Below are 72,089 nucleotides of genomic sequence, written 5' to 3'. Positions count from 1 at the left end.
GCTAGGAGGAAATGGTCTTTTACTTGTCCACATCTGAGGGACCGAGGGCTGGCTATTGTGCTTAGACGGGGTTGATAAGGGTGTCCCCGGCAAACTGCCGGTCTGTGAGGAAGATGCAGGTGGACATGTTAGGTTGCCTTGATCCAAAGGTGGTGCTATCGATGTCGGACAGCGCTCAACACCAGCTGGTGTTACCACCTCCAAAGAAAATGATGACCTGCCAATCACGCTGGCTGTTGCGGGTAAAGAGGTGGCAGGTCTGCGCCCCAAAACAGGTGTGACTGCTGTCCCCCCAGTCACAGAGGATGAAGAGGCCGCGGATGCACAAGATATGGCAGACGGTGATTGGCCCGGCCGGCTAGGCCGCATTGTAGCACACTGAGCTTCCCACTGCAACTTATGCTTCATGTCCATGTGCCGGTTCATGCATGAAGTACTCAAACTATGTATTTTTTGGCCTCTACTTAGCTTTTGCTGACAAATGTTACAGATAACACGAGTTGGGTCATCTTTATCGATCTGAAAAAATGCCCAGGCTATGCAAGGCTTAGCACCCATGCGACCTGAAGAGCCACCACGACTTGTGGTGAGAGGCAGAGTTGTGTTTGAGGATGCAGTTGTTGACGTGCTTCCAGTACTACGTCTCTGTCCAGGAAGGCGCAACCTGACCTCGTCGTCACTAGCATCTTCCTCCACCTCCTCTGCTGACCTCATCTCTTGGCTGACTGTGGGTTGACAGTAAGTGGGATCTCCGACCTCATCATCATCACCCTGTGCGTTATCACACCCGTCGTCCTCAGAGCCAACCTGTTCCTGCCCTGACAAAAAACTAAAGTTGTCGCTCCAATCAGGTATTTGAGTCTTATCATCGTCTTCCTCATTGTCTCCACCAACAGGAGTTACAGTTTGGGAATGAGGGTCTACATTATGGTCAGAACCTTCTGCGTCTGGTCCTGGATCCGACTCATAAAGATTCTGGGCATCAGTGCAGATCATTTCCTCGTCTGGATTCACAGAAGCGCTGGAGTCGACCTCTGATTCCCAGGCTATAGTATGAGTAAACAGCTCTGCAGACTCAACCATCTGTTCTACCTCATACTCAGACGGGCAGCTGGAGATTTGGGAGCTGTGAGGAAGCAAGTGCGATTTGGGTGACACCTTTGAGGACTGGAGTATTTGTGATGTTGAAGTTGATGTGGAGGAGAGCCCACTTAAAGGAGCACTTGATATCCGTTGAAGCACCTGCTGTTTTTGTGCCTCATCTGGAATTTGTAGCGATTGGCGTGGCCGTAAGAAAGGGATCTTATCACATTGTCCGCTAAAAGAAGTAGACATTTTAGTTTGGCTGGAAGATGGTCTTTCTTCTGCAGATGTTACTGTTGCTTTAACACCTACCCCACGGACACAACCTTTTTTCCCCTTCCCAACACGCCTATTCCCCTTTCCACCAGCAGCAGGCCTTTTTCCACTCATTTTGGTGGTTAACTAATTCACAACTCTGGAGTTGTTTGCACAAAAAAACAATGGATGGTAACCGAGCAGAGCTGAGTGGCCAAACTGTGGTATTAGGCCAAAACTATTGGCTGGGTTAGATGCAGAAAAAAATTATTTTGAATTTGCAACCTGATGGAGGTCAGTATAGATGGACTAATAGACCAAGTCCCACACACCGCTAGAAGCCCAACTATTTTTTCAGAGCTAGATGCAGAAAAAAATTATATTCAATTTGCAACCTGCTGGAGGTCAGTATAGAAGGACTAATAGAACAAGTCCCACACACTGCTAGAAGCCCAAATATTTTTTCAGAGCTAAATGAAGAAAAAAATTATTTTTAATTTGCAACCTGATGGAGGTTAGTATAGATGGACTAATAGACCAAGTCCCACACACTGCTAGAAGCCCAAATATTTTTTCAGAGCTAGATGCAGAAAAAAATTATTTTTAATTTGCAACCTGATGGAGGTCAGTATAGATGGACTAATAGACCAAGTCCCACACACTGCTAGAAGCCCAAATATTTTTTCAGAGCTAAATGCAGAAAAAAATTATTTTTAATTTGCAACCTGATGGAGGTCAGTATAGATGGACTAATAGACCAAGTCCCACACACTGCTAGAAGCCCAAATATTTTTTCAGAGCTAGATGCAGAAAAAAATTATTTTTAATTTGCAACCTGATGGAGGTCAGTATAGATGGACTAATAGACCAAGTCCCACACACCGCTAGAAGCCCAACTATTTTTTCAGAGCTAGATGCAGAAAAAAATTATATTCAGTTTGCAACCTGATGGAGGTCAGTATAGATGGACTAATAGAATGATGCTATGCCCAAAAGATTTTACTTCACTAGGTGCAGTAAAAAAATTGGTATTCTATACACAGGTGTTATATCTTGCAACACAGATAGGCTACTCCACTGACTAACACACTCTGCAATAGGCCAAAAAGGATTAGCTTTGCTAGATTCAGCCAAATGCTGTGAAAAAAACTTGCACAGCACTGGCACAGACCTGCCTGGCAAAAACTGATAGGAACTGATGTAACCTAGTCCTGAAAAGGACTCCAATTACAATTAGTCTTTACTCCCACAACCTATCTATTTAAGAGCACAGACCTCCCTGATAAAAGTCGTAGGAAATGCTGTAACCTAGTCCTTAAAAGGACTGCAATCACAACTATTCCCTACTCCCAAGCTATCTGTATATTTGTGCGAAAATGGGCTTGAAATTAACAAGGTATAGCGCACACAGCAACAGCGGTGCCGTCTAACACGCAGCTGCAGCAGTGAGAAAATGGTGGCGACGGGGAAAATGGCTTGGTCTTATAGGGCAAGGACATGTGACATACACTGCCAATCACACATGCCCTTGCTTGTGTGAAAAAAAGCACTTCGCTCCGTGTGTGCGCTGCTGATAGGCTGACAGATTGCACCTCCCCACTGCAAATGCGGGAAAGAGAAAAAAAAATGGAGAGCTTCATTGTTCCTGCAGAGATCCATCCCCTGCCCCTCCCCCCGCCCCGCTGTACACTCAAACTGCGTATTAACATTAATTTTCATCATTACTGAGAAAAAATCCAGTTATGATTTTGGTGCACGAACAGTTATCGAACATAACCTCGAACAGCCAAATTTTTCTCAAATTGTTCGTGTTCGCCGAACGGCTCGAACACCGCCCAAAACAGCTCGAATTTGAGATTGGCGAACAGTTCGAGTAGAACAACGCTCATCTCTATTAATAAGTCCACAACTAGTGTTAATGCTGGGATGAGCCGGTCTATAATCTATTGTGAATGTTGTGGTCAGTTAGACCACAGACTAGTGCAAATGATATAGACAGTCAGTCCACAGTATGGTATTATTACTGTGCTCGGTCGGTCCCCACCTAGTGTAAATACAATGGTCAGTCGGTGCACAGTCTGTTGTAAATGTTGTGGTATGATAATATGTTCCTGCTACATGCTATACACACCAATAACACACTAGGGCCAAAATTACTTATCTCAGGGATAATGACTGTGGTTAGTCTTTCCACAGTTTATTGTAAAAGCTGTAGTCAGTCAGTCCACAGTCTACTGTAAATGTTGTGGTTAATCAATCCACAGTGTAGTGTAAATATTAGAATCAATCGGTCCTTAGTTCAACAAAAATACTGGGGTTAATAAGTCCACAACTAGTGTTAATGCTGGGATGAGCCGGTCTATAATCTATTGTGAATGTTGTGGTCAGTTAGACCACAGACTAGTGCAAATGCTTTTCTTCAGAGCACCCGAATAGACCAGTGAGCGACTCCTCTCTTTTTTCTATTAATCATTTTTGGGATCCCGCTCCTGGAGCATTGCAGCAGGTACGTGTTCACACTATTAGAAGTTTGACAGCCTTTTTTCTGACCATGTGTCCCTCCCATTCAGTCACAGGTGGTTTTAACTAGCTCTACCAGCCCATACATTGTAGGTTAAAAGCCCAAGCAAAGACATATTGTCCATACAGGCTTACAGCCCAAGAGTGGCATATCCAGTGGTAGCGTAGCGTAGTTTCCCATCATACGAAGGTGACCTTGTCGTGGTTGATGGGCACACATAAATTGGCCAAATTATGCGCAAAAAACCTTCATTTTTCAAAGTGACATTAGTCTAGATACAATATTTCTTATATTTTCATGTATGGAGTGCCGAAGTTCTTTTTGCAATTGAGATTACTCTTTTCTTCAGAGCACCCGAATAGACCAGTGAGCGACCCCTCTCTTTTTTCTATTAATCATTTTTGGGATCCCGCTCCTGGAGCATTGCAGCAGGTACGTGTTCACACTATTAGAAGTTTGACAGCCTTTTTTCTGACCATGTGTCCCTCCCATTCAGTCACAGGTGGTTTTAACTAGCTCTACCAGCCCATACATTGTAGGTTAAAAGCCCAAGCATAGACATATTGTCCATACAGGCTTACAGCCCAAGAGTGGCATATCCAGTGGTAGCGTAGCGTAGTTTCCCATCATACGAAGGTGACCTTGTCGTGGTTGATGGGCACACATAAATTGGCCAAATTATGCGCAAAAAACCTTCATTTTTCAAAGTGACATTAGTCTAGATACAATATTTCTTATATTTTCATGTATGGAGTGCCGAAGTTCTTTTTGCAATTGAGATTACTCTTTTCTTCAGAGCACCCGAATAGACCAGTGAGCGACCCCTCTCTTTTTTCTATTAATCATTTTTGGGATCCCGCTCCTGGAGCATTGCAGCAGGTACGTGTTCACACTATTAGAAGTTTGACAGCCTTTTTTCTGACCATGTGTCCCTCCCATTCAGTCACAGGTGGTTTTAACTAGCTCTACCAGCCCATACATTGTAGGTTAAAAGCCCAAGCATAGACATATTGTCCATACAGGCTTACAGCCCAAGAGTGGCATATCCAGTGGTAGCGTAGCGTAGTTTCCCATCATACGAAGGTGACCTTGTCGTGGTTGATGGGCACACATAAATTGGCCAAATTATGCGCAAAAAACCTTCATTTTTCAAAGTGACATTAGTCTAGATACAATATTTCTTATATTTTCATGTATGGAGTGCCGAAGTTCTTTTTGCAATTGATATTACTCTTTTCTTCAGAGCACCCGAATAGACCAGTGAGCGACCCCTCTCTTTTTTCTATTAATCATTTTTGGGATCCCGCTCCTGGAGCATTGCAGCAGGTACGTGTTCACACTATTAGAAGTTTGACAGCCTTTTATCTGACCATGTGTCCCTCCCATTCAGTCACAGGTGGTTTTAACTAGCTCTACCAGCCCATACATTGTAGGTTAAAAGCCCAAGCATAGACATATTGTCCATACAGGCTTACAGCCCAAGAGTGGCATATCCAGTGGTAGCATAGCGTAGTTTCCCATCATACGAAGGTGACCTTGTCGTGGTTGATGGGCACACATAAATTGGCCAAATTATGCGCAAAAAACCTTCATTTTTCAAAGTGACATTAGTCTAGATACAATATTTCTTATATTTTCATGTATGGAGTGCTGAAGTTCTTTTTGCAATTGAGATTACTCTTTTCTTCAGAGCACCCGAATAGACCAGTGAGCGACCCGTCTCTTTTTTCTATTAATCATTTTTGGGATCCCGCTCCTGGAGCATTGCAGCAGGTACGTGTTCACACTATTAGAAGTTTGACAGCCTTTTTTCTGACCATGTGTCCCTCCCATTCAGTCACAGGTGGTTTTAACTAGCTCTACCAGCCATACATTGTAGGTTAAAAGCCCAAGCATAGACATATTGTCCATACAGGCTTACAGCCCAAGAGTGGCATATCCAGTGGTAGCGTAGCGTAGTTTCCCATCATACGAAGGTGACCTTGTCGTGGTTGATGGGCACACATAAATTGGCCAAATTATGCGCAAAAAACCTTCATTTTTCAAAGTGACATTAGTCTAGATACAATATTTCTTATATTTTCATGTATGGAGTGCCGAAGTTCTTTTTGCAATTGAGATTACTCTTTTCTTCAGAGCACCCGAATAGACCAGTGAGCGACCCCTCTCTTTTTTCTATTAATCATCTTTGGGATCCCGCTCCTGGAGCATTGCAGCAGGTACGTGTTCACACTATTAGAAGTTTGACAGCCTTTTTTCTGACCATGTGTCCCTCCCATTCAGTCACAGGTGGTTTTAACTAGCTCTACCAGCCCATACATTGTAGGTTAAAAGCCCAAGCATAGACATATTGTCCATACAGGCTTACAGCCCAAGAGTGGCATATCCAGTGGTAGCATGGCGTAGTTTCCCATCATACGAAGGTGACCTTGTCATGGTTGATGGGCACACATAAATTGGCCAAATTATGCGCAAAAAACCTTCATTTTTCAAAGTGACATTAGTCTAGATACAATATTTCTTATATTTTCATGTATGGAGTGCCGAAGTTCTTTTTGCAATTGAGATTACTCTTTTCTTCAGAGCACCCGAATAGACCAGTGAGCGACCCCTCTCTTTTTTCTAGTGCAAATGATATAGACAGTCAGTCCACAGTATGGTATTATTACTGTGCTCGGTCGGTCCCCACCTATTATAAATACAATGGTCAGTCGGTGCACAGTCTATTGTAAATGTTGTGGTCAGTCATTCCAGAGTATTGTATAACTACTGTGCTCAGTCAATGCACACCTAGTGTAAATGCTGTGTTCTGTCAGTCCCTGGTCTAGGGTGAATGCTGTGGTGAGTGTCGCGTAATCATGGTATTGATTGTGTCACCGCTCAGATCAGGTGGGTTATGAAATAAAAGACAGAGGATAATGAGAAGAAATGATCCTTATCTCTGTACCTGAGATATGGTGGTGTTATACTAGGAGTTGTGTATAGAAGATGTACATTTGAAAAAACACATACAGTATATTGTCATGTATCAGGAAGGTGGGTGTTATTACACCTCCGCCAGTCTAGAACTTAAGCCTAGACCAACGATTATCAGTAATTAATACGAGAATTAATTACCTGTTATGTGATTCCTCTGATTCTCTTCTTGGAGTCCACAAACAAAAACTTCACATTGTAATATCTCATTTGGATTCAGTCACCTGTAAAAAGACAACCTATATGATAATATGTTCCTGCTACATGCTATACACACCAATAACACACTAGGGCCAAAATGACTTATCTCAGGGATAATGACTGTGGTTAGTCTTTCCACAGTTTATTGTAAAAGCTGTAGTCAGTCAGTCCACAGTCTACTGTAAATGTTGTGGTTAATCAATCCACAGTGTAGTGTAAATATTAGAATCAATCGGTCCTTAGTTCAACAAAAATACTGGGGTTAATAAGTCCACAACTAGTGTTAATGCTGGGATGAGCCGGTCTATAATCTATTGTGAATGTTGTGGTCAGTTAGACCACAGACTAGTGCAAATGATATAGACAATCAGTCCACAGTATGGTATTATTAATGTGCTCGGTCGGTCCCCACCTAGTGTAAATACAATGGTCAGTCGGTGCACAGTCTATTGTAAATGTTGTGGTCAGTCATTCCAGAGTATTGTATAACTACTGTGCTCAGTCAATGCACACCTAGTGTAAATGCTGTGTTCTGTCAGTCCCTGGTCTAGGGTGAATGCTGTGGTGAGTGTCGCGTAATCATGGTATTGATTGTGTCACCGCTCAGATCAGGTGGGTTATGAAATAAAAGACAGAGGATAATGAGAAGAAATGATCCTTATCTCTGTACCTGAGATATGGTGGTGTTATACTAGGAGTTGTGTATAGAAGATGTACATTTGAAAAAACACATACAGTATATTGTCATGTATCAGGAAGGTGGGTGTTATTACACCTCCGCCAGTCTAGAACTTAAGCCTAGACCAACGATTATCAGTAATTAATACGAGAATTAATTACCTGTTATGTGATTCCTCTGATTCTCTTCTTGGAGTCCACAAACAAAAATGTCACATTCTAATATCTCATTGGGATTCAGTCACCTGTAAAAAGACAACCTATATGATAATATGTTCCTGCTACATGCTATACACACCAATAACACACTAGGGCCAAAATTACTTATCTCAGGGATAATGACTGTGGTTAGTGTTTCCACAGTTTATTGTAAAAGCTGTAGTCAGTCAGTCCACAGTCTACTGTAAATGTTGTGGTTAATCAATCCACAGTGTAGTGTAAATATTAGCATCAATCGGTCCTTAGTTCAACAAAAATACTGGGGTTAATAAGTCCACAACTAGTGTTAATGCTGGGATGAGCCGGTCTATAATCTATTGTGAATGTTGTGGTCAGTTAGACCACAGACTAGTGCAAATGATATAGACAGTCAGTCCACAGTATGGTATTATTACTGTGCTCGGTCGGTCCCCACCTAGTGTAAATACTGTGGTCAGTCGGTCCCCACCTAGTGTAAATACAATGGTCAGTCGGTGCACAGTCTATTGTAAATGTTGTGGTCAGTCATTCCAGAGTATTGTATAACTACTGTGCTCAGTCAATGCACACCTAGTGGAAATGCTGTGTTCTGTCAGTCCCTGGTCTAGGGTGAATGCTGTGGTGAGTGTCGCGTAATCATGGTATTGATTGTGTCACCGCTCAGATCAGGTGGGTTATGAAATAAAAGACAGAGGATAATGAGAAGAAATGATCCTTATCTCTGTACCTGAGATATGGTGGTGTTATACTAGGAGTTGTGTATAGAAGATGTACATTTGAAAAAACACATACAGTATATTGTCATGTATCAGGAAGGTGGGTGTTATTACACCTCCGCCAGTCTAGAACTTAAGCCTAGACCAACGATTATCAGTAATTAATACGAGAATTAATTACCTGTTATGTGATTCCTCTGATTCTCTTCTTGGAGTCCACAAACAAAAATTTCACATTCTAATATCTCATTGGGATTCAGTCACCTGTAAAAAGACAACCTATATGATAATATGTTCCTGCTACATGCTATACACATCAATAACACACTAGGGCCAAAATTACTTATCTCAGGGATAATGACTGTGGTTAGTCTTGCCACAGTTTATTGTAAAAGCTGTAGTCAGTCAGTCCACAGTCTACTGTAAATGTTGTGGTCAATCAATCCACAGTGTAGTGTAAATATTAGAATCAATCGGTCCTTAGTTCAACAAAAATACTGAGGTTAATAAGTCCACAACTGGTGTTAATGCTGGGATGAGCCGGTCTATAATCTATTGTGAATGTTGTGGTCAGTTAGACCACAGACTAGTGCAAATGATATAGACAGTCAGTCCACAGTATGGTATTATTACTGTGCTCGGTCGGTCCCCACCTAGTGTAAATACAATGGTCAGTCGGTGCACAGTCTATTGTAAATGTTGTGGTCAGTCATTCCAGAGTATTGTATAACTACTGTGCTCAGTCAATGCACACTTAGTGTAAATGCTGTGTTCTGTCAGTCCCTGGTCTAGGGTGAATGCTGTGGTGAGTGTCGCGTAATCATGGTATTGATTGTGTCACCGCTCAGATCAGGTGGGTTATGAATAGAGATGAGCGGTGTTCGACTAGAACTGTTCGCCAATCTCAAATTCGAGCTGTTTTGGGCGGTGTTCGAGTTGTTCGACGAACCCGAACGATTTGCAAAAAATTCGGCTGTTCGAGGTTATGTTCGATAACTGTTCGTGCACCAAAAGCGTGTCCTGCATGTCTGGCGCTATTTAGAGCACCAATCATGCAGGGATTGTCTGCCACTCACTGTAATGCCACAGCCATGGTGGTTGTGGCATTACAGTGATTGCCCAAATCGATGGGAACAGTGCCAACAGTGAAACATGAAAAGCCGGCAATTCAGCAGCGGCATACACCTGTACCCGACAATTTAGAACCGAAAGAATAGAGCTTCACACATAGATTAGATAGATAGAAACATGTCAGCCACATATATACGAAGTACAGTGACAGTGCTGCTTACTGTACTTGTCATTTAGTGTAAAGGATTTATCAAAAAAAATAATAGTGTTTTCATGCACCGTCTCTTTAAAAAAGCCGGCCGGCAATTCAGCAGCGGTACCCGACAATTTAGAATAGAAAGAATAGAGAATCACACATAGATTAGATAGATAGAAACATGTCAGTCACATATATACGAAGTACAGTGACAGTGCTGCTTACTGTACTTGTCATTTAGCGTAAAGGATTTATCAAAAAAAATAATAGTGTTTTCATGCACCGTCTCTTTAAAAAAGCCGGCCGGCAATTCAGCAGCGGTACCCGACAATTTATAACAGACAGAATAGAGCTTCACACATAGATTAGATAGATAGAAACATGTCAGTCACATATATATGAAGTACAGTGATAGTGTTGGTTACTGTACTTGTCATTTAGTATTAAAACAAAGGATTTATTATTAAAAAAATTGGCGTGGGGTTCCCCTTAATTTTAGGCTCTAGCGGAGGTTAAGCAGACGGCTGGGGCAGATGTTTGAAGCCTGGGAAGGGGGTAATACCCACGGAGCTTCCCAGGCTACTAATATCAGCCCCCAGCTGAATACATAGCCTTTACTAGCTATTAAAATGGGGGACCCCCCAAAAAAAATGACGTGGGGTCCCCCCTAATTTAATAGCTAGCAAAGGCTAGGCAGACAGCTGGGGGCTGATATTAATAGCCCAGGAAGGGAGCCATGAATATTGGCCCCCTCCCAGGCTAGAAACACCAGCCGTCAGCCGCCCCAGAAATGGCGCATTCATAGGATGCGCCAACTCTGGCACTTAGCCTCGCTCTTCCACGCTGCCCTGGTGCGGTGGCAGGGGGTAATAGGGTTGGGGTTGATGTCAGCTTATAATGCCAGCTGACATCAAGCCCAGGTTAGTAATGGAGAGGCGTCTATAAGACACCCCCATTACTAACCCCATAGTCAAAGTTAAAAAAAACACAAACACCCAGAATAAAGTCCTTTAATTGAAATAAAGACACAATCCTTTATTGTTCTAAATTAAACCATACTTACCGTCACGCCCATTCCAGCTGAAGCCAACGATCTCCTGCAATAAAAGAAAAATAATAAAGCAACCTCATCCTTACCTTTCCATGGTTCCCACGACAGCTTCAGCTCTGCTACATCGAGATGACAGGCTGGACCGCAGCAGAACGCTGCCATCCAGCCTCTCATCCCGCAGACACTGAGAAGCGCAGGCTTGCTTGCGCTGCTCAGCGTCTCTCTGTGACGACATCCAGATGAGCCGAGTTCATGTCCAATGAACTCGGCTCACCTCATGCACGTCACTGACAGCGTGGGAAAATTCTCACGCTGAAGCGGTGAGTGCAGGAGAATTCTCCCACGCTGTCAGTGACGTGCATAAGGTGAGCTCATGTCCAATGAACTCAGCTCACCTCCTGCACGTCACTGACAGCGTGGGAGAATTCTCCTGCACTCAGCGCTTCAGTGTGAGAATTCTCCCACGCTGAAGCGCTGAGTGCAGGAGAATTTTCCCACGCTGTCAGTGACGTGCATGAGGTGAGCCGAGTTCATTGGACATTAACTCGGCTCATCTGGATGCCCTCACAGAGAGACACTGTGGAGCGCAAGCAAGCCTGCGCTTCTCAGTGTCTGCGGGATGACAGGCTGGATGGCAGCGTTCTGCTGCGGTCCAGCCTGTCATCTCGATGTAGCAGAGCTGAAGCTGTCATGGGAACCATGGAAAGGTAAGGATGATGTTGCTTTATTATTTTTCTTTTATTTCAGGAGATCGTTGGCTTCAGCTGGAATGGGCGTGATGGTAAGTATGGTTTAATTTAGAACAATAAAGAATTGTGTGTTTATTTCAATTAAAGGACTTTTTTCTGGGTGTTGTGTTTTTTTTAAATACTTTACTAGAAATTCATGGTGGTCATGTCTAATATTGGCGTGACCCCATGAATTTCGGGCTTAGGGCCAGCTGATAATGCCAAGCTGGCCTTAACCCCTTTATTACCCAGTGAGCCACCGCATCAGGGCCCTGGATGAGTTGGGTACAGCGCCAGAAGATGGCGCTTCTATGAACGCGCCATTTTCCGGGGTGGCTGCGGACTGCAATTTGCAGCGGGGGTGGCCCAGAAAGCTTGGGCCTCCCTGCGCTGCGGATTCCAGCCCCCAGCTGCCTAGTTGTACCTGGCTGGACACAAAAACAGGGCGAAGCCCCACGTCAATTTTCTTTAAATTATTTCATGAAATAATTAAGAAAAAAAGGGCTTCCCTATATTGTTGTGTCCGGCCAGGTACAAATAGGCAGCTGGTGGTTGGGGGCAGCCCGTTCCTGCCTGCTGTACCTGGCTGGACACAAATATAGCGCGAAGCCCCACGTCAATTTTTTTTAAATTATTTCATGAATTTCCTGAAATAATTTAAAAAAATTGAAGTGGGGCTTCGCACTATATTTGTGTCCAGCCAGGTACAGCAGGCAGGAACGGGCTGCCCCCAACCACCAGCTGCCTATTTGTACCTGGCCGGACACAACAATATAGGGAAGGCCTTTTTTTCTTAATCATTTCATGAATTTCATGAAATAATTAAAAAAAAAGTACGTGGGGCTTCGCCCTATTTTTGTGTCCAGCCAGGTACAACTAGGCAGCTGGGGGCTGGAATCTGCAGCGCAGGGAGGCCCAAGCTTTCTGGGCCCCCCCCCCCGCTACAAATTGCAGTCCGCAGCCACCCCGGAAAATGGCGCGTTCATAGAAGCGCCATCTTCTGGCGCTGTACCCAACTCATCCAGGGCCCTGGTGCGGTGGCTCACTGGGTAATAAAGGGGTTAGGGCCAGCTTGGTATTATCAGCTGGCCCCAAGCCCAAAATTCATGGGGTCACGCCAGTATTAGACATGACCGCCATGAATTTCTAGTAAAGTATTTAAAAAAAACACAACACCCAGAATAAAGTCCTTTAATTGAAATAAAGACACAATTCTTTATTGTTCTAAATTAAACCATACTTACCATCACACCCATTCCAGCTGAAGCCAACGATCTCCTGCAATAAAAGAAAAATAATAAACCAACCTCATCCTTACCTTTCCATGGTTCCCACGACAGCTTCAGCTCTGCTACATCGAGATGACAGGCTGGACCGCAGCAGAACGCTGCCATCCAGTCTGTCATCCCGCAGACACTGAGAAGCGCAGGCATGCTTGCGCTCCTCACTGTCTCGCTGTGACGGCATCCAGATGAGCCGAGGTCATGTCCAATGAACTCGGCTCACCTCATACACGTCACTGACAGCGTGGGAAAATTCTCACGCTGAAGTGCTGAGTGCAGGAGAATTCTCATACGCTGTCAGTGATGTGCATGAGGTGAGCTCATGTCCAATGAACTCAGCTCACCTCCTGCACGTCACTGACAGCGTGGTAAAATTCTCCTGCAATCAGCGCTTCAGCGTGAGAATTTTCCCACGCTGTCAGTGACGTGCATGAGGTGAGCCGAGTTCATTGGACATGAACTCGGCTCATCTGGATGTCGTCACAGAGAGACGCTGAGCAGCGCAAGCAAGCCTGCGCTTCTCAGTGTCTGCGGGATGACAGGCTGGATGGCAGCGTTCTGCTGCGGTCCAGCCTGTCATCTCGATGTAGCAGAGCTGAAGCTGTCATGGGAACCATGGAAAGGTAAGGATGAGGTTGCTTTATTATTTTTCTTTTATTGCAGGAGAAAGTTGGCTTCAGCTGGAATGGGCGTGACGGTAAGTATGGTTTAATTTAGAACAATAAAGGATTGTGTCTTTATTTCAATTAAAGGACTTTATTCTGGGTGTTTGTGTTTTTTTTTAACTTTGACTATGGGGTTAGTAATGGGGGTGTCTTATAGACGCCTCTCCATTACTAACCTGGGCTTGATGTCAGCTGGCATTATAAGCTGACATCAACCCCAACCCTATTACCCCCTGCCACCGCACCAGGGCAGCGTGGAAGAGCGAGGCTAAGTGCCAGAATTGGCGCATCCTATGAATGCGCCATTTCTGGGGCGGCTGACGGCTGGTGTTTCTAGCCTGGGAGGGGGCCAATATTCATGGCTCCCTTCCTGGGCTATTAATATCAGCCCCCAGCTGTCTGCCTAGCCTTTGCTAGCTATTAAATTAGGGGGGACCCCACGTCATTTTTTTGGGGGGGTCCCCCATTTTAATAGCTAGTAAAGGCTATGTATTCAGCTGGGGGCTGATATTAGTAGCCTGGGAAGCTCCGTGGGTATTACCCCCTTCCCAGGCTTCAAACATCTGCCCCAGCCGTCTGCTTAACCTCCACTAGAGCCTAAAATTAAGGGGAACCCCACGCCAATTTTTTTAATAATAAATCCTTTATTTTAATACTAAATGACAAGTACAGTAACCAACACTATCACTGTACTTCATATATATGTGACTGACATGTTTCTATCTATCTAATCTATGTGTGTTGCTCTATCTTTCTGTTCTAAATTGTCGGGTACCGCTGCTGAATTGCCGGCCGGCTTTTTTAAAGAGACAGTGCATGAAAACACTATTATTTTTTTAAATAAATCCTTTACACTAAATGACAAGTACAGTAAGCAACACTATCACTGTACTTATTATATATGTGACTGACATGTTTCTATCTATCTAATCTATGTGTGAAGCTCTATTCTTTCTGTTCTAAATTGTCGGGTACAGATGCTGAATTGCCGGCCGGCTTTTTTAAAGAGACGGTGCATGAAAACACTAATATTTTTTTTAATAAATCCTTTACACTAAATGACAAGTGCAGTAACCAACACTGTCACTGTGCTTCTTATATGTGTGACTGACATGTTTCTATCTATCTAATCTATGTGTGATGCTCTATTCCTTCTTGTCTAAATTGTCGGGTACCGGTGTATGCCGCTGCTGAATTTGCCGGCCGGCTTTTTTAAAGAGAGTGTCTTCTGAGCAGTTTGTCAGCTTTTGGACACCTTTGCAGGTGTTTTCTATGTGTTTCTATGTGTTTTTGTTTGCCTGCCATTGGTTTTAACGGTGTTCGACGGTGTTCTAAGGTGTTCGACGAACAGTTCGACGAACAGTTCCTCGAACATCCCGGTGTTCGACGAACCGAACCGAACCCGAACACTACGGGGGTGGCTCAACACTAGTTATGAAATAAAAGACAGAGGATAATGAGAAGAAATGATCCTTATCTCTGTACCTGAGATATGGTGGTGTTATACTAGGAGTTGTGTATAGAAGATGTACATTTGAAAAAACACATACAGTATATTGTCATGTATCAGGAAGGTGGGTGTTATTACACCTCCGCCAGTCTAGAACTTAAGCCTAGACCAACGATTATCAGTAATTAATACGAGAATTAATTACCTGTTATGTGATTCCTCTGATTCTCTTCTTGGAGTCCACAAACAAAAATTTCACATTCTAATATCTCATTGGGATTCAGTCACCTGTAAAAAGACAAACTATATGATAATATGTTCCTGCTACATGCTATACACACCAATAACACACTAGGGCCAAAATTACTTATCTCAGGGATAATGACTGTGGTTAGTCTTTCCACAGTTTATTGTAAAAGCTGTAGTCAGTCAGTCCACAGTCTACTGTAAATGTTGTGGTCAATCAATCCACAGTGTAGTGTAAATATTAGAATCAATCGGTCCTTAGTTCAACAAAAATACTGGGGTTAATAAGTCCACAACTAGTGTTAATGCTGGGATGAGCCGGTCTATAATCTATTGTGAATGTTGTGGTCAGTTAGACCACAGACTAGTGCAAATGATATAGACAGTCAGTCCACAGTATGGTATTATTACTGTGCTCGGTCGGTCCCCACCTAGTGTAAATACAATGGTCAGTCGGTGCACAGTCTATTGTAAATGTTGTGGTCAGTAATTCCAGAGTATTGTATAACTACTGTGCTCAGTCAATGCACACCTAGTGTAAATGCGGTGTTCTGTCAGTCCCTGGTCTAGGGTGAATGCTGTGGTGAGTGTCGCGTAATCATGGTATTGATTGTGTCACCGCTCAGATCAGGTGGGTTATGAAATAAAAGACAGAGGATAATGAGAAGAAATGATCCTTATATCTGTACCTGAGATATGGTGGTGTTATACTAGGAGTTGTGTATAGAAGATGTACATTTGAAAAAACACATACAGTATATTGTCATGTAGCAGGAAGGTGGGTGTTATTACACCTCCGCCAGTCTAGAACTTAAGCCTAGACCAACGATTATCAGTAATTAATACGAGAATTAATTACCTGTTATGTGATTCCTCTGATTCTCTTCTTGGAGTCCACAAACAAAAATTTCACATTCTAATATCTCATTGGGATTCAGTCACCTGTAAAAAGACAACCTATATGATAATATGTTCCTGCTACATGCTATACACACCAATAACACACTAGGGCCAAAATTACTTATCTCAGGGATAATGACTGTGGTTAGTCTTTCCACAGTTTATTGTAAAAGCTGTAGTCACTCAGTCCACAGTCTACTGTAAATGTTGTGGTCAATCAATCCACAGTGTAGTGTAAATATTAGAATCAATCGGTCCTTAGTTCAACAAAAATACTGGGGTTAATAAGTCCACAACTAGTGTTAATGCTGGGATGAGCAGGTCTATAATCTATTGTGAATGTTGTGGTCAGTTAGACCACAGACTAGTGCAAATGATATAGACAGTCAGTCCACAGTATGGTATTATTACTGTGCTCGGTCGGTCCCCACCTAGTGTAAATACAATGGTCAGTCGGTGCACAGTCTATTGTAAATGTTGAGGTCAGTCATTCCAGAGTATTGTATAACTACTGTGCTCAGTCAATGCACACCTAGTGTAAATGCTGTGTTCTGTCAGTCCCTGGTCTAGGGTGAATGCTGTGGTGAGTGTCGCTTAATCATGGTATTGATTGTGTCACCGCTCAGATCAGGTGGGTTATGAAATAAGACAGAGGATAAAGAGAAGAAATGATCCTTATCTCTGTACCTGAGATATGGTGGTGTTATACTAGGAGTTGTGTATAGAACATGTACATTTGAAAAAACACATACAGTATATTGTCATGTGTCAGGAATGTGGGTGTTATTACACCTCCGCCAGTCTAGAACTTAAGCCTAGACCAACGATTATCAGGAATTAATACGAGAATTAATTACCTGTTATGTGATTCCTCTGATTCTCTTCTTGGAGTCCACAAACAAAAAATTCACATTCTAATATCTCATTGGGATTCAGTCACCTCTAAAAAGACAAACTATATGATAATATGCTCCTGCTACATGCTATACACACCAATAACACACTAGGGCCAAAATTACTTATCTCAGGGATAATGACTGTGGTTAGTCTTTCCACAGTTTATTGTAAAAGCTGTAGTCAGTCAGTCCACAGTCTCCTGTAAATGTTGTGGTCAGTCAGTCCACAGTGTAGTGTAAATATTAGAATCAATCGGTCATTAGATCAGCATAAATACTGTGGTTAATAAGTCCACAACTAGTGTTAATGCTGGGATGAGCCGGTCTATAATCTATTTTAAATGTTGTGGTCAATTAGTCCACAGACTAATGCAAATCATATAGACAGTCAGTCCACAGTATGGTATTATTACTGTGCTCGGTCAGTTCCCACCTAGTGTAAATACTATGGTCAGTCGGTGCACAGTCTATTGTAAATGTTGTGGTCAGTCATTCCAGAGTATTGTATTACTACTGTGCTCAGTCAATGCACACCTTGTGTAAATGCTGTGTTCTATCATTCCCTGGTCTAGGGTGAATGCTGTGGTCAGTCTCGCGTAATCATGGTATTGTTTGTGTCACCGCTCAGATCAGGTGGGTTATGAAATAAAAGACAGAAGATAATGAGAAGAAATGATCCTTATCTCTGTACCTGAGTTATGGTGGTGTTATACTAGGAGTTGTGTATAGAAGATGTACATTTGAAAAAACACATACAGTATATTGTCATGTATCAGGAAGATGGGTGTTATTACACCTCCGCCAGTCTAGAACTTAAGCCTAGACCAACGATTATCAGTAATTAATACGAGAATTAATTACCTGTTATGTGATTTCTAGGATTCTCTTCTTGGAGTCCACAAACAAAAATTTCACATTCTAATATCTCATTGGGATTCAGTCACCTGTAAAAAGACAACCTATATGATAATATGTTCCTGCTACATGCTATACACACCAATAACACACTAGGGCCAAAATTACTTATCTCAGGGATAATGACTGTGGTTAGTCTTTCCACAGCTTATTGTAAAAGCTGTAGTCAGTCAGTCCACAGTCTACTGTAAATGTTGTGGTCAATCAATCCACAGTGTAGTGTAAATATTAGAATCAATCGGTCCTTAGTTCAACAAAAATACTGGGGTTAATAAGTCCACAACTAGTGTTAATGCTGGGATGAGCCGGTCTATAATCTATTGTGAATGTTGTGGTCAGTTAGACCACAGACTAGTGCAAATGATATAGACAGTCAGTCCACAGTATGGTATTATTACTGTGCTCGGTCGGTCCCCACCTAGTGTAAATACAATGGTCAGTCGGTGCACAGTCTATTGTAAATGTTGTGGTCAGTGATTCCAGAGTATTGTATAACTACTGTGCTCAGTCAATGCACACCTAGTGTAAATGCTGTGTTCTGTCAGTCCCTGGTCTAGGGTGAATGCTGTGGTCACTCTCGTGTAATCATGGTATTGATTGTGTCACCGCTCAGATCAGGTGGGTTATGAAATAAAAGACAGAGGATAATGAGAAGAAATGATCCTTATCTCTGTACCTGAGATATGGTGGTGTTATACTAGGAGTTGTGTATAGAAGATGTACATTTGAAAAAACACATACAGTATATTGTCATGTATCAGGAAGGTGGGTGTTATTACACCTCCGCCAGTCTAGAACTTAAGCCTAGACCAACGATTATCAGTAATTAATACGAGAATTAATTACCTGTTATGTGATTCCTCTGATTCTCTGTTTGGAGTCCACAAACAAAAATTTAACATTCTAATATCTTTGGGATTCAGTCACCTGTAAAAAGACAACCTATATGATAATATGTTCCTGCTACATGCTATACACACCAATAACACACTAGGGCCAAAATTACTTATCTCAGGGATAATGACTGTGGTTAGTCTTTCCACAGTTTATTGTAAAAGCTGTAATCAGTCAGTCCACAGTCTACTGTAAATGTTGTGGTCAATCAATCCACAGTGTAGTGGAAATATTAGAATCAATCGGTCCTTAGTTCAACAAAAATACTGGGGTTAATAAGTCCACAACTAGTGTTAATACTGGGATGAGCCGGACTATAATCTATTGTGAATGTTGTGGTCAGTTAGACCACAGACTAGTGCAAATGATATAGACAGTCAGTCCACAGTATGGTATTATTACTGTGCTCGGTCGGTCCCCACCTAGTGTAAATACAATGGTCAGTCGGTGCACAGTCTATTGTAAATGTTGTGGTCAGTGATTCCAGAGTATTGTATAACTTCTGTGCCCAGTCTATGTTATGTTCTGCTACCAGAGCTAAGGAAAGAGAGGAGATCTGTCCCTACGATAGAACTCAGCTTTATCCCTACGATGTAACAGGGGACCTGATCCTGCGATCAGACCTGCTAAAGTCCTAAGCTAGTCTGTACGGAGACCTATAGATGTGGGGAAGGAATCCCTACAAGTACTAAGGACTGGGAGGAAAATGGGACACCTCCTAACAGAAATAGTAGCAGACAGACAAACAAACAAAATATATAGAACACTGAGGTCCGTAGACCAAGCAAACTAACAGAGTTAGATACAGAGCACAGGCTAGCTAGAAAGTAGTTATACAATGAAGTCCAGCAAAGCCAGAAGGGCGGAGCAGGATTAAATAGGCCAACAAGGTCATGTGACCAGCAAAGGAAAAAACCTAAGAGCAAGGTTCTAACAGTACCCCCCCTTCTAAGAGGATCCTCCGGATCCCCTAGGACCAGGCTTATCAGGAAATCTCCTGTGAAACGCTCTGATAAGTCTGGACGCGGAAACATCATCTGACCTCACCCAAGAGTTATCCTCGGGTCCGAAACCTTTCCAGGCCACAAGATACTGCAAACTACCTCTATACCGTCTAGAGTTAAGGATGCGAGAAATTTCATATTCCCCGTCCTCCACCACCGGAGGAACAGAGGCAGAGGCGTCACCATCCGACACAACAGCTTTTTTTAACAGAGAGACATGAAATACCGGATTAATTCTCCAGGAGGTAGGAACCTCCAACCTAACAGCAGATTGGTTGACAACCTGAAGCACCTTAAAGGGCCCTACAAACTTGGGACCCAATTTCTTAGAGGGAATCCTCAACCGCAGATTCCTAGAGGACAACCAAACCATGTCACCAACAGCGAACAAAACCTCCTGTCGTTTCCTATCAAAGTAGTCTTTAGATTTTCTGTTGGCCTCCTGAAGATTACCACGCACATCCGTCCAAACTCTCTCCAAATCACCGGAAAAATTCTCCTCCTCAGGCACGGCAGATCCCAACTTGGAGAACGACCCAAACGACGGATGTCTCCCAGAACAACAAAAAAAAGGCGAACAACCAGCAGAAGAAGATGTATGATTGTTCAGAGCAAATTCAGCAAGTGGCAGAAACTCAGACCACCCCTCTTGATTGTCTGCCACAAAACAACGCAAGAACTGCTCAACATCCTGGTTTTTCCTTTCTGTCTGGCCATTAGATTCAGGATGATATCCGGACGAGAACGATAAATGAACTCCCAACCTGTCACAAAAGGCACGCCAAAAACGAGCCACGAACTGAGGACCCCTATCAGAAACAATGTCAGTAGGAACGCCATGAAGTCTGACAATTTCCTTGACAAAGGCCTTAGCGAGAGTTTTAGCGCAGGGCAGTTTGACGAAGGGAACCAAGTGACACATCTTGCTAAAACGGTCCACGACCACCCAGATGACAGTAAAACCCTCAGAGGGGGGAAGGTCAGTTATAAAGTCCATAGCCAAATGTGTCCAAGGAGCACTGGGAACCTCCAAAGGACAAAGCAACCCCGCAGCAGGAGTATGTGAGGACTTAGATCTAGCACATATAGTACATTGACGCACCCACTTAATGACTTCCTTCTGCCATCCAGGCCACCAAAAACTGCGACCCACCAGTCTCTTGGTCTCAGAGATTCCGGGATGACCTGCCAACCGAGATTCGTGACACTCAACAAACAAATCTCTCCTAAAGGTCCCAGGCACAAACAACCTCCCATGAGGAGTGTTAGATGGGGCATTCTCCTGTGCTTTAAGAATCTCATCTTCCAAAACGGAGTCCAAAGCAGCTATCACAACACCTTCTTGTAAAATGTTCTCCTCTTTCTCAGCACCGACTATGGGAGAAAAACTGCGAGACAAGGCATCCGGCTTAACATTCTTAGTACCAGGGATGTAAGTAACGGAGAAATTAAACCGCGAGAAAAACAGTGCCCACCTAGCCTGACGGGCATTCAGGCGCTTGGCAGCATCAAGATATATCAGATTTTTATGATCCGTAAGAACCTGAACGGGAAATTCCGCACCTTCCAAGAAGTGGCGCCAGTGTTCAAATGCGAGTTTAATAGCCAATAATTCCCGATTACCAATATCGTAATTCAGTTCAGTCTCCGAAAATTTTTTTGAAAAAAAGGCACAGGGATGTAATCCATCCCCGTTATCCTGAGACAATACTGCGCCAACCCCCACAGAGGAAGCATCAACCTCAACCAAAAACGGCTTAGTCACATCAGGCTGCATAAGGATGGGAGCAGAGGTGAACCTCTCCTTGACATACACAAAAGCTTCAATAGCCTCAGAAGACCACTGAACCGCGTCAGCACCTTTCCTGGTGAGATCGGTCAGAGGTTTGACAATACTAGAAAAATTTTTTATGAATTTTCTGTAATAATTGGCAAAACCTAAAAACCTCTGTATCGATTTCAAACCAATAGGCCTAGGCCATTCCTGTACAGCTTGAACTTTAACCGGGTCCATCTCAAAACCTTCGCTGGAGATAATGTAACCCAAAAAACTAATTCTCTGTACAGCGAACTCACATTTCTCCAGCTTAGCAAAAAGCGAATTGTCCATTAACAACTGTAATACCTCACGTACGCTCCGCCAATGAGACTCCAGATCCGGCGAATAAATCAAAATGTCATCCAAATACACAACCACATTTTTGCCGATCAAAGGTCTAAGGATGTCATTAATAAGATTCTGAAAAAATGCAGGAGCATTAGTAAGACCAAAAGGCATAACCAGATTCTCAAAATGACCCACAGGAGTGTTAAAAGCAGTCTTCCATTCGTCACCCTCCTTCATGCGCAACAGATTGTATGCCCCCTTAAGGTCAATTTTAGAGAACCACTTGGCCCCCATTAACTGGTTAAATAAATCAGGAATCAATGGCAGTGGATAAGGATTGCGTACAGTAATTTTGTTAATCTCACGAAAATCCAGACAAGGACGTAAACCGCCGTCCTTTTTTTTTACAAAAAAAAATCCAACCGCCACAGGAGACTTAGAAGGCCTAATGTGACCGGAGGCCAAACTTGTCTGTATGTATTCCTCCAAAGCCTTCCTCTCAGGAATAGTAACGTTAAATAAACGACTTTTAGGAAGAGTCGCTCCAGGGACAAATTCAATAGAACAATCATAGTCTCTATGGGGAGGCAAAACCTGCGATTCCTTCTCAGAAAAAACTCTCCAAATATCCTGAATAGGAACAGGCAATTCTCCCCTATCCAAAGCTGCAATACGCCCGTTACAACACTTGTCATAACATTTATGGCTCCAGGATTTAATTTCACTGGTAGACCAATCCAGTACAGGATTGTGAAATTTTAACCAGGGCAATCCCAATATTACTGGAGAAGGCAAGTTATTCAAAACTACCAAATCCAATTTCTCATGGTGAACACCATTAATAGTGAGAGGAAATTCACAGACCTTGAGAGTAATATTCTTCAAAGGGGAACCATCCACAGAAACCACAGCAATGGGGGATGATAAAGGTTCGGGTTTTAAATTGAGTCTTTCCAAGAATCCCCCATCAATTACATTCAGAGTAGACCCACAATCGACAAACACCCGAAATTCCATTAATTTTTCCTGAGCAATCGTGGAAGCAGCTAAAAATACACCCTTGGAATTTAAACAGGCAATACGGGCATGACTGACCATTTTTTTTTCTTTCTTCATACGAAGCTCACAGCCTTTAATCAAATGACCAGATTTTCCGCAATAGAAACACAAACCTTCAAAAAATCTACGGTCTTTTACTTGAGAGCGAGGTGCCACCGATCCAATCTCCATCGGTTCACCACTGTTAGTACACACATTGTCATAACCAGAAACTGACATAGCAGAGGATTTGCTCTCATTAACCCTTGCACGCAGTCTCTTATCCACCCGTATAGCTAATTGCATAGCCTGTTGCAAATCTTCAGGTGTAGGATAAGCAATTAGCAGGTCTTTAACCCTTTCATTGAGCCCAGCAAGAAATAGACTTTTCAGAGCAGAATCGTTCCACCCTGTTTGAGTAGACCATCGACGGAAATGAGTACAATATTTTTCCACATTACCTGATCCCTGTCTCAAACGTCTTAACTTAGTCTCAGCTGATGCGACACGGTCAGAATCATCATATAATAGCCCCAAAGCAGAAAAAAAACTATCCACTGATCTGAAGCATGTATCACTAGGTTGCAAAGAAAAGGCCCACTCCTGAGGCTCTTTGCGCAAAAGTGACATTATGAACCCTATGCGCTGGGATTCATCCCCAGAGGACTTGGGTCTCAAACGAAAATACAATAAGCAAGCATTTTTAAATGAAAAAAATTCTCGGTGTTCACCAAAAAATAAATCCGGCAAACATACCTTAGGCTCCAAGAAATGTGCTCCAGGACAGTTACTCACGTGCTGACGGAGCTCGGCCACCTCCAGAGAGAGTCCCTGCAGGCGATGAGCCAAATCCTGAACCGACACCATGATGGAACAGAAAAATCTTTCCTTAGAGAATTTGCAGGCTGGACTTACTGTTATGTTCTGCTACCAGAGCTAAGGAAAGAGAGGAGATCTGTCCCTACGATAGAACTCAGCTTTATCCCTACGATGTAACAGGGGACCTGATCCTGCGATCAGACCTGCTAAAGTCCTAAGCTAGTCTGTACGGAGACCTATAGATGTGGGGAAGGAATCCCTACAAGTACTAAGGACTGGGAGGAAAATGGGACACCTCCTAACAGAAATAGTAGCAGACAGACAAACAAACAAAATATATAGAACACTGAGGTCCGTAGACCAAGCAAACTAACAGAGTTAGATACAGAGCACAGGCTAGCTAGAAAGTAGTTATACAATGAAGTCCAGCAAAGCCAGAAGGGCGGAGCAGGATTAAATAGGCCAACAAGGTCATGTGACCAGCAAAGGAAAAAACCTAAGAGCAAGGTTCTAACAGTCTATGCACACCTAGTGTAAATGCTGTGTTCTGTCAGTCCCTGGTCTAGGGTGAATGCTGTGGTCACTCTCGCGTAATCATGGTATTGATTGTGTCACCACTCAGATCAGGGGTGTTATGAAATAAAAGACAGAGGATAATGAGAAGAACTGTTCCTTATCTCTGTACCTGAGATATGGTGGTGTTATACTAGGAGTTGTGTATAGAAGATATACATTTGAAAAACACATACAGTATATTGTCATGTATCAGGAAGGTGGGTGTTATTACACCTCCGCCAGTCTAGAACTTAAGCCTAGACCAACGATTATCAGTAATTAATACGAGAATTAATTACCTGTTATGTGATTCCTCTGATTCTCTTCTTGGAGTCCACAAACAAAAATTTCACATTCTAATATCTCATTGGGATTCAGTCACCTGTAAAAAGACAACCTATATGATAATATGTTCCTGCTACATGCTATACACACCAATAACACACTAGGGCCAAAATTACTTATCTCAGGGATAATGACTGTGCTTAGTCTTTCCACAGTTTATTGTAAAAGCTGTAGTCAGTCAGTCCACAGTCTACTGTAAATGTTGTGGTCAATCAATCCACAGTGTAGTGGAAATATTAGAATCAATCGGTCCTTAGTTCAACAAAAATACTGGGGTTAATAAGTCCACAACTAGTGTTAATGCTGGGATGAGCCGGTCTATAATCTATTGTGAATGTTGTGGTCAGTTAGACCACAGACTAGTGCAAATGATATAGACAGTCAGTCCACAGTATGGTATTATTACTGTGCTCGGTCGGTCCCGACCTAGTGTAAATACAATGGTCAGTCGGTGCACAGTCTATTGTAAATGTTGTGGTCAGTCATTCCAGAGTATTGTATAACTACTGTGCTCAGTCAATGCACACCTAGAGTAAATGCTGTGTTCTGTCAGTCCCTGGTCTAGGGTGAATGCTGTGGTGAGTGTCGCGTAATCATGGTATTGATTGTGTCACCGCTCAGATCAGGTGGGTTATGAAATAAAAGACAGAGGATAATGAGAAGAAATGATCCTTATCTCTGTACCTGAGATATGGTGGTGTTATACTAGGAGTTGTGTATAGAAGATGTACATTTGAAAAAACACATACAGTATATTGTCATGTATCAGGAAGGTGGGTGTTATTACACCTCCGCCAGTCTAGAACTTAAGCCTAGACCAACGATTATCAGTAATTAATACGAGAATTAATTACCTGTTATGTGATTCCTCTGATTCTCTTCTTGGAGTCCACAAACAAAAATTTCACATTCTAATATCTCATTGGGATTCAGTCACCTGTAAAAAGACAACTTATATGATAATATGTTCCTGCTACATGCTATACACACCAATAACACTAGGGCCAAAATTACTTATCTCAGGGATAATGACTGTGGTTAGTCTTTCCACAGTTTATTGTAAAAGCTGTAGTCAGTCAGTCCACAGTCTACTGTAAATATTATGGTCAATCGATCCACAGTGTAGTGGAAATATTAGAATCAATCGGTCCTTAGATCAGCATAAATACTGGGGTTAATAAGTCCACAACTAGTGTTAATGCTGGGATGAGCCGGTTTATAATCTATTTTAAATGTTGTGGTCAATTAGTCCACAGACTAGTGCAAATGATATAGACATTCAGTCCACAGTATGGTATTATTACTGTGCTCGGTCGGTCCCCACCTAGTGTAAATACAATGGTCAGTCGGTGCACAGTCTATTGTAAATGTTGTGGTCAGTCATTCCAGAGTATTGTATAACTACTGTGCTCAGTCAATGCACACCTAGTGTAAATGCTGTGTTCTGTCAGTCCCTGGTCTAGGGTGAATGCTGTGGTCAGTCGCGCGTAATCATGGTATTGTGTCACCGCTCAGATCAGGTGGGTTATGAAATAAAAGACAGAGGATAATGAGAAGAAATGATCCTTATATCTGTACCTGAGATATGGTGGTGTTATACTAGGAGTTGTGTATAGAAGATGTACATTTGAAAAAACACATACAGTATATTGTCATGTATCAGGAAGGTGGGTGTTATTACACCTCCGCCAGTCTAGAACTTAAGCCTAGACCAACGATTATCAGTAATTAATACGAGAATTAATTACCTGTTATGTGATTCCTCTGATTCTCTTCTTGGAGTCCACAAACAAAAATTTCACATTCTAATATCTCATTGGGATTCAGTCAACTGTAAAAAGACAACCTATATGATAATATGTTCCTGTTACATGCTATACACATCAATAACACACTAGGGCCAAAATTACTTATCTCAGGGATAATGACTGTGGTTAGTCTTTCCACAGTTTATTGTAAAAGCTGTAGTCAGTCAGTCCACAGTCTACTGTAAATGTTGTGGTCAATCAATCCACAGTGTAGTGTAAATATTAGAATCAATCGGTCCTTAGTTCAACAAAAATACTGGGGTTAATAAGTCCACAACTAGTGTTAATGCTGGGATGAGCCGGTCTATAATCTATTGTGAATGTTGTGGTCAGTTAGACCACAGACTAGTGCAAATGCTTTTCTTCAGAGCACCCGAATAGACCAGTGAGCGACCCCTCTCTCTTTTCTATTAATCATTTTTGGGATCCCGCTCCTGGAGCATTGCAGCAGGTACGTGTTCACACTATTAGAAGTTTGACAGCCTTTATTCTGACCATGTGTCCCTCCCATTCAGTCACAGGTGGTTTTAACTAGCTCTACCAGCCATACATTGTAGGTTAAAAGCCCAAGCATAGACATATTGTCCATACAGGCTTACAGCCCAAGAGTGGCATATCCAGTGGTAGCATAGCGTAGTTTCCCATCATACGAAGGTGACCTTGTCGTGGTTGATGGGCACACATAAATTGGCCAAATTATGCGCAAAAAACCTTCATTTTCAAAGTGACATTAGTCTAGATACAATATTTCTTATATTTTCATGTATGGAGTGCCGAAGTTCTTTTTGCAATTGAGATTACTCTTTTCTTCAGAGCACCCGAATAGACCAGTGAGCGACCCCTCTCTTTTTTCTATTATTCATTTTTGGGATCCCGCTCCTGGAGCATTGCAGCAGGTACGTGTTCACACTATTAGAAGTTTGACAGCCTTTTTTCTGACCATGTGTCCCTCCCATTCAGTCACAGGTGGTTTTAACTAGCTCTACCAGCCCATACATTGTAGGTTAAAAGCCCAAGCATAGACATATTGTCCATACAGGCTTACAGCCCAAGAGTGGCATATCCAGTGGTAGCATAGCGTAGTTTCCCATCATACGAAGGTGACCTTGTCGTGGTTGATGGGCACACATAAATTGGCCAAATTATGCGCAAAAAACCTTCATTTTTCAAAGTGACATTAGTCTAGATACAATATTTCTTATATTTTCATGTATGGAGTGCCGAAGTTCTTTTTGCAATTGAGATTACTCTTTTCTTCAGAGCACCCGAATAGACCAGTGAGCGACCCCTCTCTTTTTTCTATTAATCATTTTTGGGATCCCGCTCCTGGAGCATTGCAGCAGGTACGTGTTCACACTATTAGAAGTTTGACAGCCTTTTTTCTGACCATGTGTCCTTCCCATTCAGTCACAGGTGGTTTTAACTAGCTCTACCAGCCCATACATTGTAGGTTAAAAGCCCAAGCATAGACATATTGTCCATACAGGCTTACAGCCCAAGAGTGGCATATCCAGTGGTAGCGTAGCGTAGTTTCCCATCATACGAAGGTGACCTTGTCGTGGTTGATGGGCACACATAAATTGGCCAAATTATGCGCAAAAAACCTTCATTTTTCAAAGTGACATTAGTCTAGATACAATATTTCTTATATTTTCATGTATGGAGTGCCGAAGTTCCTTTTGCAATTGAGATTACTCTTTTCTTCAGAGCACCCGAATAGACCAGTGAGCGACCCCTCTCTTTTTTCTATTAATCATTTTTGGGATCCCGCTCCTGGAGCATTGCAGCAGGTACGTGTTCACACTATTAGAAGTTTGACAGCCTTTTTTCTGACCATGTGTCCCTCCCATTCAGTCACAGGTGGTTTTAACTAGCTCTACCAGCCCATACATTATAGGTTAAAAGCCCAAGCATAGACATATTGTCCATACAGGCTTACAGCCCAAGAGTGGCATATCCAGTGGTAGCGTAGCGTAGTTTCCCATCATACGAAGGTGACCTTGTCGTGGTTGATGGGCACACATAAATTGGCCAAATTATGCGCAAAAAACCTTCATTTTTCAAAGTGACATTAGTCTAGATACAATATTTCTTATATTTTCATGTATGGAGTGCCGAAGTTCTTTTTGCAATTGAGATTACTCTTTTCTTCAGAGCACCCGAATAGACCAGTGAGCGACCCCTCTCTTTTTTCTAGTGCAAATGATATAGACAGTCAGTCCACAGTATGGTATTATTACTGTGCTCGGTCGGTCCCCACCTAGTGTAAATACAATGGTCAGTCGGTGCACAGTCTATTGTAAATGTTGTGGTCAGTCATTCCAGAGTATTGTATAACTACTGTGCTCAGTCAATGCACACCTAGTGTAAATGCTGTGTTCTGTCAGTCCCAGGTCTAGGGTGAATGCTGTGGTGAGTGTCGTGTAATCATGGTATTGATTGTGTCACCACTCAGATCAGGTGGGTTATGAAATAAAAGACAGAGGATAATGAGAAGAAATGTTCGTTATCTCTGTACCTGAGATATGGTGGTGTTATACTAGGAGTTGTGTATAGAAGATATACATTTGAAAAACACATACAGTATATTGTCATGTATCAGGAAGGTGGGTGTTATTACCCCTCCGCCAGTATAGAACTTAAGCCTAGACCAACGATTATCAGTAATTAATACGAGAATTAATTACCTGTTAAGTGATTCCTCTGATTCTCTTCTTGGAGTCCACAAACAAAAATGTCACATTCTAATATCTCATTGGGATTCAGTCACCTGTAAAAAGACAACCTATATGATAATATGTTCCTGCTACATGCTATACACACCAATAACACACTAGGACCAAAATCATGTATCTCAGGGATAATGACTGTGGTTAGTCTTTCCACAGTTTATTGTAAAAGCTGTAGTCAGTCAGTCCACAGTCCACTGTAAATGTTGTGGTCAATCAATCCACAGTGTAGTGTAAATATTAGAATCAATCGGTCCTTAGTTCAACAAAAATACTGGGGTTAATAAGTCCACAACTAGTGTTAATGCTGGGATGAGCCGGTCTATAATCTATTGTGAATGTTGTGGTCAGTTAGACCTCAGACTAGTGCAAATGATATATACAATCAGTCCACAGTATGGTATTATTACTGTGCTCGGTCGGTCCCCACCTAGTGTAAATACAATGGTCAGTCGGTGCACAGTCTATTGTAAATGTTGTGGTCAGTCATTCCAGAGTATTGTATAACTACTGTGCTCAGTCAATGCACACCTAGTGTAAATGCTGCGTTCTGTCAGTCCCTGGTCTAGGGTGAATGCTGTGGTGAGTGTCACGTAATGATGGCATTGATTGTGTCACCGCTCAGATCAGGTGAGTTATGAAATAAAAGACAGAGGATAATGAGAAGAAATGATCCTTATCTCTGTACCTGAGATATGGTGGTGTTATACTAGGAGTTGTGTATAGAAGATGTACATTTGAAAAAACACATACAGTATATTGTCATGTATCAGGAAGGTGGGTGTTATTACACCTCCGCCAGTCTAGAAATTAAGCCTAGACCAACGATTATCAGTGATTAATACGAGAATTAATTACCTATTATGTGATTCCTCTGATTCTCTTCTTGGAGTCCACAAACAAAAATTTCACATTCTAATATCTCATTGGGATTCAGTCACCTGTAAAAAGACAACCTATATGATAATATGTTCCTGCTACATGCTAATTGCAAAAAGAACTTCGGCACTCCAAATATAAGAAATATTGTATCTAGACTAATGTCACTTTGAAAAATGAAGGTTTTTTGCGCATAATTTGGCCAATTTATGTGTGCCCATCAACCACGACAAGGTCACCTTCGTATGATGGGAAACTACGCTACGCTACCACTGGATATGCCACTCTTGGGCTGTAAGCCTTTATGGACAATATGTCTATACTTGGGCTTTTAACCTACAATGTATGGGCTGGTAGAGCTAGTTAAAACAACCTGTGACTGAATGGGAGGGACACATGGTTAGAAAAAAGGCTGTCAAACTTCTAATAGTGTGAACACGTACCTGCTGCAATGCTCCAGGAGCGGGATCCCAAAAATGATTAATAGAAAAAAGAGAGGGGTCGCTCACTGGTCTATTCGGGTGCTCTGAAGAAAAGAGTAATCTCAATTGCAAAAAGAACTTCGGCACTCCATACATGAAAATATAAGAAATATTGTATCTAGACTAATGTTACTTTGAAAAATGAAGGTTTTTTGCGCATAATTTGGCCAATTTATGTGTGCCCATCAACCACGACAAGGTCACCTTCGTATTATGGGAAACTACGCTACGCTACCACTGGATATGCCACTCTTGGGCTGTAAGCCTGTATGGACAATATGTCTATGCTTTTTTCCTGCCACATGCTATACACACCAATAACACACTAGGGCCAAAATTACTTATCTCAGGGATAATGACTGTGGTTAGTCTTTCCACAGTTTATTGTAAAAGCTGTAGTCAGTCAGTCCACAGTCTACTGTAAATGTTGTGGTCAATCAATCCACAGTGTAGTGTAAATATTAGAATCAATCGGTCCTTAGTTCAACAAAAATACTGGGGTTAATAAGTCCACAACTAGTGTTAATGCTGGGATGAGCCGGTCTATAATCTATTGTGAATGTTGTGGTCAGTTAAACCTCAGACTAGTGCAAATGATATAGACAGTCAGTCTACAGTATGGTATTATTACTGTGCTCGGTTGGTCCCCACCTAGTGTAAATACAATGGTCAGTCGGTGCACAGTCTATTGTAAATGTTGTGGTCAGTCATTCCAGAGTATTGTATAACTACTGTGCTCAGTCAATGCACACCTAGTGTAAATGCTGTGTTCTGTCAGTCCCTGGTCTAGGGTGAATGCTGTGGTGAGTGTCGCATAATCATGGTATTGATTGTGTCACCGCTCAGATCAGGTGGGTTATGAAATAAAAGACAGAGGATAATGAGAAGAAATGATCCTTATCTCTGTACCTGAGATATGGTGGTGTTATACTAGGAGTTGTGTATAGAAGATGTACATTTGAAAAAACACATACAGTATATTGTCATGTATCAGGAAGGTGGGTGTTATTACACCTCCGCCAGTCTAGAACTTAAGCCTAGACCAACGATTATCAGTAATTAATACGAGAATTAATTACCTGTTATGTGATTCCTCTGATTCTCTTCTTGGAGTCCATAAACAAAAATGTCACATTCTAATATCTCATTGGGATTCAGTCACCTGTAAAAAGACAAACTATATGATAATATGTTCCTGCTACATGCTATACACACCAATAACACATAGGGCCAAAATTACTTATCTCAGGGATAATGACTGTGGTTAGTCTTTCCACAGTTTATTGTAAAAGCTGTAGTCAGTCAGTCCACAGTCTACTGTAAATGTTGTGGTCAATCAATCCACAGTGTAGTGTAAATATTAGAATCAATCGGACCTTAGTTCAACAAAAATACTGGGGTTAATAAGTCCACAACTAGTGTTAATGCTGGGATGAGCCGGTCTATAATCTATTGTGAATGTTGTGGTCAGTTAGACCACAGATTAGTGCAAATGATATAGACAGTCAGTCCACAGTATGGTATTATTACTGTGCTCGGTCGGTCCCCACCTAGTGTAAATACAATGGTCAGTCGGTGCACAGTCTATTGTAAATGTTGTGGTCAGTCATTCCAGAGTATTGTATAACTACTGTGCTCAGTCAGTGCACACCTAGTGTAAATGCTGTGTTCTGTCAGTCCCTGGTCTAGGGTGAATGCTGTGGTCAGTCTCGCGTAATCATGGTATTGTTTGTGTCACCGCTCAGATCAGGGGTGTTATGAAATAAAAGACAGAAGATAATGAGAAGAAATGATCCTTATCTCTGTACCTGAGTTATGGTGGTGTTACACTAGGAGTTGTGTATAGAAGATATACATTTGAAAAAACACATACAGTATATTGTCATGTATCAGGAAGGTGGGTGTTATTACACCTCCGCCAGTCTAGAACTTAAGCCTAGACCAACGATTATCAGTAATTAATACGAGAATTAATTACCTGTTATGTGATTCCTCTGATTGTCTTCTTGGAGTCCACAAACAAAAATTTCACATTCTAATATCTCATTGGGATTCAGTCACCTGTAAAAAGACAACCTATATGATAATATGTTCCTGCTACATGCTATACATACCAATAACACACTAGGGCCAAAATTACTTATCTCAGGGATAATGACTGTGGTTAGTCTTTCCACAGTTTATTGCAAAAGCTGTAGTCAGTCAGTCCACAGTCTACTGTAAATGTTGTGGTCAATCAATCCACAGTGTAGTGTAAATATTAGAATCAATCGGACCTTAGTTCAACAAAAATACTGGGGTTAATAAGTCCAAAACTAGTGTTAATGCGGGGTGAGCCGGTCTATAATCTATTGTGAATGTTGTGGTCAGTTAGACCACAGGTTAGTGCAAATGATATAGACAGTCAGTCCACAGTATGGTATTATTACTGTGCTCGGTCAGGCCTCACCTAGTGTACTTACTATGGTCAGTCGGTGCACAGTCTATTGTAAATGTTGTGGTCAGTCATTCCAGAGTATTGTATAACTACTGTGCTCAGTCAATGCACACCTAGTGTAAATGCTGTGTTCTGTCAGTCCCTGGTCTAGGGTGAATGCTGTGGTGAGTGTCACGTCATCATGGTATTGATTGTGTCACCGCTCAGATCAGGTGGGTTATGAAATAAAAGACAGAGGATAATGAGAAGAAATGATCCTTATCTCTGTACCTGAGATATGGTGGTGTTATACTAGGAGTTGTGTATAGAAGATGTACATTTGAAAAAACACATACAGTATATTGTCATGTATCAGGAAGGTGGGTGTTATTACACCTCTGCCAGTCTAGAACTTAAGCCTAGACCAACGATTATCAGTAATTAATACGAGAATTAATTACCTGTTATGTGATTCCTCTGATTCTCTTCTTGGAGTCCACAAACAAAAATTTCACATTCTAATATCTCATTGGGATTCAGTCACCTGTAAAAAGACAACCTATATGATAATATGTTCCTGCTACATGCTATACACACCAATAACACACTAGGGCCAAAATTACTTACCTCAGGGATAATGACTGTGGTTAGTCTTTCCACAGTTTATTGTAAAAGCTGTAGTCAGTCATTCCACAGTCTACTGTAAATGTTGTGGTCAGTCAGTCCACAGTGTAGTGTAAATATTAGAATCAATCGGTCCTTAGATCAGCATAAATACTGTGGTTAATAAGTCCACAACTAGTGTTAATGCTGGGATGAGACGGTCTATAATCTATTTTAAATGTTGTGGTCAATTATTCCACAGACTAATGCAAATGATATAGACAGTCAGTCCACAGTATGGTATTATTACTGTGCTCGGTCGGTCCCCACCTATTGTAAATACTGTGGTCAGTCATTGCACAGTCTATTGTAAATGTTGTGGTCAGTCATTCCAGAGTATTGTATTACTACTGTGCTCAGTCAATGCACACCTTGTGTAAATGCTGTATTCTATCATTCCCTGGTCTAGGGTGAATGCTGTGGTGAGTGTCGCGTAATCATGGTATTGATTGTGTCACCGCTCAGATCAGGTGGGTTATGAAATAAAAGACAGAGGATAATGAGAAGAAATGATCCTTATCTCTGTACCTGAGATATGGTGGTGTTATACTAGGAGTTGTGTATAGAAGATGTACATTTGAAAAAACACATACAGTATATTGTCATGTATCAAGAAGGTGTGTGTTATTACACCTCCGCCAGTCTAGAACTTAAGCCTAGACCAACGATTATCAGTAATTAATACGAGAATTAATTACCTGTTATGTGATTTCTAGGATTCTCTTCTTGGAGTCCACAAACAAAAATTTCACATTCTAATATCTCATTGGGATTCAGTCACCTGTAAAAAGACAACCTATATGATAATATGTTCCTGCTACATGCTATACACACCAATAACACACTAGGGCCAAAATTACTTATCTCAGGGATAATGACTGTGGTTAGTCTTTCCACAGTTTATTGTAAAAGCTGTAGTCAGTCAGTCCACAGTCTACTGTAAATGTTGTGGTCAATCAATCCACAGTGTAGTGTAAATATTAGAATCAATCGGTCCTTAGCTCAACAAAAATACTGGGGTTAATAAGTCCACAACTAGTGTTAATGCTGGGATGAGCCGGTCTATAATCTATTGTGAATGTTGTGGTCAGTTAGACCACAGACTAGTGCAAATGATATAGACAGTCAGTCCACAGTATGGTATTATTACTGTGCTCGGTCGGTCCCCACCTAGTGTAAATACAATGGTCAGTCGGTGCACAGTCTATTGTAAATGTTGTGGTCAGTCATTCCAGAGTATTGTATAACTACTGTGCTCAGTCAATGCACACCTAGTATAAATGCTGTGTTCTGTCAGTCCCTGGTCTAGGGTGAATGCTGTGGTCACTCTCGCGTAATCATGGTATTGATTGTGTCACCACTCAGATCAGGGGTGTTATGAAATAAAAGACAGAGGATAATGAGAAAAACTGTTCCTTATCTTTGTACCTGAGATATGGTGGTTTTATACTAGGAGTTGTGTATAGCAGATATACATTTGAAAAACACATACAGTATATTGTCATGTATCAGGAAGGTGGGTGTTATTACACCTCCGCCAGTCTAGAACTTAAGCCTAGACCAACGATTATCAGTAATTAATACGAGAATTAATTACCTGTTATGTGATTCCTCTGATTCTCTTCTTGGAGTCCACAAACAAAAATTTCACATTCTAATATCTCATTGGGATTCAGTCACCAGTAGAAAGACAACCTATATGATAATATGTTCCTGCTACATGCTATACACACCAATAACACACTAGGGCCAAAATTACTTATCTCAGGGATAATGACTGTGGTTAGTCTTTCCACAGTTTATTGTAAAAGCTGTAGTCAGTCAGTCCACAGTCTCCTGTAAATGTTGTGGTCAGTCAGTCCACAGTGTAGTGTAATATTAGAATCAATCGGTCCTTAGATCAGCATAAATACTGTGGTTAATAAGTCCACAACTAGTGTTAATGCTGGGATGAGCCAGTCTATAATCTATTTTAAATGTTGTGGTCAATTAGTCCACAGACTAATGCCAATCATATAGACAGTCAGTCCACAGTATGGTATTATTACTGTGCTCGGTCAGTTCCCACCTAGTGTAAATACTATGGTCAGTCGGTGCACAGTCTATTGTAAATGTTGTGGTCAGTCATTCCAGAGTATTGTATAACTACTGTGCTCAGTCAATGCACACCTAGTGTAAATGCTGTGTTCTGTCAGTCCCTGGTCTAGGGTGAATGCTGTGGTGAGTGTCGCGTAATCATGGTATTGATTGAGTCACCGCTCAGATCAGGTGGGTTATGAAATAAAAGACAGAGGATAATGAGAAGAAATGATCCTTATCTCTGTACCTGAGATATGGTGGTGTTATACTAGGAGTTGTGTATAGAAGATGTACATTTGAAAAAACACATACGGTATATTGTCATGTATCAGGAAGGTGGGTGTTATTACACCTCCGCCAGTCTAGAACTTAAGCCTAGACCAACGATTATCAGTAATTAATACGAGAATTAATTACCTGTTATGTGATTCCTCTGATTCTCTTCTTGGAGTCCACAAACAAAAATTTCATATTCTAATATCTCATTGGGATTCAGTCACCTGTAAAAAGACAACCTATATGATAATATGTTCCTGCTACATGCTATACACACCAATAACACACTAGGGCCAAAATTACTTATCTCAGGGATAATGACTGTGGTTAGTCTTTCTACAGTTTATTGTAAAAGCTGTAGTCAGTCAGTCCACAGTCTACTGTAAATGTTGTGGTTAATCAATCCACAGTGTAGTGTAAATATTAGAATCAATCGGTCCTTAGTTCAACAAAAATACTGGGGTTAATAAGTCCACAACTAGTGTTAATGCTGGGATGAGCCGGTCTATAATCTATTGTGAATGTTGTGGTCAGTTAGACCACAGACTAGTGCAAATGATATAGACAGTCAGTCCACAGTATGGTATTATTACTGTGCTCGGTCGGTCCCCACCTAGTGTAAATACAATGGTCAGTCGGTGCACAGTCTATTGTAAATGTTGTGGTCAGTCATTCCAGAGTATTGTATAACTACTGTGCTCAGTCAATGCACACCTAGTGTAAATGCTGTGTTCTGTCAGTCCCTGGTCTAGGGTGAATGCTGTGGTGAGTGTCGCTTAATCATGGTATTGATTGAGTCACCGCTCAGATCAGGTGGGTTATGAAATAAAAGACAGAGGATAATGAGAAGAAATGATCCTTATCTCTGTACCTGAGATATGGTGGTGTTATACTAGGAGTTGTGTATAGAAGATGTACATTTGAAAAAACACATACGGTATATTGTCATGTATCAGGAAGGTGGGTGTTATTACACCTCCGCCAGTCTAGAACTTAAGCCTAGACCAACGATTATCAGTAATTAATACGAGAATTAATTACCTGTTATGTGATTCCTCTGATTCTCTTCTTGGAGTCCACAAACAAAAATTTCACATTCTAATATCTCATTGGGATTCAGTCACCTGTAAAAAGACAACCTATATGATAATATGTTCCTGCTACATGCTATACACACCAATAACACACTAGGGCCAAAATTACTTATCTCAGGGATAATGACTGTGGTTAGTCTTTCTACAGTTTATTGTAAAAGCTGTAGTCAGTCAGTCCACAGTCTACTGTAAATGTTGTGGTTAATCAATCCACAGTGTAGTGTAAATATTAGAATCAATCGGTCCTTAGTTCAACAAAAATACTGGGGTTAATAAGTCCACAACTAGTGTTAATGCTGGGATGAGCCGGTCTATAATCTATTGTGAATGTTGTGGTCAGTTAGACCACAGACTAGTGCAAATGATATAGACAGTCAGTCCACAGTATGGTATTATTACTGTGCTCGGTCGGTCCCCACCTAGTGTAAATACAATGGTCAGTCGGTGCACAGTCTATTGTAAATGTTGTGGTCAGTGATTCCAGAGTATTGTATAACTTCTGTGCCCAGTCTATGTTATGTTCTGCTACCAGAGCTAAGGAAAGAGAGGAGATCTGTCCCTACGATAGAACTCAGCTTTATCCCTACGATGTAACAGGGGACCTGATCCTGCGATCAGACCTGCTAAAGTCCTAAGCTAGTCTGTACGGAGACCTATAGATGTGGGGAAGGAATCCCTACAAGTACTAAGGACTGGGAGGAAAATGGGACACCTCCTAACAGAAATAGTAGCAGACAGACAAACAAACAAAATATATAGAACACTGAGGTCCGTAGACCAAGCAAACTAACAGAGTTAGATACAGAGCACAGGCTAGCTAGAAAGTAGTTATACAATGAAGTCCAGCAAAGCCAGAAGGGCGGAGCAGGATTAAATAGGCCAACAAGGTCATGTGACCAGCAAAGGAAAAAACCTAAGAGCAAGGTTCTAACAGTACCCGCCCTTCTAAGAGGATCCTCCGGATCCCCTAGGACCAGGCTTATCAGGAAATCTCCTGTGAAACGCTCTGATAAGTCTGGACGCGGAAACATCATCTGACCTCACCCAAGAGTTATCCTCGGGTCCGAAACCTTTCCAGGCCACAAGATACTGCAAACTACCTCTATACTGTCTAGAGTTAAGGATGCGAGAAATTTCATATTCCCCGTCCTCCACCACCGGAGGAACAGAGGCAGAGGCGTCACCATCCGACACAACAGCTTTTTTTAACAGAGAGACATGAAATACCGGATTAATTCTCCAGGAGGTAGGAACCTCCAACCTAACAGCAGATTGGTTGACAACCTGAAGCACCTTAAAGGGCCCTACAAACTTGGGACCCAATTTCTTAGAGGGAATCCTCAACCGCAGATTCCTAGAGGACAACCAAACCATGTCACCAACAGCGAACAAAACCTCCTGTCGTTTCCTATCAAAGTAGTCTTTAGATTTTCTGTTGGCCTCCTGAAGATTACCACGCACATCCGTCCAAACTCTCTCCAAATCACCGGAAAAATTCTCCTCCTCAGGCACGGCAGATCCCAACTTGGAGAACGACCCAAACGACGGATGTCTCCCAGAACAACAAAAAAAAGGCGAACAACCAGCAGAAGAAGATGTATGATTGTTCAGAGCAAATTCAGCAAGTGGCAGAAACTCAGACCACCCCTCTTGATTGTCTGCCACAAAACAACGCAAGAACTGCTCAACATCCTGGTTTTTCCTTTCTGTCTGGCCATTAGATTCAGGATGATATCCGGACGAGAACGATAAATGAACTCCCAACCTGTCACAAAAGGCACGCCAAAAACGAGCCACGAACTGAGGACCCCTATCAGAAACAATGTCAGTAGGAACGCCATGAAGTCTGACAATTTCCTTGACAAAGGCCTTAGCGAGAGTTTTAGCGCAGGGCAGTTTGACGAAGGGAACCAAGTGACACATCTTGCTAAAACGGTCCACGACCACCCAGATGACAGTAAAACCCTCAGAGGGGGGAAGGTCAGTTATAAAGTCCATAGCCAAATGTGTCCAAGGAGCACTGGGAACCTCCAAAGGACAAAGCAACCCCGCAGCAGGAGTATGTGAGGACTTAGATCTAGCACATATAGTACATTGACGCACCCACTTAATGACTTCCTTCTGCCATCCAGGCCACCAAAAACTGCGACCCACCAGTCTCTTGGTCTCAGAGATTCCGGGATGACCTGCCAACCGAGATTCGCGACACTCAACAAACAAATCTCTCCTAAAGGTCCCAGGCACAAACAACCTCCCATGAGGAGTGTTAGATGGGGCATTCTCCTGTGCTTTAAGAATCTCATCTTCCAAAACGGAGTCCAAAGCAGCTATCACAACACCTTCTTGTAAAATGTTCTCCTCTTTCTCAGCACCGACTATGGGAGAAAAACTGCGAGACAAGGCATCCGGCTTAACATTCTTAGTACCAGGGATGTAAGTAACGGAGAAATTAAACCGCGAGAAAAACAGTGCCCACCTAGCCTGACGGGCATTCAGGCGCTTGGCAGCATCAAGATATATCAGATTTTTATGATCCGTAAGAACCTGAACGGGAAATTCCGCACCTTCCAAGAAGTGGCGCCAGTGTTCAAATGCGAGTTTAATAGCCAATAATTCCCGATTACCAATATCGTAATTCAGTTCAGTCTCCGAAAATTTTTTTGAAAAAAAGGCACAGGGATGTAATCCATCCCCGTTATCCTGAGACAATACTGCGCCAACCCCCACAGAGGAAGCATCCACCTCAACCAAAAACGGCTTAGTCACATCAGGCTGCATAAGGATGGGAGCAGAGGTGAACCTCTCCTTGAGATACACAAAAGCTTCAATAGCCTCAGAAGACCACTGAACCGCATCAGCACCTTTCCTGGTGAGATCGGTCAGAGGTTTGACAATACTAGAAAAAATTTTTATGAATTTTCTGTAATAATTGGCAAAACCTAAAAACCTCTGTATCGATTTCAAACCAATAGGCCTAGGCCATTCCTGTACAGCTTGAACTTTAACCGGGTCCATCTCAATACCTTCGCTGGAGATAATGTAACCCAAAAAACTAATTCTCTGTACAGCGAACTCACATTTCTCCAGCTTAGCAAAAAGCGAATTGTCCATTAACAACTGTAATACCTCACGTACGCTCCGCCAATGAGACTCCAGATCCGGCGAATAAATCAAAATGTCATCCAAATACACAACCACATTTTTGCCGATCAAAGGTCTAAGGATGTCATTAATAAGATTCTGAAAAAATGCAGGAGCATTAGTAAGACCAAAAGGCATAACCAGATTCTCAAAATGACCCACAGGAGTGTTAAAAGCAGTCTTCCATTCGTCACCCTCCTTCATGCGCAACAGATTGTATGCCCCCTTAAGGTCAATTTTAGAGAACCACTTGGCCCCCATTAACTGGTTAAATAAATCAGGAATCAATGGCAGTGGATAAGGATTGCGTACAGTAATTTTGTTAATCTCACGAAAATCCAGACAAGGACGTAAACCGCCGTCCTTTTTTTTTACAAAAAAAAATCCAACCGCCACAGGAGACTTAGAAGGCCTAATGTGACCGGCGGCCAAACTTGTCTGTATGTATTCCTCCAAAGCCTTCCTCTCAGGAATAGTAAGGTTAAATAAACGACTTTTAGGAAGAGTCGCTCCAGGGACAAATTCAATAGAACAATCATAGTCTCTATGGGGAGGCAAAACCTGCGATTCCTTCTCAGAAAAAACTCTCCAAAAATCCTGAATAGGAACAGGCAATTCTCCCCTATCCAAAGCTGCAATACGCCCGTTACAACACTTGTCATAACATTTATGGCTCCAGGATTTAATTTCACTGGTAGACCAATCCAGTACAGGATTGTGAAATTTTAACCAGGGCAATCCCAATATTACTGGAGAAGGCAAGTTATTCAAAACTACCAAATCCAATTTCTCATGGTGAACACCATTAATAGTGAGAGGAAATTCACAGACCTTGAGAGTAATATTCTTCAAAGGGGAACCATCCACAGAAACCACAGCAATGGGGGATGATAAAGGTTCGGGTTTTAAATTGAGTCTTTCCAAGAATCCCCCATCAATTACATTCAGAGTAGACCCACAATCGACAAACACCCGAAATTCCATTAATTTTTCCTGAGCAATCGTGGAAGCAGCTAAAAATACACCCTTGGAATTTAAACAGGCAATACGGGCATGACTGACCATTTTTTTTTCTTTCTTCATACGAAGCTCACAGCCTTTAATCAAATGACCAGATTTTCCGCAATAGAAACACAAACCTTCAAAAAATCTACGGTCTTTTTCTTGAGAGCGAGGTGCCACCGATCCAATCTCCATCGGTTCACCACTGTTAGTACACACATTCTCATAACCAGAAACTGACATAGCAGAGGATTTGCTCTCATTAACCCTTGCACGCAGTCTCCTATCCACCCGTATAGCTAATTGCATAGCCTGTTGCAAATCTTCAGGTGTAGGATAAGCAATTAGCAGGTCTTTAACCCTTTCATTGAGCCCAGCAAGAAATAGACTTTTCAGAGCAGAATCGTTCCACCCTGTTTGAGTAGACCATCGACGGAAATGAGTACAATATTTTTCCACATTACCTGATCCCTGTCTCAAACGTCTTAACTTAGTCTCAGCTGATGCGACACGGTCAGGATCATCATATAATAGCCCCAAAGCAGAAAAAAAACTATCCACTGATCTGAAGCATGTATCACTAGGTTGCAAAGAAAAGGCCCACTCCTGAGGCTCTTTGCGCAAAAGTGACATTATGAACCCTATGCGCTGGGATTCATCCCCAGAGGACTTGGGTCTCAAACGAAAATACAATAAGCAAGCATTTTTAAATGAAAAAAATTCTCGGTGTTCACCAAAAAATAAATCCGGCAAACATACCTTAGGCTCCAAGAAATGTGCTCCAGGACAGTTACTCACGTGCTGACGGAGCTCGGCCACCTCCAGAGAGAGTCCCTGCAGGCGATGAGCCAAATCCTGAACCGACACCATGATGGAACAGAAAAATCTTTCCTTAGAGAATTTGCAGGCTGGACTTACTGTTATGTTCTGCTACCAGAGCTAAGGAAAGAGAGGAGATCTGTCCCTACGATAGAACTCAGCTTTATCCCTACGATGTAACAGGGGACCTGATCCTGCGATCAGACCTGCTAAAGTCCTAAGCTAGTCTGTACGGAGACCTATAGATGTGGGGAAGGAATCCCTACAAGTACTAAGGACTGGGAGGAAAATGGGACACCTCCTAACAGAAATAGTAGCAGACAGACAAACAAACAAAATATATAGAACACTGAGGTCCGTAGACCAAGCAAACTAACAGAGTTAGATACAGAGCACAGGCTAGCTAGAAAGTAGTTATACAATGAAGTCCAGCAAAGCCAGAAGGGCGGAGCAGGATTAAATAGGCCAACAAGGTCATGTGACCAGCAAAGGAAAAAACCTAAGAGCAAGGTTCTAACAGTCTATGCACACCTAGTGTAAATGCTGTGTTCTGTCAGTCCCTGGTCTAGGGTGAATGCTGTGGTCACTCTCGCGTAATCATGGTATTGATTGTGTCACCACTCAGATCAGGGGTGTTATGAAATAAAAGACAGAGGATAATGAGAAGAACTGTTCCTTATCTCTGTACCTGAGATATGGTGGTGTTATACTAGGAGTTGTGTATAGAAGATATACATTTGAAAAACACATACAGTATATTGTCATGTATCAGGAAGGTGGGTGTTATTACACCTCCGCCAGTCTAGAACTTAAGCCTAGACCAACGATTATCAGTAATTAATACGAGAATTAATTACCTGTTATGTGATTCCTCTGATTCTCTTCTTGGAGTCCACAAACAAAAATTTCACATTCTAATATCTCATTGGGATTCAGTCACCTGTAAAAAGACAACCTATATGATAATATGTTCCTGCTACATGCTATACACACCAATAACACACTAGGGCCAAAATTACTTATCTCAGGGATAATGACTGTGCTTAGTCTTTCCACAGTTTATTGTAAAAGCTGTAGTCAGTCAGTCCACAGTCTACTGTAAATGTTGTGGTCAATCAATCCACAGTGTAGTGGAAATATTAGAATCAATCGGTCCTTAGTTGAACAAAAATACTGGGGTTAATAAGTCCACAACTAGTGTTAATGCTGGGATGAGCCGGTCTATAATCTATTGTGAATGTTGTGGTCAGTTAGACCACAGACTAGTGCAAATGATATAGACAGTCAGTCCACAGTATGGTATTATTACTGTGCTCGGTCGGTCCCGACCTAGTGTAAATACAATGGTCAGTCGGTGCACAGTCTATTGTAAATGTTGTGGTCAGTCATTCCAGAGTATTGTATAACTACTGTGCTCAGTCAATGCACACCTAGTGTAAATGCTGTGTTCTGTCAGTCCCTGGTCTAGGGTGAATGCTGTGGTGAGTGTCGCGTAATCATGGTATTGTGTCACCGCTCAGATCAGGTGGGTTATGAAATAAAAGACAGAGGATAATGAGAAGAAATGATCCTTATCTCTGTACCTGAGATATGGTGGTGTTATACTAGGAGTTGTGTATAGAAGATGTACATTTGAAAAAACACATACGGTATATTGTCATGTATCAGGAAGGTGGGTGTTATTACACCTCCGCCAGTCTAGAACTTAAGCCTAGACCAACGATTATCAGTAATTAATATGAGAATTAATTACCTGTTATGTGATTCCTCTGATTCTCTTCTTGGAATCCACAAACAAAAATTTCACATTCTAATATCTCATTGGGATTCAGTCACCTGTAAAAAGACAACTTATATGATAATATGTTCCTGCTACATGCTATACACACCAATAACACTAGGGCCAAAATTACTTATCTCAGGGATAATGACTGTGGTTAGTCTTTCCACAGTTTATTGTAAAAGCTGTAGTCAGTCAGTCCACAGTCTACTGTAAATGTTGTGGTCAATCAATCCACAGTGTAGTGGAAATATTAGAATCAATCAGTCCTTAATTCAACAAAAATACTGGGGTTAATAAGTCCACAACTAGTGTTAATGCTGGGATGAGCCGGTCTATAATCTATTGTGAATGTTGTGGTCAGTTAGACCACAGACTAGTGCAAATGATATAGACAGTCAGTCCACAGTATGGTATTATTACTGTGCTCGGTCGGTCCCCACCTAGTGTAAATACAATGCTCAGTCGGTGCACAGTCTATTGTAAATGTCGTGGTCAGTCATTCCAGAGTATTGTATAACTACTGTGCTCAGTCAATGCACACCTAGTGTAAATGCTGTGTTCTGTCAGTCCCTGGTCTAGGGTGAATGCTGTGGTCAGTCTCGCGTAATCATGGTATTGATTGTGTCACCACTCAGATCAGGGGTGTTATGAAATAAAAGACAGACGATAATGAGAAGAACTGTTCCTTATCTCTGTACCTGAGATATGATGGTGTTATACTAGGAGTTGTGTATAGAAGATATACATTTGAAAAACACATACGGTATATTGTCATGTATCAGGAAGGTGGGTGTTATTACCCCTACGCCAGTCTAGAACTTAAGCCTAGACCAACGATTATCAGCAATTAATACGAGAATTAATTATCTGTTATGTGATTCCTCTGATTCTCTTCTTGGAGTCCACAAACAAAAATTTCACATTCTAATATCTCATTGGGATTTAGTCACCTGTAAAAAGACAACCTATATGATAATATGTTCCTGCTACATGCTATACACACCAATAACACACTAGGGCCAAAATTACTTATCTCAGGGATAATGACTGTGGTTAGTCTTTCCACAGTTTATTGTAAAAGCTGTAGTCAGTCAGTCCACAGTCTACTGTAAATGTTGTGGTCAATCAATCCACAGTGTAGTGTAAATATTAGAATCAATCAGTCCTTAGTTCAACAAAAATACTGGGGTTAATAAGTCCACAACTAGTGTTAATGCTGGGATGAGCCGATCTATCATCTATTGTGAATGTTGTGGTCAGTTAGACCACAGACTAGTGCAAATGATATAGACAGTCAGTCCACAGTATGGTATTATTACTGTGCTCGGTCGGTCCCCACCTATTGTAAATACAATGGTCAGTCGGTGCACAGTCTATTGTAAATGTTGTGGTCAGTCATTCCAGAGTATTGTATAACTACTGTGCTCAGTCAATGCACACCTAGTGCAAATGCTGTGTTCTGTCAGTCCCTGGTCTAGTGTGAATGCTGTGGTCAGTCTCGCGTAATCATGGTATTGATTGTGACACCGCTCAGATCAGGTGGGTTATGAAATAAAAGACAGAGGATAATGAGAAGAAATGTTCCTTATCTCTGTACCTGAGATATGGTGGTGTTATACTAGGAGTTGTGTATAGAAGATGTACATTTGAAAAAACACATACAGTATATTGTCATGTATCAGGAAGGTAGGTGTTATTACACCTCCGCCAGTCTAGAACTTAAGCCTAGACCAACGATTATCAGTAATTAATACGAGAATTAATTACCTGTTATGTGATTCCTCTGATTCTCTTCTTGGAGTCCACAAACAAAAATTTCACGTTCTAATATCTCTTTGGGATTCAGTCACCAGTAAAAAGACAACCTATATGATAATATGTTCCTGCTACATGCTATACACACCAATAACACACTAGGGCCAAAATTACTTATCTCAGTGATAATGACTGGTTAGTCTTTCCACAGTTTATTGTAAAAGCTGTAGTCAGTTAGTCCACAGTCTACTGTAAATGTTGTGGTCAGTCAGTCCACCATGTAGTGTAAATATTAGAATCAATCGGTCCTCAGTTCAGCATAACTACTGTGTTTAATAAATCCACAACTAGTGTTAATGCTTCGATGAATCGGTCTATAATCTATTTTGAATGTTGTGGTCAGTCTCGCGTCATCATGGTATTGATTGATCTGCAAATAGGTGTTCTACAGTACTTACTAATTCTTTTTCTAAAGTTCAACAGCTGCAGATTGTGCCATCGTCCCTTTTATCCAATGATGAGACATTCTTCCATTGTCTTATCATGGTATTCCAGCTTTGGAGAAGTTGAAAACACCTTAAAAGACTTGTTCTTCCTGAAGAAATGGCCACTCTTTATGAGGTGTTAAATAGGTGGTTTCCACTTTCTCTAAATGTTTTTTACCACAGTCCAATTTTTGTGTATTGCATTACTATTCTTTTCATCCATTGATCGGTGCTTTCTTCCCATATTGCAGAAATGGACACTATTTAACTTCTTGCCATCAAACGGTACCATTCTATCCCACATTGTATGAAATATTTGGGGCACAACATGAATAGTAAAGGAAAGAGAGTTGCCATCTCACCAATTGACAAGCATGTAAATATTCTGCACCATCAGGCCACTGAAAAATAATTTATCAACATGTATGTTGTTCTGCAGGACACGAACCCATGCTAATAAGCACGTAATGCTGCAGAAAATCTAAAGTTTCAGTAGGCAGAATAACTACGTTGTTAAAAACAAGCGTGTAAATATTTTGCACCATCAGGCCACTCAAAAATAATTTACCAACATGTATGTTGTTCTTCAGGACCCGCACATATGTTGTTAAAAAATCCAGCCTCCTCCAACCCCTTCAGCTGGCCATTCCATCTCCAGAATTGATGAATACCACCAATATTTCCAAATATATAGGTTACAAAGCACCTAATGCTGCAGAAAATCTAACGTTTCAGTAGGCAGAATAACTACATTGTTAAAACCAAAAAGAAAATTAAGGCACCTTTGGAGAACTTGATCTTGCTGAGGAGATGGTCACTCTATAAAGGCTAGATCTGCAAATAGGTGTTCTACAGTACTTACTAATTGTTTTTCTAAAGTTCAACAGTTGCAGATTGCGACATCGTCCTTTTTATCCAATGATGAGACATTCTTCCATTGTCTTATCATGGTATTCCAGCTTTAGAGAAGGTGAAAACATCTTAAAAGACTTGTTCTTCCTGAAGAAATGGCCATTCTTTATGAGGTGTTAAATAGGTGGTTTCCACCTTGTCTATATGTTTTGCACCACAGTACAATTTTTGTGTATTGCATTAATATTCTTTTCAACCATTGATGAATGTGTTCTTCCCATATCGCATCAATGGACACTATTTATCTTCTTACCATCAAAAGGTACCTCATAATACACACCTCAGCTACTGCAGAACCTCATAATACACACCTCAGCTGCTGCAGAACCTCATAATACACCCCTCAGCTGCTGTAGAACCTCATAATACACACCTCAGCTACTGCAGAACCTCATAATACACACCTCAGCTACTGCAGAACCTCATAATACACACCTCCGCTACTGCAGAACCTCATAATACACACCTCAGCTGCTGCAGAACCTCATAATACACCCCTCAGCTGCTGTAGAACCTCATAATACACCCCTCAGCTGCTGTAGAACCTCATAATACACACCTCAGCTACTGCAGAACCTCATAATACACACCTCGGCTACTGCAGAACCTCATAATACGCACCTCGGCTACTGCAGAACCTCATAATACACACCTCAGCTACTGCATAACCTCATAATACACACCTCAACTACTGCAGAACCTCATAATACACACCTCAGCTACTGCAGAACCTCATAATACACACCTCAGCTACTGCAGAGCCTCATAATACACACCTCAGCTACTGCAGAACCTCATAATACACACCTCAGCTGCTGCAGAACCTCATAATACACAAAAGATATAAAGAACGTGCTGACAGATTCCCTTTAACTGTAAGAAATAGCAGAGCATGCTGCACTGTATTCTCTGGTAAAATGATGGACACCCTAATAGAAAAGTGACTGACCCCATTATAGAATATAATATGGTCCATGTGGCCCCGTCTGTGTCTGCCACATGCTAATTACATGTCCTGTATTCTGTGTGTCCTGTTCTTAAACGAAAGAGTACAGCGTAATTCCAAATGCAGGTGTGAACTGTGCTTTGAATATGTATTTGGGTTGTTGGCTCTTCCACTGAGCCCAAGAAGGATATTGTATATAGATTAAGAATGATGCTACACAGAAATGTAATATTAGTACATAGCAAAATCTCACATAATACTAATATACAGCGGCAAAATATCCCCAAACTGTAACCAAACAATATCATCATTATGCAATCAAATGCAAGGAAATACAGAGAAAAATACATCTATATCCACATCACACACAGTCTATAGATATACACACAGATGCATCTATATGTACATTCATTTCTACAGATCTCCATCTATATATACACATTTACAGGAGCACATTCTATCATCCACCCCTGGGGTCGCCCCTATTTCCTCATAGATATCTGAGTTATCTTTATTCTGTCTTTATTCTCTGTACAAGTCGCCTCTAGAATAGTAAAGCGCTGCAGAGAGAAACATTATTATTATTATTATTATTATTGGATCTTTCCCTATATAACGCATACACTGTACATACACACACGTTTTCAGTAGGTGTGTGCAGTATATGTGTTATATATACTGTAGATATAGATGTGGGTCTGTAAATGTGTATATACATATGTATATTGTGTGAATGAACGCATAAAATATATGTACATACAAACACACAGAAATAATGTCTATATACATTTACTCCCATTAATAAACGTCCTTATATACACATATATATCTGTCCAGGTATGCCTGCATCCAAGTATACATACACAGGCATTTATATAGACATGTAGAGACACAATTACATCTATCTCTACCCATGATCCTCTACACACCCAGATCTGAGGATTTATCACACCCTCTGATTGACACTTAGTTGCTGTTGAAAGCAGCCAATCACAGCACTGCGTTCATATTCTATAGCATTATGAGTGGAGTTTGCACTTAGTTGCTATAGTCCACAGTTTTTCCACGGTTGTTATACGTCTCCCCACTCATTTAATTCCGTCCTTCAGATATTAGATCGCTGGATACCTGGTATCAGGAAGCTGCCATAACTCACTGTGTCCACAAGATGGAGCCTCTGTATGAATAATCGCTTCTGTACCTCTAATTGCCAGCATGTTCCCTGCTGCTCCTCCGCCGGCTGTCGGGTTGTGGCTCCTCCTCCCTCGGACAGGACCTCGCGCTTCTGCCTCCTCCGCGGTTTGACAGCTAATGCGCGTAGATTCTGATTATATCAGCTAGGAGTCGATTGTGACGTCACAGCGCGGGCGGCCAGCTACGTTCTAAAGGGGCGGAGCTTATGAGGTACTGCTTCTACCGAGCAAATACTGCTGGTGAGCAAGGGGGAGGGATCTAATGTAATAGCTGCCGAAATACTGACCATAAGCCTCTGTATATACTGCTCATCAGTCACTGTATATACTGCTCATCAGTCACTGTATATACTACTCATCAGTCACTGTATATACTGCTCATCAGTCACTGTATATAGTGCTCATCAGTCACTGTATATAGTGCTCATCAGTCACTGTGTATAGTGCTCATCAGTCACTGTATATAGTGCTCATCAGTCACTGTATATAGTGCTCATCAGTCACTGTATATACTGCTCATCAGTCACTGTGTATAGTGCTCATCAGTCACTGTATATAGTGCTCATCAGTAACTGTATATAGTGCTCATCAGTCACTGTGTATAGTGCTCATCAGTCACTGTATATACTGCTCATCAGTCACTGTATATAGTGCTCATCAGTCACTGTGTATACTGCTAATCAGTCACTGTGTATACTGCTCATCAGTCACTGTATATACTGCTCATCAGTCACTGTATATACTGCTCATCAGTCACTGTATATAGTGCTCATCAGTCACTGTATATACTGCTCATCAGTCACTGTATATACTGCTCATCAGTCACTGTATATACTGCTCATCAGTCACTGTATATACTGCTCATCCGTCACTGTATATACTGCTCATCAGTCACTGTATATACTGCTCATCCGTCACTGTATATACTGCTCATCAGTCACTGTGTATACTGCTCATCAGTCACTGTATATAGTGCTCATCAGTCACTGTGTATAGTGCTTATCAGTCACTGTATATAGTGCTCATCAGTCACTGTGTATAGTGCTTATCAGTCACTGTATATAGTGCTCATCAGTCACTGTATATACTGCTCATCAGTCACTGTATATACTGCTCATCAGTCACTGTATATACTGCTCATCCGTCACTGTATATACTGCTCATCAGTCACTGTGTATACTGCTCATCAGTCACTGTATATACTGCTCATCAGTCACTGTGTATACTGCTCATCAGTCACTGTATATACTGCTCATCAGTCACTGTGTATACTGCTCATCAGTCACTGTATATAGTGCTCATCAGTCACTGTATATAGTGCTCATCAGTCACTGTGTATAGTGCTCATCAGTCACTGTATATACTGCTCATCAGTCACTGTGTATACTGCTCATCAGTCACTGTATATACTGCTCATCAGTCACTGTGTATAGTGCTCATCAGTCACTGTATATACTGCTCATCAGTCACTGTATATACTGCTCATCAGTCACTGTATATAGTGCTCATCAGTCACTGTATATAGTGCTCATCAGTCACTATATAGTGCTCATCAGTCACTGTATATAGTGCTCATCAGTCACTGCATATAGTGCTCATCAGTCACTGTATATAGTGCTCATCAGTCACTGTGTATAGTGCTCATCAGTCACTGTATATAGTGCTCATCAGTCACTGTATATACTGCTCATCAGTCACTGTATATAGTGCTCATCAGTCACTGTGTATAGTGCTCATCAGTCACTGTATATAGTGCTCATCAGTCACTGTATATAGTGCTCATCAGTCACTGTGTATAGTGCTCATCAGTCACTGTATATACTGCTTATCAGTCACTGTATATAGCACTCATCAGTCACTGTATATACTGCTCATCAGTCACTGTATAGTGCTCATCAGTCACTGTATATACTGCTCATCAGTCACTGTATATACTGCTCATCAGTCACTGTATATAGTACTCATCAGTCACTGTATATAGTGCTCATCAGTCACTGTATATACTGCTCATCAGTCACTGTATATAGTGCTCATCCGTCACTGTATATACTGCTCATCAGTCACTGTATATACTGCTCATCCGTCACTGTATATAGTGCTCATCAGTCACTGTATATAGTGCTCATCAGTCACTGTGTATAGTGCTTATCAGTCACTGTATATAGTGCTCATCAGTCACTGTGTATAGTGCTTATCAGTCACTGTATATAGTGCTCATCAGTCACTGTATATACTGCTCATCAGTCACTGTATATACTGCTCATCAGTCACTGTGTATACTGCTCATCAGTCACTGTATATACTGCTCATCAGTCACTGTGTATACTGCTCATCAGTCACTGTGTATACTGCTCATCAGTCACTGTGTATACTGCTCATCAGTCACTGTATATAGTGCTCATCAGTCACTGTGTATAGTGCTCATCAGTCACTGTATATAGTGCTCATCAGTCACTGTATATACTGCTCATCAGTCACTGTATATAGTGCTCATCAGTCACTGTATATAGCGCTCATCAGTCACTGTATATACTGCTCATCAGTCACTGTATATAGTGCTCATCAGTCACTGTATATACTGCTCATCAGTCACTGTGTATACTGCTCATCAGTCACTGTGTATAGTACTCATCAGTCACTGTATATAGTGCTCATCAGTCACTGTATATAGTGCTCATCAGTCACTGTATATAGTGCTCATCAGTCACTGTATATAGTGCTCATCAGTCACTGTGTATAGTGCTCATCAGTCACTGTGTATAGTGCTCATCAGTCACTGTATATAGCGCTCATCAGTCACAGTATATACTGCTCATCAGTCACTGTATATACTGCTCATCAGTCACTGTATAGTGCTCATCAGTCACTGTATATACTGCTCATCAGTCACTGTATATAGTACTCATCAGTCACTGTATATAGTACTCATCAGTCACTGTATATACTGCTCATCAGTCACTGTATATAGTGCTCATCAGTCACTGTATATAGTGCTCATCAGTCACTGTGTATAGTGCTCATCAGTCACTGTATATACTGCTCATCAGTCACTGTATATAGTGCTCATCAGTCACTGTGTATACTGCTCATCAGTCACTGTATATACTGCTCATCAGTCACTGTATATAGTGCTCATCAGTCACTGTATATACTGCTCATCAGTCACTGTGTATACTGCTCATCAGTCACTGTGTATAGTACTCATCAGTCACTGTATATAGTGCTCATGAGTCACTGTATATAGTGCTCATCAGTCACTGTATATAGTGCTCATCAGTCACTGTGTATAGTGCTCATCAGTCACTGTATATACTGCTCATCAGTCACTGTATATACTGCTCATCAGTCACTGTATATAGCGCTCATCAGTCACAGTATATACTGCTCATCAGTCACTGTATATACTGCTCATCAGTCACTGTATAGTGCTCATCAGTCACTGTATATACTGCTCATCAGTCACTGTATATAGTACTCATCAGTCACTGTATATAGTACTCATCAGTCACTGTATATAGTGCTCATCAGTCACTGTATATAGTGCTCATCAGTCACTGTATATAGTGCTCATCAGTCACTGTGTATAGTGCTCATCAGTCACTGTATATACTGCTCATCAGTCACTGTATATAGTGCTCATCAGTCACTGTGTATACTGCTCATCAGTCACTGTATATAGTGCTCATCAGTCACTGTGTATAGTGCTCATCAGTCACTGTATATAGTGCTCATCAGTCACTGTGTATACTGCTCATCAGTCACTGTATATACTGCTCATCAGTCACTGTATATACTGCTCATCAGTCACTGTATATAGCGCTCATCAGTCACTGTATATACTGCTCATCAGTCACTGTATATAGTGCTCATCAGTCACTGTAAATAGTGCTCATCAGTCACTGTATATACTGCTCATCATTCACTGTATATACTGCTCATCAGTAACTGTATATAGTGCTCATCAGTCACTGTATATACTGCTCATCAGTCACTGTATATACTGCTCATCATTCACTGTATATACTGCTCATCAGTCACTGTATATAGTGCTCATCAATCACTGTATATACTGCTCATCAGTCACTGTATATACTGCTCATCATTCACTGTATATAGTGCTCATCAGTCACTGTATATACTGCTCATCAGTCACTGTATATAGCGCTCATCAGTCACTGTATATACTGCTCATCAGTCACTGTATATAGTGCTCATCATTCACTGTATATACTGCTCATCAGTCACTGTATATACTGCTCATCAGTCACTGTATATACTGCTCATCAGTCACTGTATATAGTGCTCATCAGTCACTGTAAATAGTGCTCATCAGTCACTGTATATAGTGCTCATCAGTCACTGTATATAGTGCTCATCAGTCACTGTATATACTGCTCATCAGTCACTGTATATAGCGCTCATCAGTCACTGTATATACTGCTCATCAGTCACTGTATATACTGCTCATCAGTCACTGTATATACTGCTCATCAGTCACTTTAAATAGTGCTCATCAGTCACTGTATATACTGCTCATCAGTCACTGTGTATACTGCTCATCAGTCACTGTATATACTGCTCATCAGTCACTGTGTATACTGCTCATCAGTCACTGTATATAGTGCTCATCAGTCACTGTATATAGTGCTCATCAGTCACTGTGTATAGTGCTCATCAGTCACTGTATATACTGCTCATCAGTCACTATGTATACTGCTCATCAGTCACTGTGTATACTGCTCATCAGTCACTGTGTATAGTGCTCATCAGTCACTGTATATACTGCTCATCAGTCACTGTATATACTGCTCATCACTCACTGTATATAGTGCTCATCAGTCACTGTATATAGTGCTCATCAGTCACTATATAGTGCTCATCAGTCACTGTATATAGTGCTCATCAGTCACTGCATATAGTGCTCATCAGTCACTGTATATAGTGCTCATCAGTCACTGTGTATAGTGCTCATCAGTCACTGTATATAGTGCTCATCAGTCACTGTATATACTGCTCATCAGTCACTGCATATAGTGCTCATCAGTCACTGTATATAGTGCTCATCAGTCACTGTGTATAGTGCTCATCAGTCACTGTATATAGTGCTCATCAGTCACTGTATATAGTGCTCATCAGTCACTGTGTATAGTGCTCATCAGTCACTGTATATACTGCTCATCAGTCACTGTATATAGTACTCATCAGTCACTGTATATACTGCTCATCAGTCACTGTATATAGTGCTCATCAGTCACTGTATATAGTGCTCATCAGTCACTGTGTATAGTGCTCATCAGTCACTGTATATACTGCTCATCAGTCACTGTATATAGTGCTCATCAGTCACTGTGTATACTGCTCATCAGTCACTGTATATAGTGCTCATCAGTCACTGTATATAGTGCTCATCAGTCACTGTATATACTGCTCATCAGTCACTGTGTATACTGCTCATCAGTCACTGTGTATAGTACTCATCAGTCACTGTATATAGTGCTCATCAGTCACTGTATATAGTGCTCATCAGTCACTGTATATAGTGCTCATCAGTCACTGTATATAGTGCTCATCAGTCACTGTGTATAGTGCTCATCAGTCACTGTATATACTGCTCATCAGTCACTGTATATAGCGCTCATCAGTCACAGTATATACTGCTCATCAGTCACTGTATATACTGCTCATCAGTCACTGTATAGTGCTCATCAGTCACTGTATATACTGCTCATCAGTCACTGTATATAGTACTCATCAGTCACTGTATATAGTACTCATCAGTCACTGTATATAGTGCTCATCAGTCACTGTGTATAGTGCTCATCAGTCACTGTATATACTGCTCATCAGTCACTGTATATAGTGCTCATCAGTCACTGTGTATACTGCTCATCAGTCACTGTATATAGTGCTCATCAGTCACTGTGTATAGTGCTCATCAGTCACTGTATATAGTGCTCATCAGTCACTGTGTATACTGCTCATCAGTCACTGTATATAGCGCTCATCAGTCACTGTATATACTGCTCATCAGTCACTGTATATACTGCTCATCAGTCACTGTATATAGCGCTCATCAGTCACTGTATATACTGCTCATCAGTCACTGTATATAGTGTCATCAGTCACTGTATATAGTGCTCATCAGTCACTGTATATACTGCTCATCATTCACTGTATATACTGCTCATCAGTAACTGTATATAGTGCTCATCAGTCACTGTATATACTGCTCATCAGTCACTGTATATACTGCTCATCATTCACTGTATATACTGCTCATCAGTCACTGTATATAGTGCTCATCAGTCACTGTATATACTGCTCATCAGTCACTGTATATACTGCTCATCATTCACTGTATATAGTGCTCATCAGTCACTGTATATACTGCTCATCAGTCACTGTATATAGCGCTCATCAGTCACTGTATATACTGCTCATCAGTCACTGTATATAGTGCTCATCATTCACTGTATATACTGCTCATCAGTCACTGTATATACTGCTCATCAGTCACTGTATATAGTGCTCATCAGTCACTGTAAATAGTGCTCATCAGTCACTGTATATAGTGCTCATCAGTCACTGTATATACTGCTCATCAGTCACTGTATATAGCGCTCATCAGTCACTGTATATACTGCTCATCAGTCACTGTATATACTGCTCATCAGTCACTGTATATACTGCTCATCAGTCACTGTATATACTGCTCATCAGTCACTTTAAATAGTGCTCATCAGTCACTGTATATACTGCTCATCAGTCACTGTGTATACTGCTCATCAGTCACTGTATATACTGCTCATCAGTCACTGTGTATACTGCTCATCAGTCACTGTATATAGTGCTCATCAGTCACTGTATATAGTGCTCATCAGTCACTGTGTATAGTGCTCATCAGTCACTGTATATACTGCTCATCAGTCACTATGTATACTGCTCATCAGTCACTGTATATACTGCTCATCAGTCACTGTGTATAGTGCTCATCAGTCACTGTATATACTGCTCATCAGTCACTGTATATACTGCTCATCAGTCACTGTATATAGTGCTCATCAGTCACTGTATATAGTGCTCATCAGTCACTATATAGTGCTCATCAGTCACTGTATATAGTGCTCATCAGTCACTGCATATAGTGCTCATCAGTCACTGCATATAGTGCTCATCAGTCACTGTGTATAGTGCTCATCAGTCACTGTATATAGTGCTCATCAGTCACTGTATATACTGCTCATCAGTCACTGCATATAGTGCTCATCAGTCACTGTATATAGTGCTCATCAGTCACTGTGTATAGTGCTCATCAGTCACTGTATATAGTGCTCATCAGTCACTGTATATAGTGCTCATCAGTCACTGTGTATAGTGCTCATCAGTCACTGTATATACTACTCATCAGTCACTGTATATAGCACTCATCAGTCACTGTATATACTGCTCATCAGTCACTGTATAGTGCTCATCAGTCACTGTATATACTGCTCATCAGTCACTGTATATACTGCTCATCAGTCACTGTATATAGTACTCATCAGTCACTGTATATAGTGCTCATCAGTCACTGTATATAGTGCTCATCAGTCACTGTGTATAGTGCTCATCAGTCACTGTATATACTGCTCATCAGTCACTGTATATACTGCTCATCAGTCACTGTATATAGTGCTCATCAGTCACTGTATATAGCGCTCATCAGTCACTGTATATACTGCTCATCAGTCACTGTATATAGTGCTCATCAGTCACTGTATATACTGCTCATCAGTCACTGTGTATAGTACTCATCAGTCACTGTGTATAGTGCTCATCAGTCACTGTATATAGTGCTCATCAGTCACTGTATATAGTGCTCATCAGTCACTGTATATAGTGCTCATCAGTCACTGTGTATAGTGCACATCAGTCACTGTATATACTGCTCATCAGTCACTGTATATAGCGCTCATCAGTCACAGTATATACTGCTCATCAGTCACTGTATATACTGCTCATCAGTCACTGTATAGTGCTCATCAGTCACTGTATATACTGCTCATCAGTCACTGTATATAGTACTCATCAGTCACTGTATATACTGCTCATCAGTCACTGTATATAGTGCTCATCAGTCACTGTATATAGTGCTCATCAGTCACTGTGTATAGTGCTCATCAGTCACTGTATATACTGCTCATCAGTCACTGTATATAGTGCTCATCAGTCACTGTGTATAGTGCTCATCAGTCACTGTATATACTGCTCATCAGTCACTGTATATACTGCTCATCAGTCACTGTATATAGTGCTCATCAGTCACTGTATATAGTGCTCATCAGTCACTATATAGTGCTCATCAGTCACTGTATATAGTGCTCATCAGTCACTGCATATAGTGCTCATCAGTCACTGTATATAGTGCTCATCAGTCACTGTGTATAGTGCTCATCAGTCACTGTATATAGTGCTCATCAGTCACTGTATATACTGCTCATCAGTCACTGCATATAGTGCTCATCAGTCACTGTGTATAGTGCTCATCAGTCACTGTGTATAGTGCTCATCAGTCACTGTATATAGTGCTCATCAGTCACTGTATATAGTGCTCATCAGTCACTGTGTATAGTGCTCATCAGTCACTGTATATACTGCTCATCAGTCACTGTGTATACTGCTCATCAGTCACTGTATATAGTGCTCATCAGTCACTGTATATAGTGCTCATCAGTCACTGTGTATAGTGCTCATCAGTCACTGTATATAGTGCTCATCAGTCACTGTATATAGTGCTCATCAGTCACTGTGTATAGTGCTCATCAGTCACTGTATATAGTGCTCATCAGTCACTGTGTATACTGCTCATCAGTCACTGTATATAGCGCTCATCAGTCACTGTATATACTGCTCATCAGTCACTGTATATACTGCTCATCAGTCACTGTATATAGTGCTCATCAGTCACTGTATATAGTGCTCATCAGTCACTATATAGTGCTCATCAGTCACTGTATATAGTGCTCATCAGTCACTGCATATAGTGCTCATCAGTCACTGTATATAGTGCTCATCAGTCACTGTGTATAGTGCTCATCAGTCACTGTATATAGTGCTCATCAGTCACTGTATATACTGCTCATCAGTCACTGCATATAGTGCTCATCAGTCACTGTGTATAGTGCTCATCAGTCACTGTGTATAGTGCTCATCAGTCACTGTATATAGTGCTCATCAGTCACTGTATATAGTGCTCATCAGTCACTGTGTATAGTGCTCATCAGTCACTGTATATACTGCTCATCAGTCACTGTGTATACTGCTCATCAGTCACTGTATATAGTGCTCATCAGTCACTGTATATAGTGCTCATCAGTCACTGTGTATAGTGCTCATCAGTCACTGTATATAGTGCTCATCAGTCACTGTATATAGTGCTCATCAGTCACTGTGTATAGTGCTCATCAGTCACTGTATATAGTGCTCATCAGTCACTGTGTATACTGCTCATCAGTCACTGTATATAGCGCTCATCAGTCACTGTATATACTGCTCATCAGTCACTGTATATACTGCTCATCAGTCACTGTATATACTGCTCATCAGTCACTGTATATAGCGCTCATCAGTCACTGTATATAGTGCTCATCAGTCACTGTATATAGTGCTCATCAGTCACTGTATATACTGCTCATCATTCACTGTATATACTGCTCATCAGTCACTGTATATAGTGCTCATCAGTCACTGTATATACTGCTCATCAGTCACTGTATATACTGCTCATCAGTCACTGTATATACTGCTCATCAGTCACTGTATATACTGCTCATCATTCACTGTATATAGTGCTCATCAGTCACTGTATATACTGCTCATCAGTCACTGTATATAGTGCTCATCAGTCACTGTATATAGTGCTCATCATTCACTGTATATAGTGCTCATCAGTCACTGTATATACTGCTCATCAGTCACTGTATATAGTGCTCATCAGTCACTGTAAATAGTGCTCATCAGTCACTGTATATAGTGCTCATCAGTCACTGTGTATAGTGCTCATCAGTCACTGTATATAGTGCTCATCAGTCACTGTATATAGCGCTCATCAGTCACTGTATATACTGCTCATCAGTCACTGTATATAGCGCTCATCAGTCACTGTATATACTGCTCATCAGTCACTGTATATAGTGCTCATCAGTCACTGTAAATAGTGCTCATCAGTCACTGTAAATAGTGCTCATCAGTCACTGTATATAGTGCTCATCAGTCACTGTGTATAGTGCTCATCAGTCACTGTATATAGTGCTCATCAGTCACTGTATATACTGGTCATCAGTCACTGTATATAGCGCTCATCAGTCACTGTATATACTGCTCATCAGTCACTGTATATAGCGCTCATCAGTCACTGTATATACTGCTCATCAGTCACTGTATATAGTGCTCATCAGTCACTGTATATACTGCTCATCAGTCACTGTATATAGTGCTCATCAGTCACTGTGTATAGTGCTCATCAGTCACTGTATATAGTGCTCATCAGTCACTGTATATAGTGCTCATCAGTCACTGTATATACTGCTCATCAGTCACTGTATATACTGCTCATCAGTCACTGTGTATAGCGCTCATCAGTCACTGTATATAGCGCTCATCAGTCACTGTATATACTGCTCATCAGTCACTGTATATAGCGCTCATCAGTCACTGTATATACTGCTCATCAGTCACTGTATATAGTGCTCATCAGTCACTGTATATACTGCTCATCAGTCACTGTATATAGTGCTCATCAGTCGCTGTATATACTGCTCATCAGTCACTGTATATAGTGCTCATCAGTCACTGTATATACTGCTCATCAGTCACTGTGTATAGTGCTCATCAGTCGCTGTATATACTGCTCATCAGTCGCTGTATATAGTGCTCATCAGTCACTGTATATACTGCTCATCATTCACTGTATATAGTGCTCATCACTCACTGTATATAGTGCTCATCAGTCACTGTATATAGTGCTCATCAGTCACTGTATATAGTGCTCATCAGTCACTGTATACACTGCTCATCAGTCACTGTATATACTGCTCATCAGTCACTGTATATAGTGCTCATCAGCCACTGTATATACTGCTCATCAGCCACTGTATATAGTGCTCATCAGTCACTGTATATACTGCTCATCAGTCACTGTATATAGTGCTCAGCAGTCACTGTATATGTTGCTCAGCAGTCACTGTATTTAGTGCTCATCAGTCACTGTATATAGTGCTCATCAGTCACTGTATATAGTGCTCATCAGTCACTGTATATAGTGCTCAGCAGTCACTGTATATAGTGCTCATCAGTCACTGTATATAGTGCTCATCAGTCACTGTATATACTGCTCATCAGTCACTGTATATAGTGCTCATCAGTCACTGTATATAGTGCTCATCAGTCACTGTATATAGTGCTCAGCAGTCACTGTATATAGTGCTCAGCAGTCACTGTGTATACTGCTCATCAGTCACTGTATATAGTGCTCATCAGTCACTGTATATAGTGCTCATCAGTCACTGTATATAGTGCTCATCAGTCACTGTGTATAGTGCTCATCAGTCACTGTATATACTGCTCATCAGTCACTGTGTATAGTGCTCATCAGTCACTGTATATAGTGCTCATCAGTCACTGTATATAGTGCTCAGCAGTCACTGTGTATAGTGCTCAGCAGTCACTGTGTATAGTGCTCAGCAGTCACTGTGTATAGTGCTCATCAGTCACTGTGTATAGTGCTCATCAGTCACTGTATATAGTGCTCATCAGTCACTGTATATAGTGCTCAGCAGTCACTGTATATAGTGCTCATCAGTCACTGTATATAGTGCTCATCAGTCACTGTATATACTGCTCATCAGTCACTGTATATAGTGCTCATCAGTCACTGTGTATAGTGCTCATCAGTCACTGTATACAGTGCTCATCAGTCACTGTATATACTGCTCATCAGTCACTGTATATAGTGCTCATTAGTCACTGTATATACTGCTCATCAGCCACTGTATATAGTGCTCATCAGTCACTGTATATACTGCTCATCAGTCACTGTATATAGTGCTCATCAGTCACTGTATATAGTCCTCATCAGTCACTGTATATACTGCTCATCAGTCACTGTATATAGTGCTCATCAGTCACTGTATATACTGCTCATCAGTCACTGTATATAGTGCTCATCAGTCACTGTATATAGTCCTCATCAGTCACTGTATATACTGCTCATCAGTCACTGTATATAGTGCTCATCAGTCACTGTGTATAGTGCTCATCAGTCACTGTATATACTGCTCATCAGTCACTGTATATAGTGCTCATCAGTCACTGTATATAGTGCTCGTCACTCACTGTATATAGTGCTCATCAGTCACTGTATATAGTGCTCATCAGTCACTGTATATACTGCTCATCAGTCACTGTGTATAGTGCTCATCAGTCACTGTATATACTGCTCATCAGTCACTGTGTATAGTGCTCATCAGTCACTGTATATAGTGCTCATCAGTCACTGTGTATAGTGCTCATCAGTCACTGTATACAGTGCTCATCAGTCACTGTATATAGTGCTCATCAGTCACTGTATATAGTGCTCATCAGTCACTGTATATAGTGCTCATCAGTCACTGTATATAGTGCTCATCAGTCACTGTATATAGTGCTCATCAGTCACTGTATATAGTGCTCATCAGTCACTGTATATAGTGCTCATCAGTCACTGTATATAGTGCTCATCAGTCACTGTATATAGTGCTCATCAGTCACTGTATATAGTGCTCATCAGTCACTGTATATACTGCTCATCAGTCACTGTATATAGTGCTCGTCACTCACTGTATATAGTGCTCATCAGTCACTGTATATAGTGCTCATCAGTCACTGTATATAGTGCTCATCAGTCACTGTATATAGTGCTCATCAGTCACTGTATATAGTGCTCATCAGTCACTGTATATAGTGCTCATCAGTCACTGTATATACTGCTCATCAGTCACTGTATATAGTGGTCATCAGTCACTGTATATACTGCTCATCAGTCACTGTATATACTGCTCATCAGTCACTGTGTATAGTGCTCATCAGTCACTGTATATACTGCTCATCAGTCACTGTATATAGTGCTCATCAGTCACTGTATATACTGCTCATCAGTCACTGTATATAGTGCTCATTACTCACTGTATATAGTGCTCATCAGTCACTGTGTATAGTGCTCATCAGTCACTATATATATAGTGCTCATCAGTCACTGTATACAGTGCTCATCAGTCACTGTATATACTGCTCATCAGTCACTGTATATAGTGCTCATCAGTCACTGTATATACTGCTCATCAGTCACTGTATATACTGCTCATCAGCCACTGTATATAGTGCTCATCAGTCACTGTATATACTGCTCATCAGTCACTGTATATAGTGCTCATCAGTCACTGTATATAGTGCTCATCAGTCACTGTATATAGTGCTCATCAGTCACTGTGTATAGTGCTCATCAGTCACTGTGTATAGTGCTCATCAGTCACTGTATATAGTGCTCATCAGTCACTGTGTATAGTGCTCATCAGTCACTGTGTATAGTGCTCATCAGTCACTGTGTATAGTGCTCATCAGTCACTGTATATACTGCTCATCAGTCACTGTATATAGTGCTCATCAGTCACTGTATATAGTGCTCATCAGTCACTGTGTATAGTTCATCTGTCACTGTATATACTGCTCATCAGTCACTGTATATACTGCTCATCACTCACTGTATATAGTGCTCATCACTCACTGTATATAGTGCTCATCAGTCACTGTATATAGTGCTCATCAGTCACTGTATATAGTGCTCATCAGTCACTGTATTTAGTGCTCATCAGTCACTGTGTATACTGCTCATCAGTCACTGTATATAGTGCTCATCAGTCACTGTATATAGTGCTCATCAGTCACTGTGTATAGTGCTCATCAGTCACTGTATATAGTGCTCATCAGTCACTGTATAGAGTGCTCATCAGTCACTGTATATACTGCTCATCAGTCACTGTATATAGTGCTCATCAGTCACTGTATATACTGCTCATCAGTCACTGTATATACTGCTCATCAGTCACTGTATATAGTGGTCATCAGTCACTGTATATACTGCTCATCAGTCACTGTATATACTGCTCATCAGCCACTGTATATACTGCTCATCAGTCACTGTATATACTGCTCATCAGTCACTGTATATAGTGCTCATCAGTCACTGTATATAGTGCTCATCAGTCACTGTATATAGTGCTCATCAGTCACTGTATATAGTGCTCATCAGTCACTGTATATACTGCTCATCAGTCGCTGTATATAGTGCTCATCAGTCACTGTATATAGTGCTCATTAGTCACTGTATATACTGCTCATCAGCCACTGTATATAGTGCTCATCAGTCACTGTATATACTGCTCATCAGTCACTGTATATAGTGCTCATCAGTCACTGTATATAGTGCTCATCAGTCACTGTATATAGTGCTCATCAGTCACTGTATATAGTGCTCATCAGTCACTGTATATACTGCTCATCAGTCACTGTATATAGTGCTCAGCAGTCACTGTATATGTTGCTCAGCAGTCACTGTATATGTTGCTCAGCAGTCACTGTATATAGTGCTCAGCAGTCACTGTATATAGTGCTCATCAGTCACTGTATATAGTGCTCATCAGTCACTGTATATAGTGCTCAGCAGTCACTGTATATAGTGCTCATCAGTCACTGTATATAGTGCTCAGCAGTCACTGTATATAGTGCTCAGCAGTCACTGTATATAGTGCTCAGCAGTCACTGTATATAGTGCTCAGCAGTCACTGTGTATACTGCTCATCAGTCACTGTATATAGTGCTCATCAGTCACTGTATATAGTGCTCATCAGTCACTGTATATAGTGCTCATCAGTCACTGTGTATAGTGCTCATCAGTCACTGTATATACTGCTCATCAGTCACTGTGTATAGTGCTCATCAGTCACTGTATATAGTGCTCATCAGTCACTGTGTATAGTGCTCATCAGTCACTGTATAGTGCTCATCAGTCACTGTATAGTGCTCATCAGTTACTGTGTATAGTGCTCATCAGTCACTGTATATAGTGCTCATCAGTCACTGTATATAGTGCTCATCAGTCACTGTATATAGTGCTCATCAGTCACTGTATATAGTGCTCATCAGTCACTGTATATACTGCTCATCAGTCACTGTATATAGTGCTCAGCAGTCACTGTATATGTTGCTCAGCAGTCACTGTATATGTTGCTCAGCAGTCACTGTATATAGTGCTCAGCAGTCACTGTATATAGTGCTCATCAGTCACTGTATATAGTGCTCATCAGTCACTGTATATAGTGCTCAGCAGTCACTGTATATAGTGCTCATCAGTCACTGTATATAGTGCTCATCAGTCACTGTATATAGTGCTCAGCAGTCACTGTATATAGTGCTCAGCAGTCACTGTATATAGTGCTCAGCAGTCACTGTGTATACTGCTCATCAGTCACTGTATATAGTGCTCATCAGTCACTGTATATAGTGCTCATCAGTCACTGTATATAGTGCTCATCAGTCACTGTGTATAGTGCTCATCAGTCACTGTATATACTGCTCATCAGTCACTGTGTATAGTGCTCATCAGTCACTGTATATAGTGCTCATCAGTCACTGTGTATAGTGCTCATCAGTCACTGTATAGTGCTCATCAGTCACTGTATAGTGCTCATCAGTTACTGTGTATAGTGCTCATCAGTCACTGTATATAGTGCTCATCAGTCACTGTATATAGTGCTCATCAGTCACTGTATATAGTGCTCATCAGTCACTGTATATAGTGCTCATCAGTCACTGTATATAGTGCTCATCAGTCACTGTATATAGTGCTCATCAGTCACTGTGTATAGTGCTCATCAGTCACTGTATACAGTGCTCATCAGTCACTGTATACAGTGCTCATCAGTCACTGTATACAGTGCTCATCAGTCACTGTATATACTGCTCATCAGTCACTGTATATAGTGCTCATCAGTCACTGTATATACTGCTCATCAGCCACTGTATATAGTGCTCATCAGTCACTGTATATACTGCTCATCAGTCACTGTATATACTGCTCATCAGTCACTGTATATAGTGCTCATCAGTCACTGTATATACTGCTCATCAGTCACTGTATATACTGCTCATCAGTCACTGTATATACTGCTCATCAGTCACTGTATATAGTGCTCATCAGTCACTGTATATAGTCCTCATCAGTCACTGTATATACTGCTCATCAGTCACTGTATATAGTGCTCATCAGTCACTGTGTATAGTGCTCATCAGTCACTGTATATACTGCTCATCAGTCACTGTATATACTGCTCATCAGTCACTGTATATAGTGCTCGTCACTCACTGTATATAGTGCTCATCAGTCACTGTATATACTGCTCATCAGTCACTGTGTATAGTGCTCATCAGTCACTGTATATACTGCTCATCAGTCACTGTGTATAGTGCTCATCAGTCACTGTGTATAGTGCTCATCAGTCACTATATATATAGTGCTCATCAGTCACTGTATACAGTGCTCATCAGTCACTGTATATACTGCTCATCAGTCACTGTATATAGTGCTCATCAGTCACTGTATATACTGCTCATCAGCCACTGTATATAGTGCTCATCAGTCACTGTATATACTGCTCATCAGCCACTGTATATAGTGCTCATCAGTCACTGTATATAGTGCTCATCAGTCACTGTATATAGTGCTCATCAGTCACTGTGTATAGTGCTCATCAGTCACTGTGTATAGTGCTCATCAGTCACTGTATATAGTGCTCATCAGTCACTGTGTATAGTGCTCATCAGTCACTGTATATAGTGCTCATCAGTCACTGTATATAGTGCTCATCAGTCACTGTATATAGTGCTCATCAGTCACTGTGTATAGTTCATCTGTCACTGTATATACTGCTCATCAGTCACTGTATATACTGCTCATCAGTCACTGTATATAGTGCTCATCACTCACTGTATATAGTGCTCATCAGTCACTGTATATAGTGCTCATCAGTCACTGTATATAGTGCTCATCAGTCACTGTATACAGTGCTCATCAGTCACTGTATATACTGCTCATCAGTCACTGTATATAGTGCTCATCAGTCACTGTGTATAGTGCTCATCAGTCGCTGTGTATAGTGCTCATCAGTCGCTGTATATAGTGCTCATCAGTCGCTGTATATACTGCTCATCACTCTCTGTATATACTGCTCATCAGTCACTGTATATAGTGCTCATCAGTCACTGTATATACTGCTCATCAGTCACTGTATATACTGCTCATCAGTCACTGTATATACTGCTCATCAGTCACTGTATATAGTGCTCATCAGTCACTGTGTATAGTGCTCATCAGTCACTGTGTATAGTGCTCATCAGTCACTGTGTATAGTGCTCATCAGTCACTGTGTATAGTGCTCATCAGTCATTGTATATACTGCTCATCAGTCACTGTATATAGTGCTCATCAGTCACTGTATATAGTGCTCATCAGTCACTGTGTATAGTTCATCTGTCACTGTATATACTGCTCATCAGTCACTGTATATACTGCTCATCAGTCACTGTATATACTGCTCATCACTCACTGTATATACTGCTCATCACTCACTGTATATACTGCTCATCACTCACTGTATATAGTGCTCATCAGTCACTGTATATAGTGCTCATCAGTCACTGTATATAGTGCTCATCAGTCACTGTATTTAGTGCTCATCAGTCACTGTATATAGTGCTCATCAGTCACTGTATATAGTGCTCATCAGTCACTGTATATAGTGCTCATCAGTCACTGTGTATAGTGCTCATCAGTCACTGTATATAGTGCTCATCAGTCACTGTATAGAGTGCTCATCAGTCACTGTATATACTGCTCATCAGTCACTGTATATACTGCTCATCAGTCACTGTATATAGTGCTCATCAGTCACTGTATATACTGCTCATCAGTCACTGTATATAGTGGTCATCAGTCACTGTATATAGTGGTCATCAGTCACTGTATATAGTGGTCATCAGTCACTGTATATAGTGGTCATCAGTCACTGTATATAGTGCTCATCAGTCACTGTATATAGTGCTCATCAGTCACTGTATATACTGCTCATCAGTCACTGTATATAGTGCTCAGCAGTCACTGTATATGTTGCTCAGCAGTCACTGTATATAGTGCTCAGCAGTCACTGTATATAGTGCTCAGCAGTCACTGTATATAGTGCTCAGCAGTCACTGTATATAGTGCTCAGCAGTCACTGTATATAGTGCTCATCAGTCACTGTATATAGTGCTCATCAGTCACTGTATATAGTGCTCAGCAGTCACTGTATATAGTGCTCAGCAGTCACTGTATATAGTGCTCAGCAGTCACTGTGTATACTGCTCATCAGTCACTGTATATAGTGCTCATCAGTCACTGTATATAGTGCTCATCAGTCACTGTATATAGTGCTCATCAGTCACTGTGTATAGTGCTCATCAGTCACTGTATATACTGCTCATCAGTCACTGTGTATAGTGCTCATCAGTCACTGTATATAGTGCTCATCAGTCACTGTATATAGTGCTCATCAGTCACTGTGTATAGTGCTCATCAGTCACTGTATAGTGCTCATCAGTTACTGTGTATAGTGCTCATCAGTCACTGTATATAGTGCTCATCAGTCACTGTATATAGTGCTCAGCAGTCACTGTATATAGTGCTCATCAGTCACTGTATATAGTGCTCAGCAGTCACTGTATATAGTGCTCAGCAGTCACTGTATATAGTGCTCATCAGTCACTGTGTATAGTGCTCATCAGTCACTGTATACAGTGCTCATCAGTCACTGTATACAGTGCTCATCAGTCACTGTATACAGTGCTCATCAGTCACTGTATATACTGCTCATCAGTCACTGTATATAGTGCTCATCAGTCACTGTATATACTGCTCATCAGCCACTGTATATAGTGCTCATCAGTCACTGTATATACTGCTCATCAGTCACTGTATATAGTGCTCATCAGTCACTGTATATAGTCCTCATCAGTCACTGTATATACTGCTCATCAGTCACTGTATATAGTGCTCATCAGTCACTGTATATACTGCTCATCAGTCACTGTATATAGTGCTCATCAGTCACTGTATATAGTCCTCATCAGTCACTGTATATACTGCTCATCAGTCACTGTATATAGTGCTCATCAGTCACTGTGTATACTGCTCATCAGTCACTGTATATACTGCTCATCAGTCACTGTATATACTGCTCATCAGTCACTGTATATAGTGCTCGTCACTCACTGTATATAGTGCTCATCAGTCACTGTATATACTGCTCATCAGTCACTGTGTATAGTGCTCATCAGTCACTGTATATACTGCTCATCAGTCACTGTGTATAGTGCTCATCAGTCACTGTGTATAGTGCTCATCAGTCACTATATATATAGTGCTCATCAGTCACTGTATACAGTGCTCATCAGTCACTGTATATACTGCTCATCAGTCACTGTATATAGTGCTCATCAGTCACTGTATATACTGCTCATCAGCCACTGTATATAGTGCTCATCAGTCACTGTATATAGTGCTCATCAGTCACTGTATATAGTGCTCATCAGTCACTGTATATAGTGCTCATCAGTCACTGTGTATAGTGCTCATCAGTCACTGTGTATAGTGCTCATCAGTCACTGTGTATAGTGCTCATCAGTCACTGTGTATAGTGCTCATCAGTCACTGTGTATAGTGCTCATCAGTCACTGTGTATAGTGCTCATCAGTCACTGTATATAGTGCTCATCAGTCACTGTATATAGTGCTCATCAGTCACTGTGTATAGTTCATCTGTCACTGTATATACTGCTCATCAGTCACTGTATATACTGCTCATCAGTCACTGTATATAGTGCTCATCACTCACTGTATATAGTGCTCATCAGTCACTGTATATAGTGCTCATCAGTCACTGTATATAGTGCTCATCAGTCACTGTATATAGTGCTCATCAGTCACTGTATATAGTGCTCATCAGTCACTGTATATAGTGCTCATCAGTCACTGTATATAGTGCTCATCAGTCACTGTATATACTGCTCATCAGTCACTGTATATAGTGCTCATCAGTCGCTGTGTATAGTGCTCATCAGTCGCTGTATATAGTGCTCATCAGTCGCTGTATATACTGCTCATCACTCTCTGTATATACTGCTCATCAGTCACTGTATATAGTGCTCATCAGTCACTGTATATACTGCTCATCAGTCACTGTATATACTGCTCATCAGTCACTGTATATAGTGCTCATCACTCACTGTATATAGTGCTCATCAGTCACTGTATATGTGACACCCCAGGGGTCTGGTTGCCACAGTAATAGAGATATTATGTCTGAGAGCAAGTGGGAGGTTTCTCTGGTCAGGATCCCTAAACATGCAACACGGTCCGCCCAGACCTGGGAGGGGAGGAATCTGCCCTTTTAAACTGGGTCTGGGGCGGGATTAGAGCAGTCAGAGCCTGGAGAGGGAAAGGAAGAACTAGGAGCTCTGTAGGAGCAGTAGCAGAAGTCCAGGGGCTGGAGCTGAGCAGAGTTCGCCCTGGACGAAGATACTAAAGCCGGACACAGGAGTCCGAGGCTGTGGGGACTGATATACACCCAGCAGCAGAAACCAGCCGGCAGGGGATTCCAGGTCCTCTGGCCATAGAAGCCCGGAGGCTCAGTCAGAAAGAAGGGACCAGCACCGCCATCCAGGAGCGGAGGCTAACAGAAGGCCCCAAGTCACCAGCCATACGGGTGAGCACCACACGGTATACTCAGGGACGTGGGCTACTTGTAACCGCTGACAGCAAGGTAGCCAGGAAGAGTGCAGATTAACGGGGAGGCCTACAACTCCACCTGGCCAGGGGAACTCCTGCTTGCTCGCAGACTGACCAGGCCCCTTATACTAGCCAGTACTCCCGGGAGGGTCTGCCTTGTACCATCAGTAAAGACCCTGAACTGCACCTCACGTCTCTGTGGTTCCTTGCCGCTCCTGCACCATTAGCACTGGGACCCTCACACCATCACTCCCATCATCTTCCACATTAGCTGCCCTGAGGCAATACTTCTCCCGTGGGGAGTCATCCCATACTCAGCTGCGCAAACAACATCAGCCTCAGCGGTCTGCAGCGCAGCGGCGGTCCCCACTGACCGCAATCCACGGGTGGCGTAGTCGGACACTTATTACAATGCAAATAGACTGCCACTGGTTTGACCACCCTGGGCACGGACCGGGTCACCGCCACGGAGAACTACAACCCCCAGCGATCCAGCTCCGGGTATTCCCCCTGCACAGCAGCAGCAGCACAGGCCCAGGGGGCGCGTCAACTTTGGCGTAGTCGGCAGGATTTCGTGCCCGCAACCACCGGGTACTGCGTGCCTGAAAAAGAGACTTTTTATACTTACCTATGGTGAAGATTCCCGCCATCAGACGCCATCTTGGACCGTTTCCCGCTGTCTTCTGCCTTCTTCCCGCCATCCGCAGCTGCTTCCCGCCTTCGGACGCCATCTTCAGGACGCCGCAAGGGAAGAAGAGGGGCGTGGATGCCGAAAGCGCGCGAGATCCGAAGCTCCGCCTCACGCTCCGCCCCACGCTCTGACGCTGCGCAAGGTCCTGGAAGAGAGGAAGAGCGACGCTGACGTCATCGGAGCGCGACGCCAGGTCCTCAACCCCGACGATCGACTGTGGAGCCGCGGCCTACGGAAGAAGAGCATCGCAAGGTAGGCCACGGTCCACTAGGGGGGAGGAGGATGCCGGACACCGAGGGGAGCTCCACTGCCACAGCCACCACCAGCGCAACCGCTGCAACAGTCATGCCATTCACCATGCCCTATATCCCGGGGGCAGCCTGGCTACCCCAGTACTCAGGGGAGTCACATACCCTAAATGACTTTAGAGAAAGACTGGATAGCCTCTTCCAGGTGTACCCCCTCACAGAAGAGCAAAAAGTGAGCATCCTGGTGGCCCAATTAATCGGGGCAGCCCAAAGGGAGGTAAAGTCCTGGCCACCTGGGAGGAAGAGGACTGTCAGAGACATACTAACCCGGCTGAAAGACACATTTGACACCCGCACCTCAGCCGAAATAAAACTAAGATTTTATGGGTGCAAACAACGGGCACATGAGAGTATAAGAGACTATGCTCTAAACCTACAAGAGGCCCTGAAAGCCATTAAGCAGGCAGACCCTGACAGCGTGGGAAATGAAGATAAGCTGTTGACTGAACAATTTATTGAGGGTCTACTGTGCAATGCCCACCGAACCCAGTTGCGGGCAATGGCCTTACAGGACCCTGACCTGGACTTTGCACAGTTCAAGGACAGAGCCATCCGGGTGCTCCGAGAACCGGCACCAGGTGGCGCTGTGACCCACAGGCGCCCTGCTATCACTTACCACCAGGAGACGGCGCCCTTGTCTGCAGGGCCTGTGGGAGCTGATGCGCAGGCTTTAAACAGTGACCCGGCTACAGACCTGCACCATCAGGTCCAAGAGCTGACTAAGAGCGTTGCCGCGCTAACCAGAACTGTGCAGTCTTTACAGGTCTCTTCTCCAGGAAAGATCCAGCTGGTATCCGGACCGGAGGACGTCCCGTGGCGCCGACTGAGGAGGACCCCACCGGCCAGAGGAAGACCCAGCGACAGATACAACGAGGACGGACGACCCATCTGCCGCCGCTGCATTCAACCCGGACATGTGGCAAGGTACTGTCATTTAAACGGGCACAA

Source organism: Phyllobates terribilis, unplaced genomic scaffold (assembly GCF_046119375.1).
Source record: "Phyllobates terribilis strain yellow unplaced genomic scaffold, ASM4611937v1 Scaffold_70__1_contigs__length_7381418, whole genome shotgun sequence".
Taxonomy (NCBI): Eukaryota; Metazoa; Chordata; class Amphibia; order Anura; family Dendrobatidae; genus Phyllobates; species Phyllobates terribilis.
Note: the sequence above shows the minus strand (reverse complement) of the source record.